General features: G+C 35.5%; 5 protein-coding genes across 6 annotated transcripts; 2 read left to right on the top strand and 3 right to left on the bottom strand.

The window, feature by feature from the left end:
• Positions 1 to 21,221: 21,221 nt before the first annotated feature.
• LOC108997941 (OVARIAN TUMOR DOMAIN-containing deubiquitinating enzyme 12-like) lies at positions 21,222 to 30,746 on the bottom strand. 2 transcript variants are annotated; one of them, XM_018974328.2, is made up of 11 exons: positions 30,413 to 30,746; positions 28,699 to 29,051; positions 28,450 to 28,610; positions 26,242 to 26,315; positions 25,974 to 26,028; positions 25,769 to 25,843; positions 25,590 to 25,663; positions 25,448 to 25,496; positions 24,915 to 24,999; positions 24,266 to 24,322; positions 21,222 to 21,744 (listed from the first exon to the last, which is right to left on the bottom strand). In XM_018974328.2, exons 2-11 carry the CDS (start codon positions 29,015 to 29,017, stop codon positions 21,683 to 21,685), a joined length of 1,011 nt encoding a protein of 336 aa, XP_018829873.1. In that variant the 5' UTR covers positions 29,018 to 29,051; positions 30,413 to 30,746; the 3' UTR covers positions 21,222 to 21,682. The 2 variants fall into 2 exon arrangements, with proteins under 2 accessions (XP_018829873.1, XP_018829872.1); XM_018974327.2 differs by having other exon boundaries at positions 28,699 to 29,036; positions 30,413 to 30,745.
• Positions 29,323 to 36,383, top strand: LOC118348154. Its single transcript, XM_035689145.1, has 4 exons — positions 29,323 to 29,404; positions 34,917 to 35,026; positions 35,176 to 36,022; positions 36,349 to 36,383. Exons 1-4 carry the CDS (start codon positions 29,323 to 29,325, stop codon positions 36,381 to 36,383), a joined length of 1,074 nt encoding a protein of 357 aa, XP_035545038.1.
• Positions 36,384 to 37,286: 903 nt separating this feature from the next.
• On the top strand, positions 37,287 to 38,282 carry LOC108997917 (uncharacterized mitochondrial protein AtMg00810-like). Its single transcript, XM_018974301.2, has one exon. The coding sequence runs from the start codon at positions 37,287 to 37,289 to the stop codon at positions 38,280 to 38,282; it is 996 nt and encodes a 331-aa protein (XP_018829846.2).
• A 9,871-nt stretch (positions 38,283 to 48,153) lies between these two features.
• LOC108997916 (secreted RxLR effector protein 161-like) lies at positions 48,154 to 48,513 on the bottom strand. Its single transcript, XM_018974300.2, has one exon. The coding sequence runs from the start codon at positions 48,511 to 48,513 to the stop codon at positions 48,154 to 48,156; it is 360 nt and encodes a 119-aa protein (XP_018829845.2).
• Positions 48,514 to 65,152: 16,639 nt separating this feature from the next.
• LOC108997938 (serine/threonine-protein kinase PCRK1-like) lies at positions 65,153 to 69,723 on the bottom strand. The gene is made up of 5 exons (XM_018974324.2): positions 69,378 to 69,723; positions 68,247 to 68,655; positions 67,500 to 67,760; positions 67,153 to 67,275; positions 65,153 to 66,152 (listed from the first exon to the last, which is right to left on the bottom strand). Exons 2-5 carry the CDS (start codon positions 68,619 to 68,621, stop codon positions 65,637 to 65,639), a joined length of 1,275 nt encoding a protein of 424 aa, XP_018829869.1. The 5' UTR covers positions 68,622 to 68,655; positions 69,378 to 69,723; the 3' UTR covers positions 65,153 to 65,636.
• Between the last annotated feature and the right edge of the window lie 2,366 nt (positions 69,724 to 72,089).

Genomic DNA, 72,089 nt, shown 5'->3' with positions numbered 1-72,089 from the left:
TTCTACACCATCATGACTTACTTACATCGAAATGATGGGTTCCCTTCGTCAAAGTGAATGCGAAAGAAATTTGTGTTTAGGAATCGTATGTAATTTTAGTTTACATCAAGGTGTCTCAAAATACTTATGCTTGAAGGTCGCCCACTGCACGTTCCAGCTATTTCTATAATACTCGTCCATAGTCTCAAACAACTTGGGCAAATAACAATTACTATCAATAATCACGTCCTTGCCCATCTTGTTGATGAAGTACGCAACCTCTTGATTGTTACCAAAATTGTTATCCACAATGTTGTGGCGGCATAGGTACCCAGCATCATTGACACTTTCCACAAGGCACCCCAAGAAGGTTGCATAAGTGGTGAAGTGTGTGGAGACGTAGCAATGACACTACTCAAATGCCATGCAATTTGACAAGAAAGAGCACATGAATTCATCAAGTGTTAGACGAGACATCTCAATCACGCCATTCTTGAATTTCACAAGCAAGAAGCTTTTCGCTTGGACCAGATTGAGCTTAATCCCCGAGTGGCAGAGCTTTGAGAAGCTGTGCATAACATGGTTTGGTGTGCCACTGCTTTGTGTTATATCTTCCTTGGGTATAAAGCTTAAACGAAGCAAGTCCAGTAAATGTCAGCCTTTTAGATCATGAAATCAGCTGCATATGAAATCATGAGATCTTTGCAATCAAGTATCTTCGTTGAAGAATTGCATAGCAATGACAAGCTAGACTCCTCCTCGCTAGGCATTTTGGATATTTCAAATAACTTCTCTTGATAAAGAATTGTATCTGATTCTCGAGCAGGAGGAAGTCCCTATATAAATATGGTAATATCCAACAAACGGTGGCTAGAGGGTCATTGTCCTCGAATAGTTTCTAGTCTTTAATCTTGCGAAAAAATTCTATTATAAAGCAGCCATTAAGAACCATCATTTCAATGAACTCATGGCTTTCAAGTTGAATGATCTCCGAATAGTATTCCCTAGCATCCTTTTCAAGTAGCTTTATGCTTACCAAGTAGTCCTTTAAGGTCCTGATCAGTTTTCTGCAAAGCAAGCAGTTGAAATAATGCCACTTGTGCTCCTCAATCATCATGAGTTGCGGCTTGCCGTGGTGATAGGGCCCGATGGAGACAATAGAAGAATCATATGAGTTGCTGACAAACGTATGAGGGATTTTGAAGATGCAACATGTGCTTTTGCTAGCACTCAGTGACCCTGTGGTCTTCTTAGAGACCATATTTATCATTTCTTGACATTTATTATTGATTGTTAGCCCTACATCGATAATGTGGAAGCAAGCATAAATAAGTATAATTAAAATATTCACTAAGCTAATATATCATTACATTCACTATAAATACTCAAGTTCTATATATAATTAAACAAAGAAGTATGTTTCTTAATTAAAATAGGGTTAAATGCAAAATCAGTATCTGACTTTTCACGTTTTACAAATTAGAACCAAGATTATCAAGTTTTACAATGTTGACAATGAAGAATTTGAGGGCTCGTAATCAATTACTTTGGTCAATTTTATATTAGAAAATAAATGAGAGCATTGCCACGTGCATGGTATAAAAATAACAAAAAATCTCTAAAAAATCATAAAAATATATTTCAAAATCTAAAAATTATAAAACTAATATATAAATAAGAAAATCTTAAAAATCTAATTTTTTACAATATATAAAGTTAAAAAATTAAACAAGATTTATTCAAATAGAAAACTGAAAAAATTTAAAAAATCATTAAACCAGAAAAACTCAACAAACAAATAATTTATTAAAACATTAAAGCAAGAAAAAATAAAAATAGACATTTTAGTACAAAATAAAAAAAGAAAAGAAAAAGAAGAGGCAGATAATTGACTTGCTGACAACACTGGGCAAGTAAGGGAGAATTAACCTCCTCACATGCCACCCAGCCAAGCCTTGGTGGCCTAGATTTGTTTTTATGTTTTTTTATTTATAGCAATGGTATTTTTTTATTATATTTATTAATCTTTTGGATTTATTTTATGATTAGTATAGTTTAAAATATATTTTTATGATTTTATTATGTATTTTTGAAAGTTTTTTTTTCTTAAAATCATTTTAAAGTTTTTTTTTAATTTAATTTTGGATGTAGCATATTACTCATGCATGTGTTAGTCATGAATCAAAGATTGAAACAGACTATTAATTGTTTGTCATCGACAAGCTTGAGGTTAGTTTTTTAACAAAAGATTGATGGATGAGGTATTTGATTTCGAGTTATAGATTCCTAAGTATCAATGTTGTGAAAATTAAAAATTATGGACTCAGATTTATATAAACATAAACATCCAAATACTGTATTTATGTTACAAAAATAATTATAATGGAACTAGCAACATTGCATGTGTGGAAAGTGTGAAAATCATTTTTTTGTTTAAATCTATAGTATGGATGTCAATTTGCAAGCCATGGCAAAGTTAAGTGTTGTTTGCAATGATGCTGGGAGCACAACTACTACGATTGGTTAAGGAATTTAATGTCGGGTCCGTTGCTCATGTCTCCTTGGCTCTACTAGGTGCCTCTTTCAAAGAAATATTGCTGGAAGAGACTGGAACCTTGGTCATAGAATTGTATCATAGCTCTAAACTTTGAGGACAAGATTCTTTGGAGGGGATGGCAATGTAACAAACCTAGTTAAATTGGGTCTAGCCTCTGGCTACGTTTGGGATCATGTTATGTAGGTTTTTAGTATTTTAAATTGTGTTCGTAGATGGGCCGGGAGTATGTTCAATAGGCCGTTAGTGTTATTTGGTTTTTGTAGTTGATATTTCAGAACTTGCCTTCGTCCTTTTGTTTGTTGGCCCAGGGCCTTATGGCATTTTGGCTAGTTTCGATTCGCATGCCTAACAGTATATGTACTTGAAGGAGTTGTTTGTAGGAATTATTCTGGAAAATTCTAGTAAACATGGACTACCGTGTAGGAAGGATTGCTTCAAACAATCCAATATATCAATACAACCATATCACTAAGTTTGTCTCAATCTTCTCTCATTTTATATTTCTTCTTTGAATTTCTGTTTGTTCTTTTGCATTACATCCCGAACCATAACATAGACTTTGGTTTAATATAAGAATCTCATTCTTAAATATTTTACATTTGAAAGAAATAATTTTTTTTTTCAATTAATATCTTCTAATATATATGAAGTCGAAAAATTTGCAACATTTATCTTCTATTTTAAGCTTTCTCTCAGTTTTTTTTGGGCAAACAAATATACAAATTTATATTAAAAAGTGCCTCTCTCTTTTGGGGCCTTAGACAATAACTTTAAGATTGTATTTGAATGTTGAGCTAAGCTGAAATGAGTTGAGTTTTTTATGAATAGTAGTGAGTTAAGATAGTTGAGTAAGTTTTGTAAGGTCTACCTAAGATATTTTAGATGTGTTTTAGATGTTAAGATGAATAAATATATTTATGGAAAGCTGAAAAAAGTTGAGTCTCGTGTGTAAAGAGATGTTGAGTTGAAAAAAGTTGTGAGTCTTATGTGTAAAGAGATCTTGAGCTGAGTGATGTTTAGTGAATTGAGAGTTGTGTGTTTGGATGTTGAGCTATGCTTAAATTTGAATTCAATTAAGATGAGTTCAGTTGCTTCCATGTTTCCAACATAGCTTTAATGGCCTAGCGTTTGAGTCGGCACTGATGCCAATGTATCTGGAATGCTATAAATGAACAAGTACAGTGTGACGCCCCGACTCCCACGTATAGGGACGCCAGAATCATGATGTCGGGATGATGACAACATGGGTCACGCATCCCAACAAAATGTGTCCAAGTGTGTGCAATATGCAAAAGTACATACCAAAAGTCACAACGTATAATATAATAAGTCAACTAAGTACCAGAAATTTAAATACAAGTATCCAAAATAATTTACCTTTTAAAAATTATACAGTCATCCCAAATATATTACAAAAGATAAATACATATAAGAGTAGGATAATAAATCTCGATACAGGAGAGCAATCTCAGATCGCTCTTCCAAAGGAGCCAAAGCCTAAGGCTCATCATCCTCATCTGTATCAAAATCTGTGATACCATAAAACGGTACCGCAAGTAATAATCCAAACAACCCTCGAGATAAAAACGCATCAAAGCAACCAACTAACAGATCCCAAAACCTCATTTTCCCTAAAAACGAGTATTTTCCAACACACGCTAAAAATGAGATTTTTAGCCAAAACATATAATCTAACATTTTCCCAGAAAATGATTTACACAAAACTCAACAATTTATTGGACACTGTAGGCGGGAATCACAGGCGGGACTATACCACCATCCCCGCTTACCACAATCCCTACCGCGTGCACCGTAGGCGGGAATCACAAGCGGGACACAACCATCATCCCTGCTTACCACCATCCCTACCGCGTGCACCGTAAGCGGGAATCACAAGCGGGACACAACCATCATCCCTGCTTACCACCATCCCTACCGCGTGCACCGTAGGAGGGAATCGCAGGCGGGACTCTACCACCATCCCTACAGTTCCTTTCCACACAATGAATACATATCATAGCACTATAAGCGGGACACTACCACCATCCCTACCACATGCACCATAGGCGGGAATCACAGATAGGACACAACCACCATCCCTACCGCGTGCACCGTAGGCAGGAATCGCAGGAGGGACTCTACCACCATCCTTGCTTACCACCATCCCTACAGTCTTTTTCCATTTTTCTCAAATCAGTTAATTCAAACATTTCAGACACACTTAAAATCATTTCTCACATGAAAACTCAGTTTTCAAATAAACACGTGAACATGCATGTAGGGGTGTAACCGGTCCGGTTCGGTCCGGTTGTGGACAAAATCTAGGACCAAACCAGTATCTACCGGTTTTGTATTTTCCAAAACCGATTATGCAACGATTACCCTCCTAAACTGGTACTTCCGGTTTTAACGGTTTCCGGTCCGGTCCGGTCCGGTTTTCTGATTTTTTTAAAATGTAAGTTTCATAATTTGTCATTAAAAATTTGTTTATAAAAAGAAAAAAAAAACTGATTTAAAAAAAAACTGTTTTATACTTTTATTAATATATTAGACTATATAATAGTATTAATATTAGACTATTGGTATAGTTATAAGTTATATATTAGTATTAGTTATAAAATTTTAATGATTTAGTATTAACATTTTATATAATAATTTATAAATTATAATAAAAATTATTTCATATATGAATATATATAATTATATATATTATATATAAAAATTTCACATAAAAATTTATATTTATACATAATATATAAAACTTATATATACAATAATACAAATATTATTTTTATGTATATTTTTTATCAACCGGTCCGGTCCGGTCCGAAAAATCCTAAAACCGGAATCGGACCGGAACCAGCCGGTTTTCACATTCTAAGAATCGGTGCCGGACCAGACCGGTTCAAAACCGGTCCAGTCCGGTCTGCTCCGGACCGATTTTTCAGTTTGAATTTACACCCCTACATGCATGCAATCATGTGAAAATCCAATTTTCAGTTACAAACATGAGCATGCGTGCAAATGAAATGAACACAACACGACAACAATAACCAACAACCAACAATATCAACACAATTCAATCACACAAACAACTTTATTCTCCAATCCATCCAACCCCCGTACTCCTCAGATTCAGTCCGATAAAACCAATCAATAATTCAATACAGTGTAATGTATTAGTGCAAAAATAAATTTAAATCACAAGAGTTTGTTGGAAAATACTTACAGTGTTATATAATAATTTCCGGAAGATCACGGAGATGCAAGAGCGGTAACGCAGCAACAAAACAGTACCTAATGCATTGTGGCCGTGGGTCTCAAAGACCAACTTTTGAACGGGTACAAACGAAGACCCAAGATTGATAGGGTAGGGCCTAAGGATGTTGGTGAAGCTAGTGGTGGTGGTGGTTGGCCGTGGGTGGCGGCGTGGGCGGCGGTTGAAGACCAAAAACCCCAAAACGGAAATGTTGATGAATGTGCTTCACCGGTGACGGATCGGAGGTGGGGTTGGGTCCAATGGGTTGCTAGGAGGTCGAGGGTGAAGTGGTGAAGAAATGGTGGCCGGTGGTGGCGCGACGGCGGCGCAGCGGCGAAATGGATGCCGCGGCTTGGAGTAGCTCGTGGGGGCTATCGGCGGCGATGGAGGAGCTGGAAATGGAGGGGTAGGGTCGCCGGCCGGTGGGGAAGCTGATGGGAGGGGCGGTGTCTGTCACCGGCGGCTCACGGCGGCGGGCTGGGGGAGAGGGGCGACGCACGGGAAGAGAAAGGGAGAGACGTCGTGCGGGAAACAGAGGGGAAGAAAGAAAAAAGAAAAAAGAAAAAGAAGAGAAAAGAAAAAGGAAGAAAAGAAAAAGAAGAAAAGAAAAATTGAAGGAAAGAAATAAAGTCTAATCTTTATATTTTGGGTCACAAAAATGATTTAACGGAAAAGATTTTAAAACTATAAGTAAAATAAAATAATTCAAACGTAATGATTAAAATAAAAAAAAATAATTAAACCCAACAATAAGTTAATTAAATATGAAAAGAATTTAAATGCATAACAATAAATAATATTAAGAAAACACTTTAAAATAATTTTTACAAAATTAAAAATCATAAAATAAATAAACTAAAAATCCAATAATTTTAAAACAAGGGAATAAATTTCTGAATAATTAAAAATAATCTCTCATTAAAAATACACAAAAATACGGGGTGTTACATCCTCCCCCTTAAAATAAAATTTCGTCCTCGAAATTTGTAGAGCCAAACATCACGCTAAAACAGGATACAAGATACAACCCAAAACATGCTCGAAAAGACCATACCAACAACTCCTAACAAGCATGAGTAATCCACTCTCAAGTCTACTCCTATAGGTGATTCCATAATGCTCGCATTAGTCTCCCAATGACACATCACGTCTATTATTCCTAGGGCGGCCAAGTAATCCAAAATCTCCATTTCCACAAAAAAATTAATACAACACTCAGCAAAACCCAATGATTATTATCCTCCCACAATAAACTGCTAACCTCAATCAGCTCCTATGCTATAACTTCCAAACCTTTCTTGAATTCTACAAGTTGGTAATCTATTAGTCACTTCCAAAGTTAAACATCAACAAGTATTTCCATCATCCAGACATATTCCCTCAAAATCAACAAGAATTATATCTTAAATCTGCACCACCAAAATTTTATTCTCTAATTACAAGTATCGTCTCAAATTTTCAAATCACCAATAATCCCTTAAGATCAACACAAGATTTGAATCCTTAATTATATCACAACATAACACCATTAAATATGAGGTAGCTCAACACCTATTAACCAGAAAACTCTCACCACATTTGGTAGAAAATTCTTGATCTCCAAACCATGAACTATTACACACTTTCCTCAACTCACTAAGAATTCATTCTTGAATCTACACCAACTATTATCCTTAAATCTGATATAGATCAAACCCCAAAACCTGCCACTAAAACCTCTAACTATTAACAATTATTTTCCCCAATTCGAACCAAATCTTCAATCCCCATAGAAATACACGAACTAAATCAATACATTCAATCTCCAAAGAAATATTCTCCTTGAAAATTCCTATATCAATAACTTAACTCTGATCAACCCTATTTAATGGTCACAGACTAACCAATCTCCAAAATAAATCCAGCAAGCACACCAAGCCTGCAGAATTAAAAACTCAAATCTCAATACAAATCAGTCCTTCAAATCTGTAATTTTAAAACCTTAAAACCTTAAATTATATAAGAATCACTTTCTGAGATCTGTAAAATTAATAAACTTATATCCAATAATAAAACAATCAACTCTCGAAACTTTCAAAATCTAAAATATTAAATGATAACAAATCATTTCTTAAAGTCTGTAAAACCTTAAACCTTTGGTGAAATTCTTGTAAATCTACCCTTAAAAGTTTGTTGAGCTTACAAAATCCTATTCTAAGGCCTCATGTCAAATCTCCACGAAATCTAAAACCTCAATTATCCTACTCCCCAAAGAGATCACCCAAACCAAACCGTTTCCTTCATGCCTCAAGATTACAAAAGCAAACCAAGTCGATAAAAGTTCAAGCCTACTACACTACATATTTATACCTAACAATGACATTCTCGATCGTACCATCTTCCTGCCATAGCGTAACCCTTAACCCCCACATTCAACTCAAAACAAATTAAAATAGAACTATAGCAAAATAGATTTAAAATACAAGAAGATAACTTGAAATAAAATAGAATAAAACCAACAAAATATAAATTAAAACCATTTAAAATAACATTCTTCAAACAAAATAATTTCAAATAACAACTTTAAAACTTTCTGGTACTGCACCTACGGGACATGTGGTTTTACCCAAAGTCAAACTGCTCTGATACCACCGCATCCCAACGAAATGTGCCCAAGTGTGTGCAACATGAAAAAGTGCACAACAAAAGTTGCAGCGAATAATATAATAAGTCAACTAAGTACCAGAAATTTAAATACAAGTATTCAAAATAATTTACTTTTAAAAATACATAAAAATACGGGGTGTTACATATAGAGCCATGATTGTAGAAATATTCAGACAAAGAAGAAAATATGATCTGTTCTTCAAATGAGATGACAAAGCACACAATTATTGAGAGAATACTAGAATTTGGAGCAAGTCTTTGAACCAAGGAATATGAGTACTCCTCAAGTAACAATTGTTAAGGATAGCAAAAGGGTGTTCCGTTGCTTCTCTTCTTTCTGAACTCACTCAAGGGCACATCTGAATTACAAATCAAAATAAGCAGCCATGCGTAATGAAATGAATAATATAACTGAAGGCGGAGTCCAACTCTTGAAAAGACAAGAGCCTAGAAACAATTAATTCCTTCCATCCAAACATCTTGAAAAGACTAGAGCCTAGATTGAATCTGGGCATATAACTGTCTGGATCTTAGCATCCCGATCCGGTAATGGCCAGATATCTGGATCTGGATCCGGTTGCACACCCTTACTATTAACATCTTAAATATAAATAGATAATTATTATTTTAATGAGTTAGTTACATAATACACATTAAAGAGCTCACTTAATTTTAATTTCACTAATTTATTTAATTTTTGCATTAATTCCACTTGAGCCAACCCATAGGGGTAAATAAAATACACAACTAAATATAGATAACTAATTACATAAGATATCTTCTATAAAAAGAATTACCAAAAATATCCTGTAAACATTGGGAACATATTAAATATTATAAACTATAAATAAATTAATAATATATAAAATACAGTTAATGTTTAATAAATATAACACATACATATAAAAATGTATTACGAGTTTCGAAACCAGCCAAGTCTAAGCTTAAACGAGTTTTGTTCACGAGCCTAGACCGAGTTGTTACTAACAAAACTAATCAAACTAAGTTAGCTAATTGAAGACTTGTAAAAAATGTCAAAAAATAGGAAAAATGATATTTTAAATTTACCAAATAGCTTGTTTCTTGAAAATCTATTTGCGTAGTTACCAAAGAAAAAGAATGGAAAACTTGTAAAAAGAGACCAAGAAATTGTCTTGCCTATTATGAGATGTGGAAAAAAAAAAGTGTGAGGATGTAAGATTTTATTAATGACAAAAAAGAGGTGCAAGTATGGAAAAATAGAAATACCTTCTTGAGGATATATATATATATATATATATATATATATATATATATATATATAAAATATGGTATCTTTAAATGGAGAATTTGGCCACTACATTTAACGGCCACCCTTTAAAAAACACATTAAAAACACACACACACACACACACAAACACAAATTTAAATTGAGAGAACAAATATATATGGTCCATTTCTTTAATTCTCTTTATTTTTCCTATTTTTGTGGCACTTAAATGGATGCTTAAAATCAAGGTTTCAATGGTTATCATTGAAAATGAAAATAGGGTCCATGGTATGATTATTGTACACGATCAGGCAAATATACTTTATGTTTAATTTATAGTTGGTTTTGTAGGATGATCATGTCTTTGTAACCACGCAATGCCCTTTGTTCACATTGTTTTTTTTAACAAATAATTAAAATTGGAAACCGGGAATTGAAAATAAAACTTGCTGCAAGTAGAATCAACAGAAAAATCTTTGCCAAGCCACTGTGAGCTCAAAAGACCAAAAGCAATCTATGGATCATAACAAAAATTTGCAAGACTTGGATTTTACCTTGATTTGGCTTCTGGAAATTTGAAAGAATTTCTACGCAACAAGCTGTATCCTTACACGATGTAATAAGAAAAATGTTCACACCATACTGCAACAAAAAATTCAGAAGTATTAGCCAAGGATGAAATGCACGTATATTGGACTAATAACTCTATAATAGTGATCTTTGGAAGGTAAAGTCCAGGAGTAAAAACAGTGAGTTGAAAAGGAAGTTGGTGAAAGAGCGGCCAGAAGTTCAGAAAAACAATAGAGCCAGAGACAATCTAGTGACAATATTACGAGCTTTGGCGACTGAGCGAGTTAAGAAGGGTTCAACAAGGAAGGATGCCGGATCGAGTCGACGTGCCTTAGCTATGTTGAATTAAATTGCAGGAAATGGTTGGGTTGATGAGGAACCCGTCTCTTTCAAAACAAGTTTGAATAATAATTATTTGCATAACTTTATTCATTCCTCCCTTACAATGATTTGGTCATTCCATTATTCAACTTTCCAAAATTAAGCATAATACGTAATTAAAAGCTAATGGATTTATTCCCAAAACAGAGCAATATTTCCAAAGAGAAAGTTTCTTATTGTGCCGGACTCGATCATGTTGGATGCTCTTCTTTATTCAAATTCCTCCTTCCTTACTTGGCACCCGTATCAAATCTCCCCACTTCAGATTGACGCTTGTCCTCAAGGGTGAACTTGGGAAATTGCCACCTGATAGTTGTCATCTTCTCCTAGGTAGCTTCAGCGGGGTTGGTCCCTTGCCAGTGAATGAGTACCATTGCCTTGCGTCCTTGGCCACGAACAGCTTAGACAGCTTGCAGTTGGACCGGAGTGGACGTGAGTGCAGCCTCAGGGAGCTCAGTAGTTGTTGTTTCTTGTTTACCCAATTTTAGCTTTAGCAAGGATACATGAAACACCGGGTGAACACATGACCCTTCAGGAAATTGGAGTCGGTATGCCATTGGTCCGATTCGTTCCAAAACTCTAAATGGACTGAAATATCGAGCTGCTAACTTCATGGTAGTCCTCTTTTCCACAGATTGCTGCCTATATGGTTGTAACCGAACATAAACCATGTCACCTGTTTGAAAGCTCCTCTCTTGATGCCCCTTGTCATATTACAGATTCATACGGTTTTGAGCTTGCTGCAATTTCAACCTTATGTCCTTCAGAAGTTGATCCCTCTCCATGAGTGTCTGTGCTATTCTCAGCAACATTTTTTTTTTTTTTTGCAGTTTGATATATTTGGTGGGGTTTTTTTTTTCTAAGTTTTTATTGTGTAAAACTTTTAGTTCAATTTTTAATTTTTATGTTATGGTTGAATTTGCTTGGCTGGACTTTTGGCTGGTATGGATCTATGAGTCTTTATGATTAGCTTCTTCTTTTCTTTTTTGGAGTTTCTGATTAGGAATTTTGGGTTGGATTTGATTGCTTTGATGATAAGGTTGTTGGTCTTTTTACCGTCCATTTATTTATGGTATTAATGAAGTGCCGAATTCTTAGGCCCCAGACGAAACTCTTCCTTCCTCTACAACATGCTCAGTCTCTGCTCTTACTCGCTCGGACCACCTCAACCCTCTTCGCATGTAATGTTGTCAATTAATGTAATATCGGTGATTCTGGGCTGGGTCATTTAATATGCAGAGCATACTATCATATGCTCAAATTTGATTTTTTTTTAGAATCTCATTTTCTAATGAAAATATTCTTGTGTTGGTTGTAGTTCATTTTCCTCTCAACTGATTGCATGATTTTGAATTTGTTCTTCAAGCACCACTTCAACCTTCTACTACCTTGAATTATCAGGCTGCAACACGTTTTATTGAGCATTCTTTGCCTGACCTGACCCGAGGTAAATTGTTCTTTTCTAACTGTTATGTTCATGAATCTTTAACTATTTTTAGCTCTTTGCATTGAGGGATTGCTCATTTTTTGTAGACCAGAAGCAAAGTATGAGAAATATTAGTAGAGAAGAGGGGCCTAAGATGAAGTATCTAGAGAGGAGTGTCCAATAGAAGCGGAAGTATCAATCATCTGAAAAACAATTGGTTTAAATAGCTGCCAAGGAATTTCTTGAGAAGGCAGCCCGTGAACTTCTTGGTGATAATAAAGGTGGTTTTAAGGGACCTCTACAGATTCTGAGCCTTTTATGTATAATTCTGGATATGATGGATTCATCTTTCCCTGTGATAGTGACAACTCTTTGAAGGGTTGGGTAGAAGAAAGGTTAACATCTTTGTATATGTGATTCTCGGGTACGAAGGATTGGCAAAATGTATTTGTTGAATAATTTGATTGAGGAAAAAAATATATGAAGTATATAATTTGCAAAATAAAAAAATAAAAAAATTGTCAAATATTATTAAAATATATAATATTATATTATTATTTTGATTTTAAGATGGCTAGTCCAATGTGGATTCACCTAGCTAAAAGTTAATGTTATAGTTAAAAGTTAAGATTTTAGCCAAATTTTAGACTTGGCAATGACCAAGTCTTTGTGGGTACGCTACCAGCAAATAGGAAAGATTAAAAATTAAACTAATAAAATAAACATATTTTTAATGAAAGAAAAATGTTAAATACAGTGAGGTTATTATTAAAAAAATAATTTTTTAATATAGATCTCAAATTTATCTTTTTTTTTTTTTAAATGTAAAAAAATTGCTCACTTTAACATTTTAAATATTAGTTCTCTTAATTCATGAACAGCATACAGACAACAGATGCATTGAAATAGAGTTATATTAACGCTGCACAGGGTAAACGGAGTCACGGACCCCTAGTGATCATGAACAGGTGGCCCCTGGTCATGTGAGGGAACCACGCGACAAGCAATTTTGGTGAAATATATTCCGTTAGTTTATTTTGTGTACGCGTTTATATATATATATATATATATATATATATATATTTGAACATTTTTAAAAATTATTTTTTTAAAAAAAAAATCACAACATTATTAAAAAATACTTACTTTCAAGTTTCATACAAGAAAACAAAAAAAAATCCAGCAGTAACCTCCAGGAGCTACCTTCCTTTTTTTTTTTTGTGTAGGAAAGACGCTTATACCCATCTTTGGTTTTGCAAAGTATACGGGTGTCATTGTGCGTACCATTTCCACCTGTGGAAACTACGAGCAAGTAATGAAGAATAAAATTTAGAATTAATCAAATAACCATATTTTGTTTATATTTTAACAATTGAAAATTTAGGGATCTTAATTTCCAAATATAATTGCATATTACAACAAATTAAATGAAATGCTATCAAAAAGAAAGAACGAGTAGCTAGCATGCATGATAAGCATTGAATAGAAACTCAGAAAGGTTGTCATTAATTAATTAATTATTTTTTTTTTTGAAAGGAAGGTGGTGATTAATTCGGATCCATTAGTTTCTTCTAATTGGTAGTAAATTCCAAATACCAGGTCCGATCCATTAAAATTATATATATAATATATATATATATATGAAAAGTGATATAAATACAGATAGATTCTATAAAAGTAATTTAATAAACTAACGTGTCTTGATGTGGTACGTTAGATCTACTTTACGTTAAAAATAATTTTATGGTAAAGTAGGTACGTTAGTTAATTTGTGGAATTACTTATGTGGGATCTCTTTATCTCTGTAGTACTTCTCTATATGTATAGATAATCAATGAAAAGTCCTAACCTGGAATATAATAGGGTGGATGTTCTGTGAACACGTGATTATATAAGGAGAAATTATATTTGCAGTTCTAAAATATGTAAATATCTCACACTCTTTTTGATAAAATTAGTGGATAAATCTAGGATCTACATTAAAAAATTACTTTTTTTTTTTTCAAATGGAGCATACAAGACTTGCATATTTTAAAACTGTATCTAACACTATTTATATATAAGATTCTTGGTTAAGCTGAGATTAATAGTAATTAGCGAGTTTTGCTTATCTAAAAATGATTAGATTGATAAATAAAATGACTAAAGCACAACATATATATATATATATATATATATATATATTAATATATGTATAGATAAATGGGCATGTTTAAGCATTAATACTCATCCTATAGCCTGCTGCTAATTTGTGAAACAATCCTAGCTAATTAATTCAGGTACTGAGTGAGAGAACTTACAAGCAGAAATTGCTTAATTTGTTAAATACCAAGTCCTTGAAATGCTGGCCGGGATTCCCGATTTCTTTATCAACCAAGAAGCAAATTAAATGAACATGAAATTTTTTTTTTTTTGAAAATAAACTATTTTATTCATCAAAGTAGTTGCTTGATACAAGGGGGACAGTCCTCAATCATTATGCAATCCTCTTGGCAGCTAAGAGCAAACTTTGCCAAGTGATGTGCAATTACATTAACTTTCCTATGGACATGTAAGACAGACCAAGAGAGGAACTTTGAAAGCAAAATCTTAATATCTCTAATAACAAGGCCAAAATCACTCCAACTATCTTCCTTGTTTTGGATTGCCTTCACCACCAAAAAGGAATCACCTTCGAGTATTATATGCTGAAGACCCAGACCTGCACAGAAGGAAGAGGCTCTTCGAGCTGCTATGGCCTCACCAAGAAGTGGATCCGGGACCAGGTCCATCGAAATGAACATGAAATTATATTCCAAAAAGAGTGCAAGCTCAGCTCATTATATGGGTGCATGAACGGTAAGCGTAAGTACTTATATACAAGGGGGTTGGGGGATCATTTTGGACTGGCGCAAACTCAAGGGGCATGGCTGAAAATTCAGGACCGATGGAGACATAATATTTTATATCAATAATGAATATATTAAAAAGAGAAATGATGTTTTTACTTTAACTTTTATTATTTTTCATTAGATAATTCATGTGGCAAATAAAATATATTGTTAATTGACAAAATATATCAAAATAAAAGATTAAAATAATATTATTCGAGAAATATATATAATCCCCAATGGTACCTTGCTTTGGTCGTTGGCTATGATTATTCACAAGATGAGAGCTTTCTTTTTGTTTTTAATTATCATATATGCGAAAGCCTTTACCCTTTGGCAGAGCGGCGAAGTTAGGAACGGAATTTACCAGCTGATCGCTTTTGCAGGCATCTTACTAAAATGATTAACAATCTCATGTAGTATTTTATGATAAAAAGAAAACAACAAACTGTAGTTTTTAAAATATTATCCAGTCTTTATATTATTCTCTCTTCATTATCTTTTTATATGATATTTAATCATGATTCGAAAATTATTTATATTGTTTATATTAAACTTTTGATATCAAGTAAGGAAACTTATGGGTATCATTTTAATTAGGATTCTTTAGATTTTGTTGAAAGTAATTAATTGGTCAAGTTTCTGTAGATCAAATTTGTTAATGTATAATGTGTGTGTTGGCATATATATTCATGTGAAAAACTTAGTTAAATTGTGTTGTAACTTGTTGAGTGATAATTGGCTAAAGAAAATTAACAAAAATATAAGGAATTGACATCAGCTCAAAATTTGCCCGTTAGTGACTCGAGTGAATGCCGGACATAAAGTTATGTCGACATGCGCTCGACGAGTCGCTCAAGCAAAACTCATATAGAGAGTTCACTCGACAGTCACTCGAGCAGAACCCAGATAGGTAGTTAGTTCGACATACTCTCAACTCATGGCTCGAGCGATGATTGAACACAACATCTCTCGACACTCACTCTACACCCTGCTCGAGCAAATCTTTAGAAATGCTAGGGTTACGCGTCGTAGCCTAGGCTCATTTCTAGAGTCCTATAAAAGGAAAGTTGCAACTCATTTATGGGGTGGAGATACAGAGTAAAACACCCTTGAGTTGAGATCTCTTGAGAAGGAAATACCATTTCACATCCAAGGCTAATTTTTTCTTGAAAATTATATCTCCATCTTATTGTACCTAAGATCAAGTAATGCTGAGTCCATTGGTGTGGATTTGTTCTTTGGTCGGAAGGGTCTTGTGGTGAAGCTGTCATTGATGAAGAGATCGAGAGGCTCTTGTGGTGAAGCTACAGAAAGGCCGAAGGTTCGGAGTTGCATGCGTGTAAAGATCGAGTGGGTCACTCGTGGTGTTGCAAGCCATATTTAACTATTGCAAGGATCTTGAGAATGTTTCTAAATTAGTTGTAACAAACTAAATTTCTATAGTGACTCGAAGTGGTTTTAGATTTTGAAGATGTTTTTCAATTGAGTTTCCACTTCATTTCCAAATTGTTGTAATTGATAATCTTTCTATGGATTGTTTCATTAATTTACTGATTGAATGACAAAATTTTTAAATAGTCCAGTAAAACTATAAAATACCTATTCACCCTCCTCTAGTTGTTGTATTGGATTAAAACCATCGATTTTTCAGTTGGTATCATAGCGAGTTCACTCTGATAGGATTTAGTTCCTGAGTGTGATCATGTTTCAATTGGTTAGAATAGATAGGTTCCAATCACTTGCATCACCACCATACTTTAAGGGCAATAATTATGCCTATTGGAAAGTTTGAATGAGAACTTTCCTGAAATCCATAAATGAACGAGTATGGTTAAAAGTTGTAAGAGGGTGGAAACAACATGTCACAATTGTTGATGGAGTTGAGATTCCAAAAAGTATTGATGACTAGACAAAAGATAAAATAAATTATTGTAAATGGAATAGGAAAGGCCTGACTACGATTTTCATGGCCATTTCACCTGAGGAGTTCAAGCCAATCTCCACATGTGAAACAGGTAAAAAGGCTTGGGATATTCTAAGAATTTCAAACTCCAAATGGGAACCAATAGTTTTGAACTGAGAAGATGATGAAACGTTTGATAAGTTCTATGCCAAACTGAATGACATTGTCAATTCAAGTTTCAATCTAGGTGACAAAATTCCTGAAAATAGAATTGTGAGAAAGGTTCTTCGATCTCTACCTGAGAAACTTCGTCCTAAAGTCACTACAATAGAAGAGAGCAAAGACCTGCACAACATCAGGATTGAAGAGTTGGTAGGACCTCTTCAAACCTATGAATATACTTTTCCTTAGCAAAAGAAAAACAAATCCATTTCTCACAACACAGCTAGAAAAGAGTCAGATTAATCATCTTACGAGTATACCATGAGTGATAAGGAAATAGTGTAAAAAATTTAGGAAATTGTTTGCATCTAGAAATGGCAAGAACCCAGGAAAGAACATTTTTTTTTTTTGAAAAATTGAAAGGAAGTTCTAGTTCATCAAACATGAAAATGAATTCTAAGAAAGACACTAGAGCTACCAATGACAAGATACCATCAAACATACAGTGTCATGAATGTTATGGTTTTGGATACATTCGCATTGAGTATGCTAACTACAAAAGGCCAAAGAAAAAGCAATGGCTACTTCATTGAGTGACAGTGAGTCTGAGTCAAGTGACTCATCTGAGAATTCCTCGGAAGAAAATATCAATTACATGGATTTTGCCTCTTTTATTGGTGGTGAAAATCACAATAGTGAAAATGTGTCTAATCATGAGACTGTATCTGAAAATGAATCCGGGTGTGAAAACAAATTGCAAGAAGTATATGAGAAGCTTTATAAGGAGTGTTTGAAGTTGAGGAAACTCAATAAAGCAAGTCTTGAGAAGCTAGAACTTTGTAAAATTGAAAAGGATTGTCTTCAAGACAAACTAGATGAACCCATGGGTATAGCAGATCAATTACAAACAAGAAATGTGTCTCTTGAACAAAAAGTCAAAATTCTAGAAAAGAAATTGATCTTGTCAAACACCAAGCTTCAAGAATTCTCTAGGAACATAAAAGCTTGATAAACTCTTGAGTCTAGAAAAGTCATCTGGTGAGAAGAGTGGCCTAGGCTATATTGAAGAAGGATCTCATGTCCCTTCTATTTTACAAGCCTCTCTTGCTAACGTAGGAAAAATAGTGTTTATTCCTGCTTCTCAAAATAGGACTGCTCACCCTTCTAAAAGGGGTAAGAAAACCCTTGCATGTGCATAAGTATGTTTCACCTCCTAAGAGCCAAAGAGCTTGCAAAACGAGCCATATGTGCCATCATTGTGGGAACATTAGTCACATTCGACCAAACTGTTTTAAATTTAGAATTCACTCTAGGAAAACTGAAAAAAGTCCTTCTCAAGGAAAGGATATTGGAATTTGTGGAGTCAAGTCATGGCCTTAACCAAATAAATTGATATGATCAATGTGAAGTTAGACTAAATGACTGCAAGCACGAAGCCTAATAAAGTGAATTATCCATAATTCAGAAAAATACGAATGAAAAAGGGGGAGAAGGGACACCTGTCAATTAGCACACATTGCTCTAAAGACTAGAGACACCTCTTTATGGTACTTTGATAGCGGTTGTTCTAGACATATGTCTGGTGATAAATCTTGGTTTAAAACTGTTGAAGATTACAACTGTGGAATAGTAACATTTGGAGATGGTGGTAAAGCTGATATGATTGGTAAAGGTCAAATTGAAATTTTAGAATTACCTGTATTGGGCGATATCTTGTTTGTTGATGGCTTGAGAGCTAATCAACTTAGTATCAGTCAAGTGTGTGACAATGGTGTTGAAGTTCGCTTTTCAAAAGAAATGTGTTTTGTGTCTAATAGTGATGGGAACTGTGTGATGAAGGGAGTCAGAACTTTTGATAATTGTTATGTTATTATTCCTAACTCACAGTATAGTTGCTATAGTGCTAAGAGCGATGTTGCTGATCTTTGGCATCAAAGATTTGGTCATGTAAATCATAGAGATTTATCTGAGATATCCAAGAAAGAAGTGGTAGTGGGACTACCTGAGCTGGGTGAAGTGGAGTTTTCAATTTATGGGCCATGTCAATTACGGAAACAAGCTATAGTAGCTCAAGAGAACACAACACTCATACTAACCAAACGACCATTGGAGTTGTTACACCTAAATCTTATGAGACCCTCTAAGACTGAGAGTCTAGGAGGAAGGAAATACATATTTGTGGTGGTAGATATTTTACAAAGTACTCTTGGGAAGAATTCTTGAGAGAAAATATTTTACCAGCCTCTTCTTCTCCCCTTGCACCCATTCTTTCCTCCAGATCACGACGACATGTCGCTTGTCTCATCAACGTTCGAGACTATGTTTGTCCCACACTACCCTCTAAGTCCACTGCACCTTCCTCCACTTCCCAACATTCACTAGGTACGACCCATCCACTTGTTAATTTTATTTCCTATCATAAATTCTCTCTTCAACATTTTGCTTTTCTTCATTCTTTAAATCACCATTCTGATCTTGTTAGCTATCAGAAATCTATTGGTTATAAATGGATTTTCAAAATCAAACTTCGTGTATATAGAGCCATTAAAATGCATAAGGTTCGTTTAGTAGCCAAGAGTTACACTTAATTTGAAGGCCTCAACTATCATGATACATTTGCTCTGTTTGCCAAACTTGTGATCATTCACTGTGTTCTAGCTATTGATGTAACTTGCCATTGGCATCTTCACCAGTTAGATGTGAGCAATATTTTTCTCGATGCCGAATTTGATGAGAAGATGTACATAACCCCTCCACTTGGCTATTGTTTTCAAGAAGAGACTTGAGTTTGTCGTCTTCATAAGTCTATCTATGGGTAGAAACAAACTTCACACAACTAATATTATAAGCTTTCCTCTGTAATTGTCTTTGAAGGTTTCACCTAATCACAGGCTGATCACTCCTTGTTTACTCATTCTCAAGGCGAGTCTTTTATTGCTATTCTTATATCTATTGTCGACATTTTGCTAACAAGCAATTGTGTGATCTCACTACTCTTATTGATGTCAAAGTTCTCTTAGCCAACCGTTTCAAGATAAAAAACCTTGGCACTCTGAAATATTTTCTTGGCTTAGAAGTTGCCCGCTCTCCATCTGGTATTTTTCTGAATCAAAGGAAGTACACTCTGGATATTTTCTCTAACACTGGCACTTTGGAATCTCACCCTACCCCCTTTCGGATGGAGCATAATTTGAATTTGATTCCGGATGATTGTGAACTTATATTGGATGCTATTATTGGTCGTCACCTTGTTGGTCGTCTCATATACCTCACCATCACCCGGCCTAATATTGTCTTCTCCATTAATATTCTCAGTCCATTGATGCAAAAACCTTTCAAGGACATGTAATTTTTTTCCTTCCACCTGCAATATTCATATATTTGCCTACTCAAATTCTAATTGGGCTGGCTGTCCCACCACTCATCACTCGACTACAGATTTCTTCATCAAACTTGGTGAGAGTCCTATATCTTAGCGTACAAAGAAACAGTATGTTATCTCCCGTTCTCATGCTGAGGCTAAATATCGTGCTATGGCCAATACCACTTGTTAGTTTGTCTGGTTAAAGCTCTTACTTCATGACTTGGTTGTTCCTCATCCTCAGTCCATGCTTCTCCTTGTGATAATCAAGCTACCTTGGTTTCCATGAACGTACCAAACACATCAAGATTTATTGCCACTTGGTTCATGAAAAGTTTCGAGATCGCATCACATCTCCAACTCATATTCCGGCTACCAACCAAGTTGCTAACATCTTCACTAAACCACTTGGTCTTGAATTATCATCATTTTGTTTGTAAGTTGGACATTACGGATCTTCATGTACCAACTTGAAAGGGAGTATTACACCACATATATTCAAATTAGTCACCAAATTTCTTCTCGTAATTGTTTGGTGAATCGTACAACTTTACTTTCCTTGTATATAACTGAATAAAAGGCACAGTTTTCTCATTTGGTTTCCCCTTAAATACTTGTATACATGATTTTACAATCAATAAAAGATATTTTCTTCTTCATTCAACAACATGATTGTTTAGTATTTGGATATTTGAATTTTATAGCAGTTGATTTTGTTCACTTTTGTATGTTGAAACAAGATATCAAATATAATGGAGTACTAGGCAGTTACCTCAAGTAATGGGGGGGTACTGGCACTTGCCTTTCACAACATTGTTGTACATTACAGTCAACGATGATAGAGGAAGCAAAGTGTTGGCTAGAATGAACTTAGATAGCAACATACGATTCAACCAATACATATGGCGGAGCTTGTCTATGATACATATATCTATATGTATGGAGTGGACATATATAGAGCCATATATGTGGATCTATGAATCTTTCATTTTGATAAGTAGTCTCCTTCACTCTATATTGAGCTTCATGTCATGACTCATGTTCTTCATGTCATGTTCTCGACTGAGCACTGGCTTTTATTTTTAAATGGTACAAATTCACACATACTAATTACATATTCAGAAAAGGAATAAAATATGATATGTTCTTCATTTGAAATGATCAAGAAAAAGATTATTAATTTGTTGAGTGCGAGAATTTGGAGAATGTCTTTGAACCAAGGAATATGAGTACTCTTCAAGTAGCAACTGTTTAAGGACAGCCAAAAAGGAGGTTCCATATATAGCTTATGCCAGCCTCTGCCTACCAGAAAGCTCCTAATTCCTATTGCCAAACGTCCACCACCTTCTCTTCTTTTTGAACTCATTCGAGGACGCACCTGAATTACAAATCAAAATAAGCAGCCATGCATAATGAAATGAATAACTGAGTCCATCTCTAAAAAAGACTAGAGCCTAGAAAAAATTACGCCTGTTTCGTTTGAGCGACATTTCAAAAGAAATTAATCCCTTCAATCCAAACATCTTTTAAACAAAAACCATTTTCATCTCTCTTAGTTTTTTTTTTAATAAAATCATTTGCCTCAATTTTTGGCAAGCACAGTTGTTCATGAGTTCTGATTTGCCTCAACACCCAGGGGCGAACCGGGTTGGCCAAGGTGGTGCTTCAACCGGGGTAGCACTTGAGTCAATGCAATCCAGGCAACCCTAGGTCGGCTTCGGCTATGTTTGGTTGCAAGACTCAACTGAACTCAATCTAATTTTAATGTGAGTCTAACATCCAAACACTCAACTCTCAAATTACTAAACTCATCTCAACTCAGACCCTCCTTACACGTGAGACTCACAACCTTTTTCAACTTAACACATCTTTATACGTGTGACCCACAACCTTTTTCAACTTTTTATAAAAAGTACTGAACTCATCTTAACATCTAAACACATTTTAAACTCAGTTTAGATGAGCCTCACATAACTCTATCCATTACTCAACTCACTACTATGCATAAAGAACTGAGCTCAGCTGGGCTCAACTCAACATCCAAACGCAGCCTTAGCAGTAGCTATCCTTGCCACTTTTCTTTTTCGACTTCATGAACTTAAATTTTCTTTTACAACATTTCTCTTGATTTTTTAAATTCAGTTGTTTCAAATTTAATTTGGTAGGTTTTAATTATTTTTATATTTTCAAATAATTTTTATGTTTTATATTTTTTAAAAGACTTTTAAATTTCTTTTGCTATATGTCAGAACTTCGCATGCCATTCCAAATTCTTGAATCTGACAAAGGATTTTTATAATGGAAAATGCTAGTGTGCTCTATGAATTTGCTTCCTCATTTGACCGCTTCAGTATTTTAATTTTTTTAATTATTTTTTATATAATAGTTAAGAAAGTAAATATTAGTTTATTGATGTATTTTTTATTTTTTTTAAAAAAAATAAAAAATATCATTTAGCCTATGGGGCACGCTAGCAGTCACCGTTGTGCGGCAGAGTAGCATTACCCTTTTATTATAAAGATTACAAACCCAGAAAGTGAAATTGATAAGTTAAAAATCCAAATAGTAAAAGCATAATCATTCAAAAGCTGAGGACTATTTTTGTAATAATTTTTCATAAAATCCAATATCAAACATATCTTAGAATTTTTTTACTTAAACACCTTTTCATTCTATCTATTATTTTTACAAAACACGGTACAAAATACAGTTTAAACTATTTGTCAATAATTCTCAGAAATTGGTAAGAATTTTCATTACCAAACATGCAGGGCAGAACCAAGAATTTTTTAATTTGGGGCCAATGACATTAATATAAAAGCATGTAAATTCTTTTAGTCTATCTCTACATGAGTACATGCACATTATTAAAGATCTACGGGAGATTTGTTTCTTAACTTTCATTCACTCCTAATTGTTAATTCGGTGTTAACATGGATTTTACAAACAAAATCGATCAAAATAAACTAGTTAGCGAAACATTTGAAAGGAAAAGTATAAAACGAATAGGAAAAATGAGATTTTAAATCTACCAAATAGCTTGTTTTCTTGAAAATGTATATATTTGTGTAGGTACCAAAGAAAAAGAATGTAAAAAGTGGTCAAGAAATTTTCTTGCCTATTATGAGATGTGAAAAAAAAAGTCAGAGGATGTGAGATTTATCAATGACAAAAAAGTGGTGCACGTATGGAAAAATGGTTGAGAAAATTGATATCAAACTAAGTATTGGAGATGATATCAAACCAAAAATTGATTCCATTATTATCTTGATGTAGTGAAGATATTATGATTAGTATCTTGATTTAATTTCATAATTATCAAATCAACTTATTTGATTTTAATAATTATCAAAATCAGATATTGGATTTTCATTATAATGAAGATATTTATTTTATCTCATCTCTATATAATTTTTCTATAGATAGGGTTCAATGTTTTGTACTCAATAATAAGAAAGATGTAGCCCAAAACTATCAACTAATTATGAAATCAAATTAGGATAATAATCAAATGAAATTCTTGATTTGGATATTATCTTCAAATATATCAAGATAATAATGGAATCAATTCTTGATTTGATATTATCTCCAACAAGAACTAAGTGAGGTATTTTAAATAAAGTTTTTTAAGGACTAGTTCCGCCCTCCAAACATGCCCTAGATTTCTTGAACAAATTTAAAGTTAGGTTTGGCGAAATTCAAAAAGAAATTAATAGAAAAGGAAAGTAATTCTCCATTTTTGACGCATTCACCCAAAAGCACAAGTTCAACATTTTTTTTTGTAAGTTCAACACTCGTCACATTAACTAAAGCTGGCCAGCTCGGTGCGTCAGTCTTAAACATCTGGACTCTGAACGGGCCCATAAGAAACAAGCGTAAAAAAGGATGGTCATAAATACCTTCTTGAGGATAGATTGAGTTGTAATGCACCTCAGCCCAAAAACTCAAGAAAATCACTGCACAAGTACACAAGCATAGCGTAAAGATTATTGTCTATATAATATAAAATTAAAAGGCACAAAACTGACAATTAAATATCAAAAACCAAAAAATAAAAGGAATTGTAAGCCAGCAAAACAGAAATTTTTATATTTTACTGATATGATCATTACAACAAAAAATTAAAATAATAAAAATTGTTGATATAAATGATACCCCAGTTTGGCACAATTTTCACAATTAACTTTTCATAGTTCCCCTATTAGATTTCCATGGACAGCCAGTAAATTTACCACTAGTGGTACCAGTTTTAAAAATACAATGCAACTTGAGCAGGAAATGGAAGTAGATCCCACACACATATAAATTATATATTAAATTAGGCTAAGGTTCAAAAGTAGTACCAAAGAAAGTGTAATGTGAGGAATAAAGAAGCAGAGGAAAATGGGGAAAGATTTTTAACAAATACATAATATTGGAAACCAGGAATTGAAAATAGAGCTTGCTGCAAGTAGAATCAACAGAAAATTCTTTGCCAAGCCACTGTGAGCTCAAAAGACCAAAAGCAATCTATGCTCATAACAAAAATTAGCAAGACTCGGATTTTACCTCGATTTGGCTTCTGGAAATTTGAAAGAATTTCTATGCAACAAGTATCCTTAAACGATGTAATAAGAAAAATGTTCACACCGTACTGCAACAAAAAATTCTGAAATATTAGCCAAGGATGAAATGCACGTATATTGGACTAATAACTCTATAATAGTGATCTTTGGAAGGTAAAGTCCAGAAGTAAAAACAGTGGGTTCAAAAGGAAGTTGGTGAAAGAGTGGCCAGGAGTTCAGAAAAACAATAGAGCCAGAGACAATTCAGTGACAAGTGAAAACTCTCTCAGCTGCAGGATACAAATAGAAAAACCAGTCGAACCACCAAAGTTGTACTTTCAAGCTACAATATAACTTCACTCTGTTTGTAATAAATGAACATAATCACCATAAACCGAGGGCATAGGACATAAATACCTATATATAAACTTTGAACAAACAAAATAATGATGGGACCTCTGGACATTCATAGACTATCAAAGAAATCAAAATCTGACACAGTTCAAAGAGAAAGAAGAGGATCATCAGAAACCATACCAAATCTGCAGCTGCTTGCAATGTGACATGATCACCCCACTCACCGCTCCTAGTACAATTAAAATGAAACTGTAACATCAGCAGATTCTTAGTCTAAAAAAAATTATCAGAGAGCAAGATGGGTAAAAAGTTAAATTAGTACTCGGACATCTTCTCTGAATAATCACCATATTCCATGGGAACATATCCCCCATAAATCTCAGGATGAGACCTAAGCTGATGATAACAAACCATAAAAGTAAATTATACATCAAGATACATATGAGCTCTAAGAAAAATCAAATTGAATCAAGAAAAAGTAGCTATTCCATAAAAACAAACCTGATTCACAACTTGCTGCCTAACAAATTGGTGATTGTCAGGTGTGCTATATAATTGATCTGATAAAGCACGAAACTGGGAAAATAAACCATTACAAAGCAAGTAGTATTCAACAAATATTACAACTAAAGCATGGTGTATAAATTACGAACTCATAGATCCCTACGAGAATTGTTAGGATGCTTAAGGATAAGGATAAACTAACCTGACAATTACCATCTCCTTGAACCTTGTGCTCTACAAAGTCGTACATCTGCAATCTGAGTACAAGGCACAAAAAGCAGCATCAACTATCAAGCCGCTGAGAGGAGAAAAACTATCAAGCTCTACTCTAAAACAAATAAACAGCAGAACTGAGGAGGGGGAGAGCGAGCGAGTGAGAGAGAGAGAGTGAGAGAGAGAGAGAGAGAGAGAGAGGAAATGGTAAGAAAGATTATAAATTTAACAAGAAAAGACTACACTTAAGACAATACCTGTCCAGAAGCCTCTGATGATCTGAAGTTACTTCATCAATTGAAGGAATTTCCCCATTAATTCTAGGAACATGCTGTTAAACATAAAGAAAGTTAAGCGTGACACCTACCACACTTATACATCCATCATAAAGTTCCCAACTCTTGAAAACTATAACATAATTTAAGACCTAATTTGCAATCAAAGCACATATCAATACTCATCAAATTTTTGCTGAGTAAAAACAAATTTTTATAAGAGACAAAACTCAAAACCTCTTGATGCATCTAAATGTCTAGGCTCAACAGGTAAACAATGGAGTTGGGAAATATGGTAGTTCTTAGATTATAAGCTTACAAGATTGCTTAGCAATCATGCAAGAAAAAACACATAAGCTTTCCATCCTATTTCTAATTAAGAACATTTAAGTTTTCAACATAGCATAGATGATCTAAAGTATGATAAGTGGAAACTATATATGATCTCCAGCCCTTAATTCTAGACCAACACATTTAGTTTTAGTTTGGAATATTAAAAGCTTGGGGAGTATGTAGGATGCAAGGGATCTTCTGTGCCCATGAAAACCCCTTGGGGGCTACTTACAAAGTGAGATCTACATGGGATTGTGTGATTGCGAAGATTGAGAGTAGGTTCGTAGGATGGAAAAAGACTTATTTGTCAAAAGGAAGAACAATCACATTAATTAAGAGCCTTTCTAACCTACCAACATACTTTTTATCTTTATTTCCCCTACCCGTAGGTGTAGCCTATCGGATAGAGAAGATTTTTTGGGCTTTCCTATGGGGTGAAACTGGGGAGGCAGCCAAGTTCCAGCTAGTTCGTTGGGATAAGGCTTGCTCCCTGATTTCTAGAGGAGGATTGGGGCTTCATAAGTTGAGTTTTTCTAATGAGGCTCTTCTTGGGAAGTGGTTATGGTGGTACCATCAAGGAGGGGAATCACTGTGGAGGGCTGTTATAGATTCCAAATATGAGAATGCTTGGGGGGTTGGTATTCTAATGAAATGAGAGGTGTACATGGCGTGGGGTTGAAGAAAAATATTAGGAATGACTGGGGGCTTTGCTAGGCATTTTAGATTTATGATTGGTGAAGGCTCCAGAGTCAGAATTTGGCATGATCCTTGTTGTGGTGATAAGGCTCTCAAGATTTTGTTTCATGCCCTATTTTGAAAATTCTAGTGGTTCTTTTTAGTGAAATATTCGTTCTCTTGGACCTGCCCATGATTGGGAAATTGTCACTATCTGTGAACTTTTTGGCGTGCTGCACACTTCGAGCATTGGTAGTGTTGAGGTTAACAGGATGCTCTGAATTCATTCTGGGAACAAGAAGTTTACTATTTGATCCATGTATAAGATTTAGCAATTCAGAATCACATTACATTTTGTTAGAAGCACATTTGGAAGATTAAGGTGCCGTACAATGTTGCTTTCTTTGGTTGGCCTGCTTCCCTTAGAAAAATTCTAACCATTGACAATCTAAGAAAGCGTGTGCTCTATATGTGTGAAAAATGTGGTGAATTTGTAGATCATTTACTTCTTCATTGTGAGGTGCTAAGGCATTATGGGATAAGGTTTTCAGCGGGATCAAACTTGCATGGGTGATGCCTAGGAAGGTGGTGGATCGTCCTGTTGGAGGGGCCTTCCAGGTAACCCCCAAATTGCTACAACATGTCAAATGATCTCCTTATGTCTCATTTGGTGCATTTGGCTCAAAAAGAATGACCAGAGTTTTGAAGGCCAGGAACGCTCTTTGGATGATCTTAAATGTTTCTTTTTCCATATTTTATTCCTATAGACTTCTGCTGTTGGGATTAGCTTTCATGATTTTCTTTCATCTATTTCTAGCCCATAACTTGTAACTATGTGTTCTCTTTTGTATACCTCCTGTGTACTTGTCTACACCTATTTACTTTTTCTAATAAAATTTATTTTAGTAATAAAATAAAGTACAAATTAACAAAGTTATCGTTAACCAATTGATACAAGAAATGGTTAAAAATAACAAATATTGGAGTATCTTGAGCTTAAAACTATCACAGCAAGCTCGTATAAGAATAATCATGGAGAATTATGAAATTGACCAAAAATCAACCATGCTCAATAAGTAAAAAAAGAAAAAAAAATAGAATAAAAAATAGAGATATGAAATATCTTCATTATATTTCTTTAATGGCTAAAAATTGATAGCATGTAATGTTAGGTAAACTTACAGGGATGGGGATCATTTGATCCAGTATCCTGCCTACTTCACCGTCAAGTGCAAATTCATTAGTTAGATCCGGAGAATAAGAATACCCTTTTGTATCACTCTGGCTAGGATGAGAAGTTGAAGGCTCTGTATCATCAGCTTCTTCCTGGCCGTAATAATGGTCTGCACATTATAACAAGGTTATCAGGATAACTAATATATGAAAGCTGGTGACTGCCAAGCATATCCATAAAGCAGCTTAACCCAATACCTGAACAGTAGAAGTTCATTGATGGACTGTGCCAATCATGTCCAAGATTTGATGCTTGATAGTGCTCTTCTCCTGCATGTGAGTATCCAGATGCTTCTGAAACTGTAAGCTGCAAAAACTCTTCTTGAAGTGTACGCGCAATAACCTCATCATTCTCCAAACGACTACAATCAGTACCATAATGCTCTTGATCGATTCCATTATAAACGTCATCAGCACCATGATGCGTCATATCACCATAATATCCAGATCCGATGGGATCAACATCGAAAAGCTGAAGACCCCACTGAATGGCATCTGAATGTTCATGTATAATCATCTATGAATCCCGAAAGAAACTGCTTTCGGGATCACTGATCCAATTAGGATAATCCGTTTAAATAGCTCTCAATTATGTAAGAAAGATTAATATTCAACTAAATTTGCAATAATCACCAAGCATCCTATATCTAGATATATAACTTAGAATGTTATAATTTGTGTCAAACTAAGCGCCGTGCTTCACCTTGAAGACTTCAAATCAAAATATTAAATGCATGTCTTAAATACTAGGGCAATTGATTTCACCAAGGTCACTAGTGAGAAAAAGAGGCTCTTCATTTATTATATGCAACAATTATGACCATGATTGTCATTCCTAGTAGTTCTGTGCGTCTAAAGATGCTTCAGTTTACTGAGATAGATACAAAAAATGCAGGAGCTGCTGGTATAGCATGAGATGGAAAGGAGTCGAAGCTTGATTATCCTTAAAATTACTACAAACATAATAGGCAAGCCAATTAGAGGCATGATCCCAAACGATGTATTAGTCCAACTTCAATCTAATATGATCAATTAAGTATTCTATAAAATTGAGATAATAGCTAAATCAGCACAATCAAGAGAGAGTAAAGCAGCCAGTAGATTAAACTGATGAGGTCATTTTAGAGACATTATGCGAGAAGATGCACAAACTGAACAAAGAAATTAATTAATTTTTTCATGTGAATCCCATATTTATTCATTTTTAAAAAAAAAATGAGTGTGCGAAACTTGGGCACTTGATGATTGCAAATATCATTTCTCTTATAATTTTTTAATGGCTATTAGACCTTTCACACCATATAAGGCAACATCTGTAGGCAAATCCTTTATTAAATGACTACACGTCAGCTTTGGTCGCCACCGTGAATACTCAGCCTTTGGTTAATCTCTATCTTCAATTAAAAAAGAATAAAAAACCCTCAACTCAGTGTCATGAACCTTGCTGAAGATTGGCCATTAAAAAAACCAAAGTTTGGGTGAGATGTACTCACGCATGGAGCACGCCACTAAAATCAAAACAAATCACAAATTTCGAAAACTAAGGGTAAGAAAAAGAAGAGCTTATGCAAAAAGGAATTAAAAAAAAAAAAACAACATAAATCGACAACCCCAAATGAAATCCATCCACCTATCCTAAATTTCAATCATCCAAATTCTCAAATCACCAAGAAATCCATCCCCGATCCAACATCTACAAAGAGAACACAGGGAGTGATTTAACCAAACTCAAACATATATAAAGGAACTCTCATATCCACCCATCCTAAATTTCAACCATCCAAATTCTCAAACCAGAAGAAGATTTAGGACGAACCAAACAATAACCCAAATACACAATCCTTCAGAGTACAATCATTCAACATGGAAGCATACAGCAAAACGGTAAATTAGAGACAGAGTAAAAACTCACTCGAATCAGTCAACTTTGGTTCGGGCACCAATACAATCGACAGAAACCTAAGCTTTGGTCAGGAAATGGGTTCAACGTAAGGATTCCAAATGGCACTGCTCCATGTATGGAAGGTGTGAATGCACTTTATGAGGACGTTGCACCGAGTGGAAAAAGCGAGGATCAAAATTGGAAATACTGCACTCCACGCCGATTTTCATACAGTTGCCTCGGCCTTAAACGTCTAACAAGTTTATGTGGAGGGTAATTCGTAAGGATGTAGTGGAGGGCTCCGGATTAAGTAACTTGTCGGTGATTTAAGCGGGCATTTCCCCTCCCAACGGTTTTTCTATCCAAGTTTGGTAATGAAGAGTCCAACGATGGCCGTTGACGAGGATAGGATCTGGCCTAGTTTATTTCATTTAATAATTAAATTTTTTTAAAACTTTTATAAAAATAAAATAAATAATTTAATTTTTTTAAATTTAAAAATAAAAATAATATTAAAAATATATATTTTAATAATATTTTATTTTATTTTTAAATTTTATCTCATCTCATTTGTAAAAATAAATTAAATATAAATTTCGTTGAATTTCAAAAAATCTTTTTTTTTTTTTGGGTGACGGTTAATTACTTGAATTCTAAAATAAGTGTGATCGTATGACGTTATTCAATTTTTTTAAGAAAGAGATAGATAGACGAAACAATCTTATAATATTAAAATCAATCTTATAATATTAAATTTTATCTGAAAAAATATAAAAATTAAATTCCAAGAATAATATATAGTAGAACCTACATTGGTATATTCAAGGTTGGACATCAGGATCCCGTTCTCGACTCGCTAGCAAAATCTGCCCTCGGACCGAACGTTTATACGCGATCAGGCAAATTGAATAATGTTATTTCACCTTCCCTTTTATAATTAGGATAGTCATAAAAAAATAATGTGATCTGTATTGATAGTGTAAATTATACTTTTCTAATAAAATATACTATTATTGGTATTTTAAATAATTATAAAATAAAATTAGTTATTTATATTTAGTATCTTGCTCATTGATATAAAAGGAGAAAATATTAGTCTAATATTCATCATATAAAATGTAGACAAGAATCTCACACGAGCAATGATGCTCATCCTAAGAAACGAGCAAGCTTAGCACTTACAATTTACAAATTGAGAATCTTGGGCGAGAACTTGTGCTCGAACCAAGTAAAAAGAGTTGTCATGGCTAAGGCTGTAAGCCGGTCGGTCTGGATCGAAAAAATTGATCGGATCGACCTCCAGACCAGTCGGTTTCAATCCCATAAAACGTAAGGAAGGTAACCTAGAATAATTCATATGAATAAGACCTTTCAACCTGTAAGAAGAATCCACCAAGCTATTCCAAACAAGATTAGAACCTTCCCCCTTATTTAGCCAACCAGTCCGCCACTTGATTTCCTTTTCTGAAAATATGTTTCATGGAGCAAGTCATAGACGCCCTTATCTCATTGATTGCCTTCCCATAAGTCCTCCACCATATTCTGAAATTCAATGAAAAAGAACAATGTGATTGGTTATATATTTTTGTAGTATTAATGCAGATAGTAGGGCGGTGATTGCGGGAGAATATATAAGGCTATTTAATGCACTATCAGGCCATGATATCTTAAATAAATAAGAAATAGTTCGTGGAATGCACTACAGATAGAAATTGGAACTTCACACAATTTTCCATTTTCGATGGCCTGTCAACTCCAGTCGGCAAATTTGACTCTTATATCAACATAATATGTCCTCATTAATGTTTTTTCCTTTCTTTTGCAAAATTTCAAATTTTAAGTTCTTTAAGTCTTATCTTGTCTCAAATTTCCTTATTTGTAATTTTTGTTTACTCTGTTTTTACAAAGTGTTTGTCTCTCAGACAAATCATCAAAAGGTTTATTAGAAGAGAGTTTATATAAATAAAAGTTAAGACAATGCTCGTCATAAAGAAATTTGTATGCAGGTGAGCTCCAAATAGATGTGTAGTTTAACTTATAATCTGGATTTTTTCTTGTATTGATTAGTTACAACTGTAATTTCAATTTCATTAAATAAAATGAAGTCTATTTTTAAAAAAAAATATATATTTCCTTATATAAATATTGTTATTCCAGTTTTATCATATTGAATCAAAATATGATAAAACACACAATATTTTGGATATGACAGCCCTTTTGAATTTAACATGTACCAAAGAACACGCAATATCCCTTCACGTTTGGGAAACTTCTCAACTTGACCAACAATTATTAAAACTTACCCTTTCGGATTTATTCTCACAGGATGCAATGCCAACTGTTCCTTTACCCTGCTTTTGGTTTTCAACTAACCATGTATTAACTTAATTTAAAGATATAAGAAAAGGGAGTGAGACTTATTAAATAAAAATCTCATAACAATCGACTATATAGAGAAGAGAACTGCTACAGACATAAAAAAAATTACATAAAATAAACTCACAAATTGATCATATGATTTCATAAAATCTGTTAGATCTATTTTATAATAAAAATAAATTTATAATTTGATGTACTATATCAACTTATATTAATTTGTAAGTTTTTTTTTTTTTTGTGAATTTCCTTTATTACTAAAGTATTTTTCTATAGGTAATAGACGAATAGTAAAAGTCCTTTTTTCAAAATCAAGAAGGGGACCGTCATAATTGACGGTTTGATAAAATCAAACAAGTGGATTGACAAATTGCATAAATAAGGTTGCGTAGTAAATAATTGTTTTGACCTTTTTTTTTCAAATTTTTTTATTGGAGAAATGATAAACTTCATTAAACTTAATCAAGAGTTACAGAATGCAATAATTCTGAACTAACAACCAGATCAACTACATCCTCTGGTAGTGATACTGCAGCTTTTGCAAGGTTATGAGCATAAACATTAGTAGCTCGATCTTTTAACAAATAAAACATTCCAGCTCACTAAAGAGGATAGTCTAGTCTGTCACTAAGAATCATTCCCACCCTATCCCATCTATCCATTTGTTGCTCTAAACCTTTGACAATTGGAAGAGAATCATCCTCCAATAGCTAGTTCTATAGCATATAAAGCACCTTGAGCTTCAGCAAGTAAAGGATCAAAAAAGCTTGCTATTGAACTTTTTTTGGAAGCCATCACTCTGCCTTGAGAATCATAGGCTAGTATGCCAAAACCTGCCCTCCTTTGTCCTTCACTCACACCTGCATCCCAGTTGATCTTAGAGCCTGTTTGAGATTGAGTTTGTAAGTTTAAAAAGTGTTTTTAACTGTTTAAAAGTTCTTTTAAAGAAAAAATGATATGTTTGGTAAATTTATAAAAAGTGATTTAATCACCTGAAAAAGTTGAAAGTCTACCTTTTTAAAAAGCATCAAATTAAAGCTTTTTTTGAAACGCTCCGGTAGATAACTGTATATTTTTAAAAAATTAGTGTAACTACCTTAAAAAGTGTTTTATATACATGTTTATCAAACAATAAACAACTTTTGAAGTATAGAGCTTATTATTTAAGTTATAAGCTATAAGCTCTAAAACTATAAGCTATATTTTCCACCACAACCCCAAATATGCACTTAGTTACACATGGAGGAGGAGGATTCCAGTTACCATTCTCTCTGTCATCCCTTGAGATGATGTATTATGCTTTGTTGAGTAGCTTTAAAGTCTTTTAGATATTTCGGAGCTGTGAACCAAAACAAAGGGATGAGTAAAGGAGTTCTCAAAAATGAATTGATTCATCCTATGCCAAATACTTCTAGCCGTTATAGCAAATAATTCAATAGTCTCTTGCTCACAGGTTGAGATTAGTGCCTCAAGTAAGTCGCTAAAATTTGTAGGTCTAATAAAGCTTTTCTACAGACCAGCTAGACCTTGACTCCACACATCCATAGCAGATGGACAGTTCCACAAAATATGGATCACGGTTTCATTCTCACACAAGCAAATAGGACACTTAGGAGATTCACAAATTTGCTTCTTAGCCAGGTTAAACCTTATGGGTAACAACTCAAGACAAGCTCTCCACAAAAATGTCTTCATTGCATTTGGAATTTGAAAGCTCCAACAATTAGTCCAATCTATTTTATTTTTAACAATAGAAGATGTTGGAATATACAAACTCAAATTGAAGTTTTGGAGTTGAAGTCAAGGGAAGCTAAACATAAAAGATAAAATCGACTATTTCTGAATGACAGTAAAATTAAGTCCAAATGAAAATGAGATAAATTAGTTAGAGTGCAAAGTAAATATCTTCTGTACACTCAAGTTAGTTAGCATACATGTCTATAAATAGAAATGATGTAAATGTAATATTCATTCAATTCTAGTTAATGAGAAATTCACATTGCATTTGCTCTCAATCCTTCCTTTACATTTCAAGCTCTCTGTTTCCCATTCTTCAAGTTACAGAATTTTACATGGTATCATCATCCATAAACATTCTGCTGCCTTCTTGATTTTTTTTTACACAATTCTTGCTTTCTTTCTTTTGCTTCTATGGCAGAATCCTCTAATAATTCTTCTGAAAATTCTTCTCCTCCTTTGGGAAATCCATCTAATGATTCCTCAAGTTACTACTACTTGCATCCATCTGATAATCCTGGAGCTCTTCTTGTATCTGAAATTTTTTTTGGTGACAACTATGTGGCTTGGAGTCAGTCCATCACAATTGCTCTCACAGTCAAGAACAAAGTTGCCTTCATCGATGGGAGTTTGCCTCAACTAGTTCTACTAATTCTCGACTTAAGACTACTTGGTTACAGGCCAACAATCTTGTGCTTTCTTGGCTAATGAATTCCATTACAAAGGAGATTCGAGGTAGTTTTCTTTATTTCAACAATGCTGCTGACATCTGGAATGAATTAAAGATTCGATACCTGCGTAGTGATGGTCCAAGAGTATTTGCCTTGGAAAAATCCTTAAGTTCTATTTCTAAGGGCTCAAATTCAATCACTGAGTATTTTAGTGCTTTCAAAGCACTACGGGATGAATATATTAGTTATCGTCCCCTTCCAACTTGTAATTGTGGATTTTTTGAAAAGTGTACCTGTGCAGTATTGAAGAACCTTGCTGATCAACAACAAACTGACTATATCATGAAATTCTTGATTGGTTTGCATGATTCTTTTTCAGCAATTCGAAGCCAACTATTGCTTCTTTCTCCATTACCATCAATGGGCAAGGTTTTCTCTTTATTGATACAAGAAGAGAGCCAATGTTCCTTAACCAATGCAGTAGATATCCCCCTTGATTCTCATGCTATGGCTACTGCACAACCATCTACACAAACTCATTCAAATGTTGTTAAGTTCAGCAAAGTCAAAGGCAAATCAGATGTCATCTATTCCCATTGTGGATTCTCTGGTCATCTTGTAGATAAGTGTTTCCATCTTATAGGCTATCCACCAGGATGGAAAGGGCCTCGATTAAAGAGAATTAATTCTACACGATTACCCAATGCAAACATTGCATCTTTTATGGAGCAAAACTTAAACAACCCAACTATGTTTTTTTCTCAAGAGCAAATACAGAATTTGATCACTCTTGCAAATAGCCTATCCACTTCTCCTATCTATCCTAATCCTACAGTTAACACTGCCTCTACATCAGGTAATAACCCCATTCTTTGTTTAGCTAATATCTCCTTAAATCACATCTCTCCTTGGATATTAGATACCGGAGCAATAGATCACATGATCTGTTCTCCTCATTTGTTCACATCCATAAAAATCCCAACCAAACTCTCTTCTGTCCATTTACGAAATGGTCACTCAGTTCCTATTAGTTTTACTGGTACTGTTAAAGTCTCCCCTGATTCAATTTTACACAATGCTCTTTATGTTCCCTCTTTTCATGTCAATCTCATTTTTGCTTCCAGGTTGACTAAAGAAAATTATGTTGCCTTGTTTTTCTTTCAATCTAAATGTGTATTGCAGGACCTCAACAAATGGAGGATGATTGGGCTTGCTGAAATCAGAAATGGTCTATACCACCTCATCAATTTTTCTACTGCTACACAGAAGGAAATTCATGATTCAAACAGCTCTTTCTTGGCTAACACATCTACCATTAGTCCTAACATGTGGCATTTTCGGTTGGGACATTTATCTTCTGCCAAACTAAAACTCATTAGTTCTATTGATTCTTCTATAAAAATATATCGCAAACATGTTTGTGAGATCTGTCCTCTAGCAAAACAAAAGAAACTGTCTTTTCCTGTATCACAAAGCAATTCCATCAAAACTTTTCAATTAGTACATTGTGACATTTGGGGTCCATTCTCCACTATCTCTCATTCTGGCTATAAATTCTTTCTTACCATTTTGGATGATCATACATGTTTTACTTGGCTTTTTCTTATGAAAGCTAAATTAGAAACTCGAGTTTCAGTTGTTGCATTCCTTCTTCTGGTAAGCCATACCCTCTTGCTCATTTCCTTTCAACACATAAATTGTCACCTAGACATGTAGCTTTTACTTCTGCTTTGTCATCTACTTTTGAACCTAAGACTTTCAAACAAGCCAATTCTTATCCACATTGGCAAGCAGCCATGTTAAATGAGATCAAAGCTCTTAAATTAAATAAAACATGGGAACTTGCAATATTACTTCCAAATAAGATTGCAATTGGATGTAAGTGGGTATATTGTGTTAAATTCAAAGCTGATGGCACAATTGATAGATACAAGGCTCGATTAGTAGCAAAAGGCTACACCCAACAAGAAGGCCTTGATTATTTTGACACATTCTCACCTGTAGCTAAAATGACAACAGTGAGAACATTGTTATCCATTGTTGCCATTAAGAATTGGCATTTACATCAACTTGATGTAAACAATGCTTTTCTCCATGGAGATTTAAATGAAGAGGTGTATATGCAACTATCACCAGGGTATTCTTCACCAACTGATCCGAGAGTTTGCAAACTCAAAAAGAGCCTATATGGTCTAAAGCAGGCCTCAAGACAATGGTTTTCCAAGTTGTCATCTTCTCTACTTCAATTTGGTTTTATTCAAGGGAAGTCTGATTCCTCTCTATTCATCAAGCATAATTCAAACAGCTTTATAGCACTCTTGATTTATGTTGATGATGTGATTCTTGCTTCTAATAATCTTGTTGATATAGTCACTGTCAAAAAGTTCTTACATGACTCTTTCACTATCAAAGGCTTAGGAGAACTAAGGTATTTTTTGGGGATAGAAGTGGCTCGATCAACCAAAGGTATAACTTTCTGCCAACGAAAATATGCCTTAGATATCTTGCAAGATAGTGGTTTTTCAGATTGTAAACCTGTGGCATTTCCTATGGAGTTTACACTAAAGCTAAGTGCAAATGACTCATCTCCTCTGACAAATCCTGCACAATACAGAAGATTAGTAGGTAGATTGTTATACCTCACTATAACTAGACCTGACCTATCCTACTCAGTACAAGCACTAAGCCAGTTCATGGCTAATCCTAGTAGTAATCATCTTCAAGCTACTGAAAGGGTCCTCAGGTATATCAAAGCAACACTAGGCCAAGGTATTTTTCTATCTGCACATTCCCCTCTTCATCTAAAAGCCTACTCAGATAGTGATTGGGGTGGCTGTATTGACACCAGAAAGTGCATTACTGGCTTCACAGTGTTTCTTAGTGACTCTCTTATATCATGGAAATCAAAGAAACAGCCAACAGTTAGTCGATCTTCAGTTGAGTCTGAATACAAAGCTCTAGCCTCTACCACATGTGAACTACAATGGTTGATCTACTTGCTAGCTGACTTAAAAGTTCCTCATCCACAAGCTTTTTTGCTTTATACATATAGCAAACCAGCTTCTAATATTGCATCAAACCCTGTCAACATGAAAGAACAAAGTACATTCAACTAGACTGCCATTTGGTCCGAGAAAAACTGCAAGAAGGTTTGATCAAGATCATTCACATTCCATCCAAACATTAGCTAGCAGACATTCTAACTAAACCACTTGGTTCCCTCAGTTTCCATCATCTGATTCGCAATATGGGAATGATCAATATACATTCCCATCTTGAGGGGGGTGTTGGAATATACAAACTCAAATTGAAGCTTTGGAGTTGAAGTTAAGGGAAGCTAAATAGAAAAGATAAAATCGACTATTTCCAAATGACAGTAAAATTAAGTCCAAATGAAAATGAGATAAATTAGTTAGAGTGCCAAGTAAATATCTTTTGTACACTCAAGTTAGTTAGCATACGTGCCAATAAATAGAAATGATGTAAATGAAATATTCATTCAATTCCAGTTAATGAGAAATTCACATTGAATTTGCTCTCAATCCTTCCTTTACATTTCAAGCTCTCTGTTTCCCATTCTTCAAGTTACATAATTTTACAGAAGAGGACTGGCCATTCATTAGTGCATTTAGCTACTTTTGGAAATGGTATGCACTCTTCACTGTGAAGAGCCCATCTTTGGTTCCTAGCCAGATTAGTCTATCCTCTACACCTGTGGAACTAATTGGGATCTTAAGGATAGTTTCAGATTCATCTTCTCTAAAAACCTCCCTAACCAGATCCTTCTTCCACTCCTTCACTGTATGGTTGATAAGACTAGCAACTTTTGCAACCCTAGGCAGAATCAGTGTTGCGATTGGACCTTGTAACTAGAGGGAATAAGCAACCACTTATCCTGCCAAATGAGTGTACTATGTCCATTACCAATCCTCCAAATGGTGCCCTTTTCAATCAGATGCCTAGCTGAACAAATGCTTCTCCAGATAAAGGAAGGGTTAGCAAAATTCTATTCTAGGAAAATATTTCACTTTAAGAACCTGAGATGCCAAGGAATGTGACTTTTGTAGAATTATCCATGCTTGTTTAGCTAATAAAGCATTATTAAAACTCTCAAAATCTCTGAATCCCAACCCTCCTGCACTTTCTACCTTTCCCATTTACCGCCAAGAAACCCAATGTGTCTTACGCTCCCTTTGTTGTTGTCCCCACCAGAAGTTGTGCATGACTCTATTAAGTTCTTTGAGAAGAGCCTTTGGCAGTTTAAAAACCCCCATACAGGTGGGGAGAGCTTGAAGGATAGCCTTGATTGTGATAGCAGTTTATTTTTCCAATTACTCACTAAAGTCCTAACTCTATCCAGGATCCCTTTAAATGCTTGAATTCTTGACTTGCCTATAAGGACAGGTAGGCCAAGGTATTTCTCATAGCTTGAAATAGCTCTAAGTCCAGCCATGCCAAGAATATAATCTCGAGTCACCCTTTTGTTATTTGCACTACAAAATATTGAAGTTTTGTCCATGTTGAGTTTCTGTCCAGAGCCACTTTCATAAAGATCAAGTATATTAGCCCACTCTACTGCATTTACATGACAAAATAGCAAACTATCATCTGCAAAAAATAAATGGTTAAGACTTAAATAGCTTCGACCAAATTGGAACCCATGAATGTGGTTAGAAGCTTCAGCTTGATGCTAGAGTAAACTCAATACTTCTGATACAACGATAAAAAGATAGGGAGACAAGGGATCTCCCTGCCTTAGTCCCCTTGTAGGTTGAAACCATAGCTGAGGAACATCATTAATGAGAATGGAGTATGGAACAATTGTAATACACCCCATCACAAAGCCAATCCATCGTGAGCTGAATACCATCTTCTCCATTGCTGCTCTTAAGAAGCTCCATTCCACCCTATCATAGGTAAAATTACCCAAGTACCCATGATTATGCACGTTAATGCTAAACAAAAGTTGTTAGCACATATTAGTAACCAATATAAAATATTAAGAACATTAATACAATAATTTGATTACGAAGGGAAACCCTTTGAAGAACTCCTCAAAGATAAAATCCTATGGGGCAACCAAACCCAGGAAAGCCAATTTTATCAATTGAGAGTATTACAAGTAAAACATTTACAAAACCTTTGTAACTAGACACGTTTACCCAAGACACGCAACCCACTTGTCTTCTACAGCAGTAGTTAGTCAGAACCTCTGACACTCTCCAATCTTTGTCTTTTCTACTTGAACCTTCAGTAGTTGAACTTGAACACGGCAACTCCCCCTCTGAGTATGCTCTCACTCAATTCCACGAATTGAGCTATTCGAAAAATCCTTCTCTCAAGAATTTTCTCTTTCAGATTCTCTTGAAGTTCTCCTCAGATCTTCAAGCTCACAATACTTATGAATATGTACTATTCAAGTCACACAGAAACCCTCGGCCGACTTCTCTACAAATAGGTAATCTTGTAATTTATTTGGAGGACTCTGCTTACAGGTTTATCCAGAATCTCAGTCAGATACGTTGCTCATTATCTGCGAACATCTCAGACTAGATTACTTCTTTTGAATTGCCTCGAGTTCAAATAAAGCTTGCATCTTTATCTCTTCAACTAACTCTAAAACTCAAGACATGCCTGTGACTCTTGCAGACTCTTATCTTATAATATTAACAAGATTTGATAAGAATTACAATTCAAACACTCATCCTTATCAGATAAATACTTATCTTTATCGAATGCACTCTTAGAGTGCTATCAAAATTATATTCATCCATAATTCGAATTGAGTATAGACTCATCTAATTCTAGCCAAACATAAATTATATTTACAATCTCCCCCTTTGGCTGATTGATGACAAAACACACAATGGATGAATGTGATTTAAACCAGCAAAACCAACTAACCAAACCACTAGTAAAGATCTCAAATAGAAAGTCATGCCAAAAAAAGTCAAAACATTTGAACTATGCTAATGAGTCTTACTTAATCAAACACATGTCAGTTTAATGTAGCACATGAAACCAAAATAATAAAACTTGTTCAATATGCAAATTAACTGAACCTTTTCAAAAATAAAAATTAATAAAAGGTGGTGGTGGTGATGTAACACCCCGCTCTTTCTTTCTTACGTACGCTTCTTCTTTCTGACGTACGTTCCTTCTTTCTGACGTAAGCAAATTCCGAGGGCAGAAATTATGTGATTGTCTGCCCCTCCTATCTAGCGACTATGAGCCTCGTTATGCGTGTTGAACCCCAATGGCGTGTTTCAAAAGATATTAGGTGACTTCTAAGGCACGCCCAATGTTTTAAATGTGCTGGAATATTTATAAGGAGTATTTCCAGTATTATTGAACTAAGTTTGATTTTAAATACGACAATTATAATATTCTTGAAGAGCTCCAAAAAGATTATAATTGTCGAAAATTATTTTAATATTTTTATTAAAATGATTTCAGTTATTTAAAATATTATGGGATTTAAATTATGTTGAAAGCTTTAATTAATTAAATGGTTTTATTCTTTTAAATATATTAAATAAGATTTCATCATTTATTAATGATGAAGGAATATTATTTTATTAACTAAATTTTAGTTTAAATAATATTCTATCTTAATTCCTCTAAGTGCTTTTAATTAAGTTAAGGTTTACAAATTTTCAAATCAGTGTTTTAATTCCCCATGGTTAGATCATTTTGTAGATGCCCAGATGTTGGGTTTTAGAATAAAACCCCAGCCCCTCTTCCTTCTCCCTCACTTTTCCCCCAGCTCTCTCTCTCTCCTCCCTCTCCCTAGTGGCTTTCACTGCACGACACCCCCATGCCCGAACTGCTCCACTGCTGGCCCCGCCGTGCGCCGATGAGCCTCACCTCTGCCATCGTCGGCACCTCCTCCCTCCAGTGAGTTCTCCCATGCTAGCCCTTCTCTCTCACGCTCTCCCTTCCTCTCTCCATCGACAGTGCACAGCCCGAACGGGCTTGATGCTGTTGCGCCGCCGTGAGTCGTCCTCCGGCGCCACCACTTCCACGGTAGCTCCTCCTCCCACTGGCCATCACCCTCCAGCAAGCCCGGCCCCTTCCATGCAGCCACCTTCTCCACCTTCATGTACACAGCTTTACCCATGCACGAGTTCACTGTGCACGTCCCTAGCGCCGCCGTGCGCGGCCACCTTCCACTGGACACCACCACGAGCTCCTCCTGGTCTCTCCTTCCTCCTCCACCTGACCCGAGACCCATAGCCTCCCTCCACAGCACGGGCTTTCTCCCTCCCTCACGCATGGGTTTCTCACCCTCCACCATCGTACGCCGCCACCCACGACATGTGACCGCCATCTCCAGCCACCACTGACATATCCCGACCACCCATGGCCTCGATCTACCACCCATGCATGCACACTCTCCCTCACTCTCCCATGGACTCTCCCTCCTTCCCAAGCTTGATCCACCGCTGTAGGCCACCATGGCACCACTCCAGCGCTACCACGAGCTCCACCAGCAACCCCTAAGTCCCTCCATGGCCAGCCATGACCAGCCAAGCCTTCCCCTCCCATTTCCATGTTTTGAGCCATAAGGGTTCCCCTTGAAAACCCACGGCTCTGCCGTACTTTGCCACCCCAGCCACCATGAGACCACCACCAGCCTCCCTTGACCTCCCTTAGCCAAGCCCTAGGTCTAAACCACCACTTTATGTGGTGGATAGCCACTGCACGTGATGGACAGCCACTACGCGTGGCTGACCGCAACTGTACACGACTTGATCCGCCGTGTTATGCTCCTTGCCACCATCACAAGGCCACCACGAGCCCTTCCAAGACCACACTTAGCTATCCAAACGTCCAAACAATCATTGTACGTGAGTAATGTATGCCGTAATGGTGATGGGTCGTAGTGTGTGAAAATGGAGTATACGTGGAGTGTACTCCACGAGGTAGTGACACTTCGTATGGCGTGTCTCAGAGATAAGGATGGTTGTGTGATTGATGGGCATGGAACTTGATGAGTAATGTCGAGAATTGTGGAATAGTGTCCCGAAGTAGTTATGGCGTAGCCTGTAGTATGACGTGACAAGTGTCACCGTGATGGACTTATGGCTAGGAGTACAAGTGAAGTAGCAGAACAAGTATAAGAGTATGCAGCAGAAGCATGACTGGAGAATGTCACGAAGTGACATGGTTACCAGCAGTCATACTTATGATGGGTGAAGAGTTAGTGTAAGAATGACGTAATGGGAACGTGACGAGATGTCACGATGTGACGGGAGTATGTGAGGAACCATACTCACGATGAGTTAGGAGTTGACATAGCAGGATGTTGGGTAATGCGACAAGGTCATGGTGTAGCTTAGGGATAGTTTCGAGCTATATGACGTGACATAAGGAGTAGTCGTGAATGGAGTCTTGTCGTGTTAAGTGTTGGGATTAACTGTCAAAAGGGACGGCTAACATGAAGAGTCATGCTAGCCGGGTTAAGAGAAGGTTGGTATCGGAGTATGGTGCTTGTTTACACAAGCAGGTGATCAACATGTTATATGTTGATCTTAGGTGATAAGGGGTAAGGTACATGTGTAACATGGTGAGACATATGTGTCGGACAGATTCACCATATGTAATAGGTAATTCGTCCTGATCATAGTTGCACGGTGCTTAAGCCTCAGAGTTGGGTTAGAACCGTGTGGCTTGTATGGATGGGAATGAGGATTAGTATGGGTTAAGGTGCATGAAGCTAGTGACGGGTGTACTGTTTAAGAATGGGATATGTGACTTAGTCGGTCTGAGTCATGCGTAATGTGGTTAGTAAGAAGAGTAAGACGAAGGTCTTAGTGTCTTAATCCTAAGGTAAATCATGGGTTCACTTTAGTAGATGAGCACTCGAGGCAAGACCTTGAGTTGGAAGATGTGGTGACCGTAAGTGGTCCCCGAAAGGTTTAACATAGTAAAGTACACATAAGAGCACGTGATAGAAGGAGAGTGTTCCAAGTGATGTGTAGCTCTATTTCTAGTTTAAGTTGCTTATGCATTAGACAGAGAATGACGTTAGGGTTATGTGTATGCATGTAGGTTGCCATCTGACACGCACATGAATGGACTGCATGATATGCAAGTAGAATGAAGTCTAGGTAAGCGTTACGTTCATACTCTTCTAAAGTTTTCTAAAATATAAAGAAACGAAAATGAAACGTTTTTCCTTTATGACGCATTACGAAAAGACATGAAAAGACGTTTTACGAAAAAAAAAATGTTAAGTGTTCAAAGGTATAAGTATGTAAGGCCCCTCCTTGGCAGCCCCTATTTACGCACCCAAAGTATTAGTTGTACGCATGTGAATGGATGATTATAAGCTGTATCTATTGTACGTATTTTCTAAGAAAATCCATGAACTGATGAAGATGCATGAAAGACATGAAAACAGATGCTTTTATGGATCCTACGAACTGATGCTTTCATGTGCGCCATGAGGTGATGCTTATGGATGCCATGAATGATGACGTTTATGGTGATGCTTATGGATGCCATGAAAGCTGACGTTTAAGCCCATGTATATTTTTAAATGATGTTTTCCATGAACGAACTGTTAAATGAAGGATAGAGCTAAAATGAACTGAAAAATAAAAGACGATTCTAAGGCTTACGCCCTAAATGATGTTTTTCTCATGAAATGATGTTTTCTCATGAAAATGAATGTTTTCTCATGAAATTACTCTTAAATGAAAGAAAAGAAAAGAATGAAAGCTCCAACTCTTTAGAGCTGACATGAATGAATGAATGAAAAGTAAAAAAAGACATGAAAGTATGAATTGTATGAAGATACGTAACGGCCACATGAATGAATGGAAAGGGTACCAATGAATGGGCAGATTGCAATGCTGGGTAAGTAGTACTAGAAGTGCACCTAGTGCTGCCCCATGACTGAAAAGGGATTCCCAACCCGTGGCCACGGGTGGAGTCTATGTCCAAAGAAAGACCACTAACCCCAACACACGGGGCGTAACAGTGTCTACTGGCCTATGGAAGTGATAAGAAAGAATGTATGAACGCACGAATGCATGAATGCACGCATTCTTGAAGAAATGAAGGTACTGATGGGAGATACGTTTTAAAGAAAGAAAAATCTCGTCCAGTGATGTTTTCAAATAAACGCATGTATGCATGTACGTATAGTATGTATGAATGATGAATGCATGAATGAAAACCTATATTGTTATATTTTAACTGTATGAAGTAATGCTTACGAGTCATCTACTCATTTTAGTTTTTATGCATGTCCCTCCCCCTCACAGGAACTGAGTGATCAGGACAGACATGACCTATGGGGAAGAGCACGAAAGTCTAGGCATGAGTTTCAATTGTACGAGAGACATTTTTATTGTAAGATTAATGTTTTCTACTGTAAATCTCTTTTATTCTAAAAGCACAAATTATTGTATAAGCGTAGAGTCTTTCACCTTGGGTTTGCAAGTAAAAAGTTTTAAATCGAACGGTAATTCCTGTCGTCCTTTCTAAAATCATTTTGTAAAAAGTTTCACCACAAGGACAGGCGTTACATAGTGGTATCAGAGCCAAGCCCAGGTTATGCTAGACTTTATAGCATTCTTTCCAAAATAAAAGAGAGAAAACCATTTTCTTAAGAGAAAACTTTTTCTAAAGAAAGAAAACTTTTGAAAAGAGAAACGGCAAGTGAAGGAAAACCTAGACTGACGTCTTCCCAAGGCATGTCTTGTCCTGCAATAAGTACAAGAAAGTATTTTTTTTTTTTAAATGCTATAGTATTGTCAATGTATGACCTAATTAATGCATGCATGTCAAGCTGTCAACTGGAAAGAAGTAGTCATGCTAAGTGCATAGAATGTAAAAAGTATTAGAGACTGAACATAGCTAGAGGATAAGGAATGAACGATGGAACGATAGGGCATGTAGCAATAGCTGCTTGCTAATTAAGGAAAGTATTAGAAACGTTAAAGAGACTATAATAGTTAAGAAATACATGAACGACTACGAACTAAGCTAGGACCGAAACGTAAAACGAGATGGCGACTTCAAGCCTCGCCGCCAGGAATGTGAGAATGGAAGGTACAAGCCCTACGTGATGGATGGGCTTAAGTACTTCAGACTAACTTTAAGCATGACGATGGAGGAATGACAAGACGTGAGGGCAAGTATTGTAGAAGACGTGACAAAGATGCCAAACGTGTGCAGAGACGCGTGAAGACAACGCGAGGACATGTATGAACAGGTCCCTAATAAAGATGAGCAAATCCTTAAAATACTAAGCAAATCCTTAGAACACTGCGCAAATTCCTAGAGTACTCCCCACTCCTTTAGAAGGGACAAATCCTTTTCCTGCCGCCTTGAACTTTTTAGGGGAGTTCTTTGGAGTTCTCTCGTTAGAGTCAAATTCTTCCTCACTGGAGGAATGTATTAGAGGTGCTTTGTTGTCAAACTTTATTTTCTTTGCAATTGACTTGTATTTCATGTGCATCCTTTGTTTGTTACCTTCTCCATCGATATCATACTCTGAAGTTTTTTGAAAACCTTATTTTACCCCTTCAACAAGGTATCCAAGTTCCAGGCCAACTTGATTTTGCACAGATGATAAACCCAAATTTCTTGAGATGTCAAGATGTTTCTCTCTAATAGTGTATCGGAGAAGATAACCAGAGTGAATGGAAGAGAGAATCGAGGCCTAATGATGATTAAGGCTGATTGATGTGCAGTTACAAAGCAGCTTTTTCATTTTCTGCCCAAGGCCTAGAACATGCCATGCATGCGGGCCCCCCTTTTTAAACACGTAGAGCATGTTCTTTTAGAGGTAACACCCCATTCCAATTCCAGTTACTCAAATTTTTTCAAATTTTTGAAAAATAAAATAATTTTAAAGGACCAGAAAAGCAAAAATATCATGAATATTTCATTCACAAAGCTTGGGCCTTTTTAAGTAATTTCCTTGTCCAAGCTTAATTACACTCAACACTTTCCCATTTATTTAGGAGAAGTATTCCTTATTGGTTAGTCTTCACAGTTGAACATTTTTATTAATTGATGACCTGCCAAGAATTTGTGTGTGTGTGAGTGAAAAACAAAAAACTTTCCAAAAATACTATTATTATTATTTTTCTTTCTTTTCTAACTCCCCATTTCTTTTATAATTTTTTCAGTTTTGCTCCAATAAGGGTGGACTATTCTTGAAATTCAAACTTTATGCTAGGGCCTAAATACTCGAAAAAGCAACTCCCTCCAAGCACAAAGCCAAATTCACTCTATATGTCCATTTTGTATTGCTCATCTTTTTCCACAATAATTGAGACATCGATTTTTTCTATAAGAACTTTTTAGAGTTGAGATCCATGCATGAGTGTTCATCTTTTTCTGCAATGACTTTTGAACACCCGACATTTTCTATACGGATCGACCTTAATGCATGTCAAGGTGAGACCTTTTTCAATTTGGTACTAGGTTCAACTAGTTTTAGTCAATTCAAGACATAGGCTCCCCCTTTCTTTGGGCATTGTATGAATATACGTATACTATCACCAAATTATTAGGTGGTTAGATTTATGTTCCTCACAGTGCAAATAATAGAATCCTTGAGTGGTCTTCCTCAAGAGTTGTGTATCAAAAGTAAAAACACATACCGAACAAGATCTACCTCGATCCCAAGAAGATGAATTGGTGGAGTTACAAAGCTTAAGGACCCATTATACTAAAAAATCTTGTACCTTGCACAATGAACTTCCTTAGAAATTCAAAGCTTAGACCATCTAAAGGTTTAGTGAACAAATCGGCCAGTTGGTGTTCGGTGTTGATGTGTTCCAGAGACACTACCTTTGTTTCAACTAAGTCTCTTATGAAATGATGTCTTATATCTATGTGCTTGGTTCTTGAGTGTTGAATAGGGTTCTTCGAGATACTAATTGCACTTGAACTGTCACAGTAGACAGTCATGGTATCTTGAGAGAACCCATAGTCCTCAAGCATTTTTTTCATCCTAAGAAACTAAGTGCAATAGTTGCCAACCGCAATGTATTCGGCTTCAGCAATGGATAGGGAGATGGAGTTTTGCTTCTTGCTCATCCATGCTACCAGATTGCTACCGACATAAAAACAACCACCTGCGGTGCTTTTTCTATCGTCAGCATTACCAGTCCAGTCAACATCAGAATAGCCAACTAGACTCAAATTTAAATCTTTTGAATACCATATGCCATAATCAATAGTAGCACTTAGGTATTTCAAGATTCTGTTTACTGCTGTGAGGTGTGATTCTTTAGGATTAGCCTGAAATCGTGCACAAACACCTACACTAAAAGCAATGTCAGGTCTGCTACCAGTAATGTAAAGAAAACTTCCTATCATGCTTCTATATAGAGTCGGATCAATGCTCTTGCTTGTTGAATCCGAACATATTTAAACGGAGGTGCTCATCGGAGTGCGAGCATGTGTCTTCCCTTCCATGCCAAATCTCTTAACAAGATCTTTAGCATATTTAGATTGTGAAATGAAAATCCTTTCTTCAGTTTGTTTAATTTGAATCCCAAGGAAGAAATTTAATTCCCCAATCATACTCATTTCAAACTCATTCTTCATTTATTTAGAAAAGTCATGTGAAAGTTTGTTAAGAGTGGAACCGAACACAATGTCGTCTACATAAATTTGAGTAATAAGTAGGTACTTACCAGATTTTCTTAAAAACAACGTTCGATTAATTTGACCTCTTACGAAATTATTTTCAAGCAAATATTTTGTTAGTCTCTCATACCATGCTCGAGGTGCTTGTTTTAGTCCATAAAGAGCATTTTTTAACCTGAAAACATGGTCAGGAAACAAGTGATTAGAAAATCCCTTTGGTTGTTCTACATATACTTCTTGGTTGAGTGTGCCATTTAAAAAAGCACTTTTGACATCCACTTGATATAGTTTAAAATTTAAATGACTTGCAATTATTAGCAATATGCGAACAGATTCCAAACGAGCTACTGGTGCAAAGGTTTCGTCAAGGTCAATTCCTTCAACTTGAGTGTATCCTTCTGCTACCAGTCTGGCCTTGTTTTGAACAATGGTTCCATGTTCGTCTTACATTTTTTGAAGATTCACTTTGTTTCAATGATGTTGTGATTGTTAGGTCTTGGAACTAACTCCCATACTTAATTTCAGGTGAACTGGTGCCATTCCTTGTGCATGGCATTGACCCAGCTTTCATCTTGTAAGGCTTTTTCCACCTTTTTAGGTTCAACCTGAGACAAATAACAAACGTATTAAACTTGATTCAAAACACGTTTTCTTAATCTCATATCTTCATCCAATTCTCCAAGGATGTTCTCCTTTGGATGATTGTGGTTGATTCTTATAGATGGCTATTTTTCATTGTGTGAAACTGAGCTTGGTGTAGCAAGTTCCACTGGATCTATGTCCTCTTGATAGGTGGAGTTTTCTTCAGCCTTCTCGATAAGGTTGTCAAGTTCTATCTTGGTCATCTACTTAGAGTTGTCATCCACAACTACGTTAACTGACTCCATTACTATTTTAGTCCTTAGATTGTAAACTTTGTAAGCTTTGCTATTTGATGAATATCCAAGAAATATTCCTTTATCACTCTTGCAATCGAATTTGTGGGCATGCTCTATGTCTCTCAGAATATAGCAAGTACTCTCCAACACCTTGAAGTACTTTACTGTGGGTTTTTTTTCCATTCCACAACTCATAGGGAGTGAGTTTGGTGCTTGGACAAAAGACTACACAGTTTAAAATGTGTCCAGCAGTGTTGACATCTTTTCTCCGGAAGTATAACACCAACATTTTGTTACTCAGCATGGTGCAGGCCATCTTTTTTATTGCCCTATTTTTCCTCTCAACAATTCTGTTCTGTTGTGGAGTGATTGGGGTTGAGAACTCTTAATGTATCCCCTATTCATCACAAAAAGAAGAGAAATTAATATTTTTAAATTATTTCCCATGATCACTACGAATACGAGAGATAGATGAATTCTTTTCTATTTGTAGTCATTTGAACAGTTTCTTCACAAGGTCTAAGGTTTCTGTTTTGTCTCTCAACAGAATGATTCATGTATATCTTGAGTAGTCATCCATGATGACCATTATATACTTCTTTCACTTAGACTCTCAGTCTGAATAGGACCTATCAAATCCACGTGCAACAACTCAAGTGGTCTTGAAGTCAGAATATCAACTATCTTCTTGTGCTGTGCCTTGGTTTGCTTCCCTTCCTGACAGGCTCCGCACACCATCTTCTTGTTTTACAAAATTTTGGGCAGTCCATGTACAACTTCCTTCTTAGAGATCTTTTGCATGCCCTTGTAGTTGATATGGCCTAGACGGTAGTGCCACAACTCAGTTTCATCCAGCTCTACTTTGTGACATTGCATCGTGTTCACAGGAAAAACTCCATAGCAGTTGTCAGCAGTCTTGGTACCCTTCAAGATCCATTTTTCATCATTATTGTAGACTTTGCATTCATCCTTTGAAAACTGCACAGAAAGATGGTCATCACAAAATTGACTAATACTTAACCAATTAGTTGTGAGACCATTAACAAAAAGCACATTATGAAGAATAGGTAAACCAGGGATATCTACACTTCCTTTTCCTTATTGTTGTACTTCCATCACCAGAAGTTACGGATCCTCCACTGATTGATTTAATCTTCTTAAATAACCATTTATCTCTTGTCATATGTTTAGAACAAGCACTATCAAGATACCACATGCTAGTATCCATAGCTTTAAGTGCTATGTGTACTACTAGGCATACGGTCTTTTCTTTCACTACCCACTTGGTTTTGATATTCATTTTATTCATGTTTTTAGGAAAACACAATTCAAATAGTTCACCAAGTTTCTTACCTAGGGTGTTTATTTGATTTCTCAGTTTGTCCACTTTAATCTCTAGGTTCGTATCTTTGTTCAACAACTTCTATTTCCTTTCTCTTTCTCTTTTCAAAATCTAAAGCAATTTGTTCTAGTGTGTCCATTTATTCAACAATAATGACAAGTAGGGACAAACATACATTTGGACTTACTTGAAAAAGTCATTATTGACTTGCCTTTATTCATAGATTTTTTTGAGATATTTTCTACATTACTTCCTTTTACAAATGTGATAACTTTGGATGTAGAGGCAGCGAATGCTTTATTATGTGAATCTTTGGAAATATTGTATCCCAACCTTGTGCGATTGGAACTATCTCTTTGAACTTTCAGTAGTTCATTGAGTTTTAGAGTGGGAGTCTTTTTTTTGACTTCCTGACAAGCTGCTAACTTCTTTTCAAGCACCTCTTTTTGTGAGCGTAGCTTTGTCACTTCTAGTTCTGTTACTTTTAGTGCTTCCACCAAATTGTTTTTCTCACTCTCTATGGTGGTTAGGTTTTTGTACAGCTTCTTATTTACCTTTTAGATTTTCACAAATTCTTCACATAAATCCTCATATGCTTCATGCACACTTAAATCATGATCAGCAACTTCTGTGGCAACATCAGAATCAGTATCACAAACAACCACGCTATCATCAACATATACTTTGCTCGTGTTATCATAATTAGTAACTGAAGCATAAAAAACAATAAAAGCAGTTTCATTATTAGATGATGTATTTGAACTTTCAGAGTCATATCCATTACTTAGAGTAGTATCCAAAGCTTTTGTTTTTCTTCTAAAATTTGGACACTCAATTTTTATGTGACCAAAACTAAATCATTCATGACATTGGACTTTATCTTTAAACTCGGTTTTGCCTTTATTCCATTTTCCAAATTCGTTATTTTTAGTGAAATTCTTACATTTTTTTCATTTACCAGAATTATTTTTATTAAACAAGATTTTTTTTTTTTTTAATTTTCTCTTCATAAGGGCTAAGTCATCATTACACAGATCTTCATCATCAGACTGATTTTCTTCCTTAGTAGTTTTGAGTGCAATGGACTTACCTTTCTTTTGTTATGGAAGAGTAGATTCATAAGTTTGCAAAGAACCTACCAGTTCTTCTACCCGAATTGTGTCCAAATCCTTGCTTTCTTCACAACTCGTGCCTCCTCTACTTTCTCTCCGAGATTGTACCTAGAATTAACAATGTCATTTAGTTTAGCATAAAATGCATTGAAAATCTCATCTTCCAGCATTTTTATTTCCTCAAACTTTGGATCAATATTTGTAATTTGAAAATTTTCACCTTTTTGGTTCCTTCATGTGTGGTTTCTAAAATATCCCAAGCATCCTTGGATGTCTCACACATGAAAATTCTCTTGAATTCATCAGGAGAGACTGCCACAAAAACAACATTTAGACCTTTATTGTTCCAATTACAGCTGCTTGATTGTTATTTGATCCACTCTTCTATAGGTGTTGTGGGCCTTGTCCATCCTGACTCCACGGTTGGCCAGACTTTCGCATCAAGCGATTTTAGAAACGCTCTCATTCTTACCTTCTAGTAGGCAAAGTTATCACCATCAAAATTTGGTGGTGATGATAGTGATGCCATGATCTTCTAGAGGAATGGATCTCACTATGATTGAGTTAACCACGCTTTGATGCCAATTAAAATTACCCAAGTACTCTTGATTATGCACGTTAATTCTAAACAAAAGTTGTTAGCATGGATTAGTAACCAATATAAAATATTAAGAACATTAACACAATAATTTGGTTATGAAGGGAAACCCTTTGAAGAACTCCTCAAAAGTAAAACCCTACGTGGCAATGAAACTTAGGAAAGCCAATTTTATCGATTGAGAGTATTACAAATAAAACATTTACAAAACCTTTGAAACTAGATACGCTTACCAAGACACGTGACCCACTTGTCTTCTACAGCAGTAGGTAGTCAGAACCTCTGACACTCTCCAATCTTTGTCTTTCCTATTGGAACCTCCAGTAGTTGAACTTGAACACGGCAACTCCCCCTCGGAGTATGATCTCACTCAATTCCACGAATTGAGCTATTCGGAAAATCCTTCTCTCAAGAATCTTCTCTTTCACGATCTCTTGAAGTTCTCCTCAGATCTTCAAGCTCACAATACTGGTAAATATGTGCTATTCAAGTAACACAGAAACCCTCGGCCGACTTCTCTACAAATAGGTAATCTTGTAATTGATTTGGAGAAGGACTCTGCTGATAGGTTAATCCAGAATCTCAGTCAGATACGTTGCTCACTATCTGCGAACATCTCGGACTAGATTACTTCTTCTGAATTGCCTCGAGTTCAAATAAAACTTGCATCTTTATCTCTTCAATTAACTCTAATACTCAAGACATGCCTATGACTCTTGTAGACTCTTATCTTATAATATTAAGAAGATTTTATAAGAGTTACAATTCAAACACTCATCCTTATCAGATAAATACTTATCTTTATCAGATGCACTCTTAGATTCCTATCAAAATTACATTCATCCATAATTCGAATTGAGTACAAACTCATCTAATTCTAGCCAAAAATAAATTACATTTACAATAGGCTTTGCTCATGTCAAGGTTCAAAGACACATAATGCGTAGCCTCAAAAGCCACAATCATATTATCAAGAAGTAATCTTCCTAGTACAAAAGTACTTTGAGTAGGAGATATGATTTGAGGCAAGATTAGCTTGAGTCTATTGGCTAAAACTTTAGAGACCAGCTTGTATATAACATTACATAACGAAATAAGTCTAAAATCAGTCAATGATTGAGCCTTGTTTACCTTAGGAATAAGCACTATATAAGTCTCATTAATAAAATACGTGTCACCAGTAGAATTAAGAATTTCTAGAATAGCTCGAGTGACATCTCTAACTATGTCTCAATGATTTTGATAAAACACAACTGATAATCCATTAAGACCAAGGGATCCTAATGGATTCATTTGAAATAAAGTTGTCCTTACCTCATTAGCAATTAATGCCTTTGATAAAAGGTTGTTCATATACTCATCCACCCTCTTCTCTATTATACAACAAGCAATCATGAATCCTATCAGGTTGAGAGGTAGAAAATAGATTCTTGTAATGAACACTAAAAGTGTCTGAAATGTCCTCCCTGTTACAAGCCACACTTCCATCTACCCTCACAATTTTTTGAATCTCATTAACTTTTCTTCTCCGATGTGAAGCTCTGTGGAAAAGCTTAGTATTTCTATCTTCATTTCTAAGCTAGGTCTGTTTAGCCCTTTGCTTCCACCTTACATTGTCTACTTCTAATAGAACTTCCACCTCTTTTTGGATTTGTTTCACTTCCATTGTCAGATCACCAATATTAGCATTCTACATTTTAGAGAGCAAGTTGAGTTTTTCTTGGGCCTGTTTCCTTTACTTATCAAGAGAGTGCTTTTTCCACTGAAGCAAAGAGTCCCTACAATTTAGTAATTTATTGTGCACACCCCACAAATGAGATCCCTACCATGAAAAATTCTGATTCCAACTATTGTGTATGATTCCATTACATTCATACCTTAGATCCCAACTTGCCTCATATCTAAAAACCTTTGTTCTGCCACCCCTTCACTACTACTCCTCTCCCTTCCATTCCCTATGCTAAACACCAAAGGACAATGGTCAAAACATTGTGCTGGAAGAGCAGTTACCCAGTTATCAGAAAATTGGTTAATCTAGGCTAGATTTCCAAAGACTCGATCTAGTCTTTCCTTAGTGAATTGAGCTCCCTCCCTTCTATCATTCCAAGTGAATTTAGTCCCCTCAAGCCACAAGACTCCACTGCCTCTATAAAACTTTCCATTTGGTTGTAAGGCCTTATAGCTTCCCTTTGCTTCTCATGTTGATGCAAAACCTCATTAAAATCCCCAAAGCAGATCCAAGCTCTATCTTTGTTAGGCTTAAGTAATTTCAACAACTGCCAACTACTCTCCCTTTGTGAAGCAAAAGGGTGTCCATAAACCCTAGCTACCATCAGGTCCTCATTATCTCATCCCTTTTAAAAGACAAGGAGATATGATATTGAGAAAAATTTTCTAATGAAATATCATCATTATTATTCTACAAAAAAACTAGCCCTCCACTAAGGCCTCTACTCTCAACTACAAAACTTCTATCAAAACCCACTAAGTTTCTTACTTCTTCTATTTTCTTCCTACCACACTTGGTTTCCATGAGAAAAACCACCTTGGGACACTTAGTCTCCACCCATAGATGAAGTTCTCGAACTGTACGAGGGCTCCCAAGCCCTCTACAGTTCCAAATCAGGCCCATCATTGCTGGCAGTTTCACAACTGCAAGTTTCCAACTCTTCACCAATTTTATGTTTTTGACCAGTTTGGTCCATATCACACATCTGAATATTGCCGTCTCTTTATACTACTTAGAGACTCAACCTCAAGATCTATTGGAGAGTTACAATTTGCTACCTTGGCCCTTATTTTCCATGTGGACCCCTTAGATTTAGCCCCTTTCATGGCAGTGTTTGTCTGGAATGAATCAACAGTTTTTCGAGATTTGGTGAGTGTAGACAAAACTGGTTTGTAATCTTCTAGTTCCATGTGACCCTCATGACTGTCCTTTAGTGAATCATCTGCCTCCAGTTATAAAGAAGATCTTCCTTTTATGCCCCATACTTGTTGCAAGGCATCAATTCCATCATCCCTACTTCCCATGTGGATTCTTCCAAAATAATTGGATTCATGGATGTATGTTGTCCCCCTATCTCCTTTCTCAGCAACCAATTGTACCCCCTTCATCACTTGATCCTCCTGTTTGATGGCCTGCTTTTGTGAAAACTCCTTCCTTTCGTCCTTATAACCCCCCACAACATCAATCATGTCTACCTGAACCTTACCCCCTCTACAATCAGTAGCCTCTATCTCTTGCCTCCATTGATACTCATTAGATTCAATTGCACCACCATACTTCCTATGGTAAAAAATATTTGTGTTCATTGCTTGTGCTCGAAGCCAAGGTCCAAATTGTTGTTTGTTCACTCTTTCCCTCATATGTTCATTCCACGTCCTTGTACATCCCTTCCCTTGATGGAATAATATACCATAGTGGAAACAAAATGATTGTAATCTCTCATACTTGAAAGAGATCTAATATTGATGCCCTTGAAAACTCATTCACTGACCTCTCGGCAAAGGCTTATGAATATCAATAGCAACTCTCACTCTAAGACATCTACCCCATGCTGAACCATCAGATTCAGCATCTACCCTAATAACATGTCCAAGAGTTTCACCAAACTGACTTCCCAATTCCTCAAACATGGCTACTAGAGGCATATTATGTAGTTGAACCCAAAAAGGTTCAAATTTGAATTGAATGGAAATAAGAACATCAGATTCATCCACTTCTTGTACTATCAGTAAGTTTCTATCAAAAAATCAAGGCCTTGCACTGAGCACGAATTTCTAATCTCCCAACTCCTTAAACTTTACCCATCCCACCAATCAACATACTTGAACCATTGTTTTCCTAAAAGCTTCATTGTTCAAGCCTTTTTCAATCAGAACCTTACCAATGCTACAATATTTTCCACGAATTCCATACTCCTTTACATTAGGAGCATGAAAGATTAAGCTTTCCTCATTAGTCAGCTTAAGTTTTTTCCCACTGTTTTGACAAAGCCTCCTCTTCCACCACCATAGTACCCTACACTACACTCTTAGCAAGGAGAGACTAAACCCTTGCCAAAGAAAGGGGAACTTCCTTGCTTTCCTCAAGAGAAAAGAAGGACTCCTGTTTTGACCTTCAAGGTAACTAGGATCAAGCTAACCAAATCTTTGACAACACACCCAACAAGGGGTGTGTATCCTAATAGGCCCAAAACTCAATAATCTGGATGAATCCAGGTGCTTATCCACTTGGATGAGACTCGGGGCAGGTACAATAATATTTTACCCACCCGAATACGATTACATGTACTAGGTATTGACTCGGGTATCCCTATCAAGTTTTATTTACAAAAAAAACCATTTTATTGTTATAAAATGATGTGGTTTCAAATTCGGAATTAATTCCCTTAGCCCTACTATTTTCATGGAAAACAACATGGAAATGTATAAAACTTTCTAGCAAGCTTTGGAGAGTAACCCTAAGCAACCTAACTTCAGAGTAGTTCGGTGATATAGTCTAAACTCAAAGAGCTATGGCCATCTCGGTTAGAGAGCAATAACGCAACTAAAAACTATGTAATAGATGTATAGAGCAACCAACTTAATTCCAAGAACATCAGTAACTAGTTTAGCCATCTCCAGGTCTGGTGAAAATGAAGGATATTGTATCTATAAGTACTTGATAAAGTCATCTTTTAGTTAGAAGCCGGCAACAAACCTATGGCAAAAAGTGGGGAAAAAAGTATAATTTGCATCCCTAGAAACTGTTGAAATTTTTACTATTTAGGAATTAGGGGTATGAAATTGCAATATTAATAGTTTATGATACAATTTGAAAAAAATAATGCAATGGTGCTTATCAATATCTACTCGTGAGAAAATAGAAAGTAAATTAAAGCTATAAAAATCACATTTGATTAACAAGTCTCAAAAGCAATTTGAAAGTTGTATATCTTACTATTTGAACTCATATTTCAAAGAAAATATATCACAAAAATAATATTATTGATTATCTTAGCCATCATCCTTTTATTAATATTATTGAATCCTAACCAAGGAGAGCCTTCTATGCCATTTGATTTATGGATAACAATACTATTGGAGATAAAATGAGTAGTGTCCAGCTAGTTGGGAGTCTATCACCAAAAAGAAATGGTTTCGTAATGCAATTGACTCAGGCATGTAAAATGAAATGGCTTCATAAGACAAATATGACTCAATTACTCCAAGAAATGAAAAAAAACCTCTATAAAGGAAGGGAATCTCCTCAGATTTATGAGAGTCACTACGCATAAAGTCCCCTAAGATCTACTCTCTCAACGGAGGTATCATCATCAACCCCTCAAACTCTAATTTCCTATGTTGTATTGAGAGATAAGTGAGGCAATGAGAGACTATAAAATCATCTATCATAGTAGATTTTACCCCTAAACGACCTGTGGACGTAGGCTTTTATGCCAAATTACTTAAATATGTGTATGTCTCTTTTATTTATATTTCGTTTATTATTTAATGCCATGGAGGAAGGCCATGAGCACCATATCAACACATGAGCCACCATCGTAGGACCTTTATGGGCTAGGGATAACTCTTTCCCCCCTTATGGGTTGGGCGATGGGCCCACCATGATCACCGACAGCCGGAACCAACTAACGGCCAAGATCTAATCGGCCTAGCAAGTTAGACGCAACCATCGGCAACCAACGCCCAATCTGAAATCCTTAGTGTAGATGCAGCAAACAAACCATCCTTAGCATGATCATAATTGCCACAAGGCACGCCCAGTTCGTCCCAAATAACAAGCGGACCATTCAGCCCTCAAGGCACGCTTGGCACCTCAGGTCTCGCTCGAGCACTACAAAAATCAAATGCATACCAGACATCATGCCGCTTAGCTTAGGTTTGCAAACCTCAAACTTGGGATTTGGATTATACTAATTAGTTTGATTTTTGTAAAACTTTTCATAAAGGTAGAGCGGTCGAGAACATCTCCCACAAGAGCAACATGGTAGAGCACATCTCCCACCTCACCTCAAAATTGAGTTTTCTCACACTAGCATTAGCGATCTAAGGATGACACCACTTTCTCAAGTACATCACTCATTGCCAATGATCGTAGTCGAGCACATCTTTTGCTTTGCATCGAAGTTGAGTGTTCTCACACTCGTATCCGGTGATCTAAGGGTGACACAAATTTCTCAAGTGCTTCACTCCTTAACGGCCAACGCGATCAAGCTCATCTCCCGCCTCCCATCAAACATGAGTGTTTGCACACTAACACTTGGCCATCAATGCCAGCGCGGTTCAAGCGTCTTCTTCAGCAACCGCTGAGTGTTGACACTCGTGCCACAACCACCTTGCATAGGTTACCTCCCATAATGAGATTCCGAGCTCCACAACTGCCTCGCCGTGGCTACCTTCATGAAAGAGTCGATGGGTTCATCAACTGCCTAGAAGGGACCCAGAGAGCCAATGTAACACCCCACTTAAAAGAACCTTAGAACTTTATCATAGTAGTAGAAGTTGTGATCCTTGAGAAAAATGAAAATTTTGGAGTTTGAGTTGGCAAAGAGACTTACACCTTTGGCTTAGTAAGTAATTTTTTAGAGAATCCTAGTGTTATATTAATTTTGAGAAAATGTACCAAGAGGCCAATGGTAGAATGACAAGTGGCATATTGGAGACTTGCCACTTTAGTGGGTTAGGTAACTTGGTTAAAATACTAGATAGATTTGGAAAAGGCTCAAGAGTTGGTTTAATAATGGCCCAAGCCTAAAAAGATTAGAGGGTGAGACAATATTATAGGTCCACAAAATTAATATAGGTCCAACTTAGTGGATACAAGACACAATATTATTGGCCCAAGACACAATATTATAGGTCCAACTTAGTGGATACAAGACTATGGGCTCACAGACTCTAAATGATTGGCCCAATTTGGAAAAGACTCAAAGCTAGGACCCAACTTAGTGAACTATTGAGGCCAAAGAAAGGCCCAATAAAATCTAAGCATGGGGCCCAAGGATAGGTCCATTTCAAGACCCACAAAAAAAGCTTGAACGTATGGCCCAATGGCACTTGAACACTTTGGGAAAAATCCTAGTATTTCCTATCCCTATTTCTAATTGGACCCATATACACCATACCATTTATTTCCTTTCTTCCAAAGCCCATACCACATGCCCATAGGATTTTCTTTTCAACCATGGTAAGATCTCTAAGTTGCGTTTAGGCCACTATTACCAAAATCCTCATCATACTCATGAATAGTAACCCAAGCATCATGATTTGCATAGTTTTCTACAAGTTCTTTTCTTCATAATTTTTTACCTGCAATTTTTATTTTTTTCCACTTGTTTTGCATCACTTTTAGGCAACCCTAGAATAGTAGAAGAAACCACACCCATGTCACTTGAAGAAAGGGTATGGCAAATGCCAATTAAACCCACCAATCGGCACACACAAGTGCAAACCATGCAACCCCAAAACAAGCCATTGAAACCATGGCTCTTCAACAAATTTTCAAAGAGATTTCTACACCATTCAACCCTCATCATGTCACCTAAATTGGGACCTAAAATAAGACCAAGAAAAGTTCCAAAAATCAGTCCAAAACCCCAACTATTCATCTTGAAAATGGGACTTGACCAAGACGAACTCCCATGACTTTTTCAAAAATCTTTCTACACCAAAACCAGCCACCTCCACCCGCCAATATGGTTGTCCTTTAGCTCTGAAAATTTGCTCCAAAATAATCAATTTCATGCTTTGTCGATCACCTCCCATGGACAGCAAAATCGATTGATGAAATGGGTAGTGATCATGTACTCACTTGGCTAAAACCTATACACATGCAACCCTTTCATTTTCTGCTCAAACTAAACCAAAGAGCAATCATTTCCACCTCCACACACACTTGGAAAAGCTACCTAATAACGTTCACTATTTAGCAAAAAAAGCCACAAGGATGGGATAAAGAAAGATAAAAAAAATTTGGACAACCTTGGTGAAGCCAAAACCATTGGCTTCCCACTTGGTTTCTCATGGAAATCATTTGATTTTTGTTTTCAAATTTTGAATTCATTCAATCCCCGCACCAATGGTCTTCACCTAACCATTGTCCATTGGATAATCAAGTGGTTTATGCAACTATCCAGCTGTGCAAGAGATGACAAACCTGAAAAATGCAATCAAGCACTCCACCTCCCACACACACCAATCACCTTCAACACTTCAACCCTAGCCATGCACTCCCTCACTCCCCACTCCTCCCATTGAGTCCTATAAATACCTCCCTTCATCCCTCATTCCTCACACACCTTCCTCCAGCTTCTCTTTAGTGTTCTTATATGATACATCATTGATCATAAATTCTCATATAATATATCATTGAGCATTTGATTACTTACTTACATGACATGTGAAGTTTGTACCATTTTAGCATGTCACTTGAAAATTTCATTTTTGCATCAAGCATACTACACTTAACAGAATAAGCACATGTCATGAAATACATTTTGAACATAGCATGAAAATAAATTTTTGTCACGACCCCAAATACTAGGATCGAGAATTATCCTAGTGAAACTCCTTTGTCCACTCTAGAGTGAGTTAAAATGGAGTGGTAACCCTTGGGTTGACAAAGAATCGTCAATGGGCTTTAAATAGATTCTTTTTAAAGAATACATTAGTAATTGGCGCTTTAGTACAATGGCTTATAAAATGAAAATAAAGTATGATAAATATTGGGGGGATCTTCAAAAGATAAACAGGTTTTTGTTTATTGCTGCCACTCTTGATCCACGGTACAAGTTGGCTACTTAAGTATATTGGTGCAATTAAACATTAGGCAATGAGAAGGGTGAGGAATTTGTTGAAATCCTCAAGGTGGATATGGATCTCTTGTATAAACAGTATGTTAGATTTTATGGTGGATGCGCAAGTGAGTCTAAGTCAACTATGTCTCACACTCGTAATGAGAGTAATGCATCAATAGGAAGTAGTATTTTAATTGATCCCTTGGCTTTTTTCTAAACTTCCATAAAGACCGAGAATTAGCAACCTTGATGGATTGTAAGTCAGAGCTAGAATGATATTTGTTGGAGGATGTTGAGATTCCTACGAAGAGTTTTGACATTTTAATTTGGTGAATGGTCAACTCCACCAAATATCTGGTTCTTGCTTTCATGACGAGAGATATCTTGGCCATTATGATCATCATCGTAGTATCTGAATCAGCATTTAGCACATGTGGTTGTGTCCTAGATCCGTTTCAGAGTTCTTTGGCTCTTAGAACTATAGAGGCTACACAAAACTAGTTGAAATCCACTCATATATGCTTGAGCCAAAATTATTTGGATACAGTTAATGATGTGGACAACTATAAGTAAGACTTAGGTAATATATTTAGAAGTAAACTTATTTTTTGTTATATATCTTTATTTTGCCATTTTGTGATACTAATTTCTTATATTTTAACATCCTAATGTAGAAATAACCACCAGAATAGCAAGTATACTACATGAAGATGATTGAGGTTTGAGGTGCATTTGTGAAATTTTTTAACTTTTGTTTGTCAATTTTATTTCATTATTTTTATAAATTTATGTAGACCTATCTTATTTTCTCGCTAATCTTCTCCTCTTTTCTTCAGGAACACTTGGAATGGCACCCAATATTTGGTTTTGTTTTGTTTTTTGAATGAGAACATATAATTGATTTTAATTTGTGTTGTTTTAGTTTTGTTGGTAGTTGTTGTAGTAGTTTGAAAACAAATAACAATATTTGATGGCTGGTTGTATTTCAGTAGTGAATGATTGGGGATGGATGATAGATTGGTTGTGTTTTAACAGTGAATGATTGAGTGGTTGGCTTGTATTTGGCTTGTAAATGATTGAGTGTTTGGTTGTGTTTCAGCAAAACTTGGAATGGGAATAAGAACTCAATATTTGGTTTTGTTTGGTCATTGGAATGAGAACATATAATTGATTTTAATGTGTTGTTGGTTTTTGTTGTATTTGGGAACAAATAACAATATTTGGTGGTTTGTTGTATTTTAGGAGTTTTGGTTATGTTTTAGTTTTGCTTGTAGTAAATCAACAATGAATGATTTAGTTTTGGTTATGTTTTTGGTAAATTTGAAATTTGAAAGCCCACAAATATGAAGCTAAAAAAAGCCCAAAACATTTCAAATCCGAATTTTCTCCAATAAGTCGGAGTCGGATTAGATTGAAGTATACACAATTCAAAATTAAAGTCGGAGTTGGATTTCAGATTCAAACTTTGACAAAGTCCAAGTCAAAGTTAGATTTAAGGGATACCGACTCTGACTTTGTCGATGCTTACCCCTATGGGAAAGTGAGGTTTCATCCTTGCTTGTGTCCGTCAAGACACGTCTATGAACACATCATCAAATATCATTAAGCCAGGACTGATGAAACATAAAGGTTGCAAGGCTAGGATCAATGCCATATTAGGTTCTAAATGAAAGTTTTGCTTGACTCATTCTACTCGATCATACGCATGCTCTCAGGTTTGAAAAAGCAAGATACATTAGATACTATAAGAAGTTGGATGAGCCGATGAAGAGAAGGTTATAATACAATGATATGGTTGACATCCAATTGAGCAAGAACTACAAATATTGCGTTACTGAGACAGGAGGGTACATGAATCTCACATTTGGAGAGATGCAAATAATTACATACATGAGGTCAAATTACTACTCTGGGTTGGGTTAGGAGGTGCTGATGTACTACAAAACTACTTCATGAGAATGCAAGTGCAAAATGATATTTTCTATTTTGCCATGGACTTTGGTGATGAATCCAGATTACAGAATATGTTTTGTGTGGATGCTCGTAGTAGAGCTACGTATGAATTTTTTGGAGATGTGATAACTTTCAACACGGCATACTTGACATATTCGTATGGTTGCTTAAATCATGGCTTTAGTGCATAAATGGGCACACTCTAGAAGCTATAATAACATATGAAGATAAAGCTATGCAAAATGCAATTAGAAATGTGTTTCCAAAATGACACTGATTTTACATGTGGCATGTAATGAAAATAATTCTAGGAAAATTTGGTGCATATGGCCAATATGAACTACACAAGTATGTCTTGATAATGAATTCTAGAATTTTGAATTCTCTTCTTATGGCGTATTGGGCAGAAAAAATTTGAGAACTTTGGGCGTGTGCTCACAAGTGTGTTTATAACACATTGACCAGTGATGAATTTGATAAGTGTTGGTCGCAACTTCCTAATACCTCTGATATCTAAGTGACCATGCATAACTTGAATGGCTATATTCTTAGCGGCATCTATTTAGTATGGTTTATGAATGCAAAAATGAATTGACCATTTTTAAAAGAAAAAAAAGGAAAAAAAAAAAAAAAAAAAACTCATCTTTGTTTCTTATCATAATATTCTTCTAGCATTAAGTAATAACTGCTACAAAGGTAGGCACTCTCATACAATCATACTTAATATTTAAGCTCACTCTGGTCTATGTCGCTTCCATTGACTAGAACCATAAGAACTAGTATCTCTTTTTTATTTTTGCTGAAATTTGCTGGTTTTTCATATTTATAAAGTAGCTAGCAGGCTTATTTTAAGTACCTAGATATAATTTGAATTCTTGAATTTTAAACCTTTTGGATTTATAATATATTTCTAATCTTATAGTTATAGATATTGTCAATGTATGGATGTGTGCAAAGCGAGTGACAAAATAAATTATGGGACATTTGTGAAAAAAATAACATAATGATATAATTTAAGTAGAACTATTAGAAAATATCTACTGTTTTAAGAATTACATAAAAAGAAGGTTGACTTGACACAAATTCGAATGACTCGAACACAACTGACATGTATGGTTGTAAATGATCATCATCAATTCTCACTCTATTAAAAAAAAGGGTATAGGAGTGTTAAATTTTGTGGATGAGGACAACTAAACTAAATTTCATGTTATCTGGAAAAAAACAAAAATGGAAAAGACAAAGGGTTCATTGCCTTTGGAATTGAGCCTTGTTTTCTTCGTTTTGGGTCTTCGCTTAGTTGACTTTGATACTACAAGCGACGAAGATAAGATCAAATTTAGAGAGAGACAGGTTTCCTTCATCTCTTAAGGCTCCGTTTAGATATAAAACGATTTTATCTTATTTTATTATTATAATTTTGTTAAATTATTATATAAAATATAATAAATAATTTAATTTTTTAAATTTTAAAATAATAATAATATTAAAAAATAATATTTTATTTAAACTTTTAATTTTTATCTAAAATCATCTCATCTTATCTCAGTATCCATACAGAATCTAAGTCGATGGTAATTAGAAAAGACTGGCTAGACTTATTTTTTCCTCTTGAAATAAAAATACAGTTTTTGCTTATAATTTTTCAAAAGGACCATAAAGGAATACGAGTAGCATTATGGAAAGTGCAACAAACCCTTATTTCTCAATTTTATTCACAAATTCCACTTCATCATTCTACATAATTGTGCAAAATAAAGAAACTGTTTACAATGCAACAATGTTTCCATTAGTATAGAACTTGAATTAAACTGTTTACACTTAGTAATTAACTATCAACATCTCTCACAGGCTTCTCCAAGTACCAAAAATAAGTAGCCTAATCCTCTTCTGCGTCAGGCACAGCAATGAGCATCTACTTGGAAGCTTATTGGCATTTACACTGACGGCTTTAGTAACCACTTTTGGCATCTCTGAGGTATGGTAGCGTTAAAAAATGGGAGGGAGGGACATTATATACTGTAATATGTATCAAAACTATAGAGAAAGTAACTCTTTGAGTCTATTCATGATGAACCTTGAGGCCTCAAATCAGATCACCCAAGTTATATGACCACAACCACAAAAGAATAACCCGGCCTACTTTGCTCAAAGCTACTGCAATCAGCATTTCTGTGAAGGCTTTGGTGTCCACATGCGAGCAAACCAACCACTTTCTCCACTTTTCAAGTCCATAATCCTTTTCTTATTCTTGGCTTTAGGGTCTGAAGAAGTTTCCTCCGATGCTAGACTCATTAGGGGTAGTTCAGGGCTTCCAGTCTCCATTGACGTCTCAACAATCCGATTCACCCTTTCCAGCACCTCACTCATTTTTGGGCGATTCTTCCGGTGTCTGACCAAACACCGGTTGGCTACAATTGCAAGCTTTTGTGCCGACTTTAGGGGATATTTCCCTTTGAGCCTTGGATCCAGTATTAGGTGGAATTTTTTCGTATCTGATAGGAATGGCTTTACCCATTCTAAGAGCTTCTGCTCGTCCCTGGGACGATTTCGGTCCAAAGGACGCCTACCGGTGATGAGTTCATACAGGAATACCCCATAGCTCCATACATCACTCTTGGATGTAACACGCCCGGTTTGAACATATTCAGGAGCTGCATATCCCATGGTTCCAACAACCTGATGAAAGTAGCCAGTCATCAATGTAAATAGATAATTGGCAAGAGCTGAAGTAATGGGTGTACTCACAGTCAAAACAAATAGTTAAAAGTTAATTTCTTCTAACTTTCATATTGTTTGAAAGACATTGTGTCAATTTCTAGAACTAAAGAGTTGGATCAGATCAGTTTCTTAATATTACCACTCAAGGCAAATTCCATCCTCCACACTAGATGGACATCAAATATAGGCCAAGCACAAGCAACAGCAAAATTATTGGAAAGAATTTTGAAAGACTCTGTGTCAATTACTAGAACTAAAGAGTTGGATCAGATCAGTATCTTAATATTACCACTCAAGGCAAATTCCATCCTCCACATTGGATGGACATCAAATGCAGGCCAAGCACAAGCAACAGTAAAATTATTGGAAAAGAATAAACTCTGATGTTGCACTTGTTAAAACAAATACCAAATAAAATGGTGCGTGTGTGTAATTTTAATTATACCACAGCACAATTAATTCATTAGTTTGCGATCCAACAAATAGAGTAATCCAATATCTAAGGCGTATCCAGATACTTCATAAAGTTTAATCTCCCAAATTATTACAAAATTTCCGTAATTTTACATGACCATGTATCGAAATCCAACAAGTCCAGCAAATGAAGTTTCTCGGAGGTGGTAAAAATCAGATATGAGTAAGAAAGTTTCATAATTAACAATGTCTCTAAGTAATTTTCAAGCTAAAAATTAGGATGATATATGGTTTCAGTCATCTAGGCAGGGAGCACATGTAATACTATCAGAAATTCATACATTAAAAAGCATGTAAAACAGCCAACATAGTTTTATTTGAGTATCACAGAAATGAAACTAGAAAAATCTGCATAGATTTCTCTGGTAAATGACAAGAAACTGAGACATTTTAGGTCTCACTTGCATGTGAGAAACTTCACAATATATATACACATATATTTAAAGTTGGTTCAGAGTCATAGGATCTTTTTGTATGATCATACCGCTGTGGAGACATGGGTTAATCCTTCTGGAGGACCCAACCTAGCCAATCCAAAGTCTGATAGCTTCGCATTCCAATGCTCGTCCAGAAGGACATTAGACGATTTGAAATCCCTGAAAATGATCTAGAACATAACAGACAAGCATAATTACCAACCCCAAAATTGTTCATGATTCCTACCCCCTTTCTAAAAAATAAACTTCATTGCTTCGGTGGAGAGATCATATAAAAAAAGATACAATAGCTTCAATGTAACCTCAATACCCAGGAAATGTTGATGCATTAGGATAGGCATACTAACAAAAGCTTATATAAATAATCAAATGGAAACTAAAATTTGACATATACCTGAAAATCCATTTCTTCATGTAGGTATGTCAAGCCACGAGCAGCATCTTGGGCTATTCTTAATCTCATGGCCCATGTAAGAGGTGTCTCCGACCGAGTGGATAAATGGTGTTCAACACTTCCGTTAGGCATATATTCATATACCAGAAGCCGCTGGATTCCTCTTTCATCATCCTCTGCACAGTGGCCCACCAGTTTCACAAGATTAGGATGCTCAACAATCCCAAGAACATTAACTTCTGTCACCCATTCCTTGTGCCCCTGCCAAAAAGAGGAGATCCTTGAGAATTAAGTTAGTCAGAAAATCTTTTTGATAAATGTAAATAAGGTTTACTCGATGAAATTCAATAATTTGAACCACCAGCAATAACGGAAGAAGAACAAATTTGTCAAGAAGGCAAGAAAAATATGCAATGGGCAATTATTTGCTACTGAAAAACAGAAGAGTGATGTAATGACCTGTATGAGAGTGACTCAACAGATATTTTAAATATATTTCATATTTTGCTCAAGTTGAATGAATTTCCTGCAAGTGGCCAGTGCCACAGGTCAATGAGCGGATCTATGAAAACAGTTGAACTTATGCAGCAACTTATGTATAACTCCATTAACTCCATGAAAACACACACCACATGAATTTTTACTAAGATACTACAAGATATTAATAACACAAATTCTAGGATGGTTATCAATGCCAAAAGGATTAAAGGAATCCTCTGAAATGAAATCACATGAAATAACCCGTGCCTGTATTCCCCTTCTACCGAGCTGTTTCACTGCAACTTCAATCTTTGTAGATGGATCTTCTGCACTCCTGATGAACCCTTTATAAACACACCCAAACCCACCCTCTCCAAGCATAACAGAACGGCTGAAATTTTTGGTGGCAGACTTCAGCTCAGACACTGTAAACACTCTGAGGTTGCTGGGTCTTTGGGCCAAACTAGGATATGAGTTCCTCCTTATGGATTCTGTACTAGTGTTTGAGATATTCTGAGAATTTAATTCGGATCCAGCTCTCTTTACTTCACCCTCGGTAAAAGTTGAGTTGGTGGACTGCATTGACTGTGTGCTCTTCGGCTCATCCTTTTTGTCTCCATTGAAGAATGGGAAACACTTCATTGCTCCAAAACAATGAAAACGATGATACAATTCACTGCAGGACCATAAGAGAAGGGAGCCTCAGTGTCAGTAGATACTTCATTAAGTTTAGATCTCCTCCGATCAAGCAAGTTTAAAACATGCTTAAACAAACGCATTACAGATCGAAATTAGAGAATTTAGAGAAAAGTTCAAACGACAGCTTAATTGCATAAAGACTGCCCAGCACCCTGGACCACCAATCAAGTTCTAACGTACTTTAGTCGCAAACACTCCGCGTTAAATTATACAACAACTACAATCTAGTTTAACATAAAATAAAAGGGGAATAATTAAGTAGAAAGACATGGCAAAGAAGCCCACTGTATCTTAATTGTTCTCTTGCGTCTTGTATTTAAAAGGAAAAAAATCTCAACAGCCATGTTTCGAAAGACTAGAATCCAGGGAAAATACAAGGCAAGAAAATATATTCTAAATTTGTTCCAATTCAAGAAGCTTGAAACCATAATATGTTAGTATCTCACCTTCCAAACAAAATCAAAGTTACCAAGAAAACCCACCGCACGCTTTGATTTCGGCAGGCGACCTACTCTAATAGAAGACATAATAAGCTCCAAACATTTTTCTAGAATTGTTCCTCTCAGACACACGAAGAGGAACAAAAATCCAAATTGTGGTTCATCTCAAGCAAGCTTCCCAAGTTCTCGCAGTTGAAATTGGACAAGAAATAACAAAAAGTAGATGTAGTAATTACAAAGGATTTCTCTGAGTACTTACCTTTAATTATCAATCAACTGTCGGAACCCACGAACTTAGCTCCTAAACTTCAGCAGATTCCAATTCCTTGGATATTTCTCAGAGAAACCCAACAAAAAACCATCGCAAGAAGGGGCATCTATTCAATAGAATCAATACAAGTCTTCACACGGCAGCTTCAGGTCAGCTGACCAACCAAAACCCAAATCTCCATCGTAAAATTGTATCATATTACACGTATCAAATGTTCTATAATTAGACCGTACCAGATCCAAGTCCAGGTACGAATAGATTATGGAGTCTTGCACAGAGAGAGAGAGAGAGAGAGAGAGAGATGTGATTGCTCGAGCAATGTAACAAGTCACAAAGTCAAGGTCGTCTAGAAGGAATTTTCATTTTGGATCCCTTAAACAAATTTTCTATATTCTAGTTCTTACGTCAAATCTTCCGCAAAGCCCAACATCACCATTCCGTGTCTCCACATTCATTTCTTTTCTTATTTATTTGTATTTTGAAGTATCATATGATTAAAAAATAATTTATAAGAAGTGTTACACAAAAATTTTATATTTCTACATATCACTTACAATTATGTAATTTTATTTTTTTTTTCCTTTCTATTTCATATTTCATATTTCATATTTCATATTTCACATGTTTAAAAATGAAATATGAGGATAAAAAAATAAAATTACATATTTTTAAGTAGTGTGCAGAAGTGTGAGATTTATGTCTAAAATTTTTCAGAATCTATTATTCTTCATTCATTTTCCAGCCAATTATTTAATACCACGTAAAAAATAATAAATCAAACGATAATAAATAGCACTTTTCATGTATTAATAAAATAGAACGAGTTTGGGAGTTTACTAAGGAATTGAACAGAAAAGAACAGAAAGGAAATGAGTATAATGAATGGAATTAACGGATTTTTTTTAGATGTTTTAAAAGAATGGAAAATGGAATGTAAATAACTTTATTAAAAAGTATATAATAATAAAAATGAATAAATCTAAACATTTTGTTACAGTATTACTATTATGTTGTTTTCTTAAACATTCTCTTTGGCTTGACCAAAGTTAAAGGATGATTAAAATTTTGATAATCTATAGCAAAAAGACTCCATATTGAATTGAGCATCTCTAAAATAATTTGAATTTCAGTTACAGTGCTTCACTGAATATAGCTAACTACAATTGCTTCATCAAATATTAAAATACTAGTTTCTTACTCCAAGCAAGTAAATTAAATTAATTAGAATATAATTAACATTTAACATTTAGAATATAATTATTAAAATAATTTTTTAATATTAATTTAATTAGAATATAATTATTATTAACATTTAATTGGTAGAATTGTAAAATGTGATAAAAATAAACTAAATAAATAAATTATTAAATTAATAATATTTTATTATTATATAGAGAGTAAATAGATAATCTAATGTGAGAATTGAATTTAAATGGAATAAACAAATATAAATTTATGCGATATTAACTAAAGTTTAAAGATGCATTTAGTCAATCTAATGAGAATGCTCGGATATAGAACCAAAGGATTGGTCCCCAGCCTTCCCCACTTTTTTCTGAACAAAAGCAAGAGCCACTTGATCGATGATTTTAAGTGGCTCTTGCTTTTGATACAGTTCAACTTATAAACTATAAATCCACGGTTGCAAGTCATGGCGGATTGGGCAACCGTGCTGCCCAATATGCGGTTGATTCCACGGTTGCTGGTTTGGATGACAAATTATAAATCATATTTTTCAAAATGGGAGATTGGTAATAATTTCGGTGGTTTGGAGCATTTCCATCCAGTTGCCTAAAGCATCATCTTTTCTAAATTATAAGATTTATATTCAGAGTTTTCTTTAAATACATACTTCATCTGGTTTCCTATTTTAAGAAAAGGTTTAGGATGTAAACAGTAGCTCTTATATTTGGGGAGTTACTGTTTATCTCCCAAACTACTTTTTATATATTTTTTTATAAGGAGCAGTTAAAGATATAGAAATAAAATAGTAGAAAGAATAATAAAGAAAGAATAAAAAATTTATTTTAATAAAAAAGAGAAAAGATAGAGAATAAGATATATGAGACTTTTTAAAGATGAGTAAAATTTAGAAAATAATTATAGAAAATGTGATTTCTAGTTAAAATTTAAAGAAAATTATAGGAGAATGGTCCGAGAGTTCATCCTAGAGCATTTCTATTGGATTCCCCATATGGGATTTATCCCTATAATTTGGGGATAACTTTAAGGTTTTGAAAAAAAACCCTCCCCATTGGATTCCCCATTTTACGGTTTAAGTTTACGGGATCTATAGTAGATCCCCATCGCATTCCAAAGGCCTTCCGTCCCGCGTCTTCTTCTCTCTTGGCGTTGACCCTTCCCTCGAAACACCAACGATCGCAACCCCTCTCCATCGGCAAATTTTGTAAATTTTGATTTCGGTTTCTTCAAAATTTTGTGACTTTGATTTCGCAACACCAAATGTTGCAGCCCCTCTCCCTCATTTTTGAAAAAAATTTCTCACTTCATACCTCTCTGTTTCTATGTTTCTCTCTTCCCCTTTTTCTTTCTCCCGAGGCCATGATCAAGGTGAATATGCGATGGAGAACCTACAATTTGGTGCTCTGCATCGGCGATCTCTTCATTCTTTGGCTACCGAGAATGTTTCTTTTCTTTTAGATTAGTTCAAATTTTTTTTATTTTTTGTCACTCTCGTTT

The sequence above is a fragment of the Juglans regia genome, chromosome 4, assembly GCF_001411555.2.
Source record: "Juglans regia cultivar Chandler chromosome 4, Walnut 2.0, whole genome shotgun sequence".
Classification (NCBI taxonomy): Eukaryota; Viridiplantae; Streptophyta; class Magnoliopsida; order Fagales; family Juglandaceae; genus Juglans; species Juglans regia.
Note: the sequence above shows the minus strand (reverse complement) of the source record. Positions and strands in the feature narration are given on the sequence as shown.

Bases quoted from the DNA above. Each gene is read 5' to 3' on its own strand.
- LOC108997941 (XM_018974328.2), bottom strand. From the start codon at position 29,017: ATGATTATACATGAACATTCAGATGCCATTCAGTGGGGTCTTCAGCTT. The intron at 25,000-25,447 runs GTATGGTTTCTG...TTTTTGTTGCAG, and splicing joins TGCAAGCAGCTGCAGATTTG to TACGGTGTGAACATTTTTCT. The intron at 24,323-24,914 runs GTAAAATCCGAG...GTACTTGTGCAG, and splicing joins TTTCCAGAAGCCAAATCGAG to TGATTTTCTTGAGTTTTTGG.
- LOC118348154 (XM_035689145.1), top strand. From the start codon at position 29,323: ATGATTGTCATTCCTAGTAGTTCTGTGCGTCTAAAGATGCTTCAGTTT. The intron at 29,405-34,916 runs GTATAGCATGAG...CTTCTATGGCAG, and splicing joins AAAAAATGCAGGAGCTGCTG to AATCCTCTAATAATTCTTCT. The intron at 35,027-35,175 runs GTATCTGAAATT...ACTTGGTTACAG, and splicing joins ATAATCCTGGAGCTCTTCTT to GCCAACAATCTTGTGCTTTC.
- LOC108997917 (XM_018974301.2), top strand. From the start codon at position 37,287: ATGCAACTATCACCAGGGTATTCTTCACCAACTGATCCGAGAGTTTGC.
- LOC108997916 (XM_018974300.2), bottom strand. From the start codon at position 48,513: ATGATAGGAAGTTTTCTTTACATTACTGGTAGCAGACCTGACATTGCT.
- LOC108997938 (XM_018974324.2), bottom strand. From the start codon at position 68,621: ATGAAGTGTTTCCCATTCTTCAATGGAGACAAAAAGGATGAGCCGAAG. The intron at 67,761-68,246 runs GCACGGGTTATT...TCTTTTTGGCAG, and splicing joins TCGGTAGAAGGGGAATACAG to GGGCACAAGGAATGGGTGAC. The intron at 66,153-67,152 runs GTATGATCATAC...TACTTTCATCAG, and splicing joins TAACCCATGTCTCCACAGCG to GTTGTTGGAACCATGGGATA.